This window comes from Cricetulus griseus, chromosome 7 (genome assembly GCF_003668045.3).
Source record: "Cricetulus griseus strain 17A/GY chromosome 7, alternate assembly CriGri-PICRH-1.0, whole genome shotgun sequence".
NCBI classification, from domain to species: Eukaryota; Metazoa; Chordata; class Mammalia; order Rodentia; family Cricetidae; genus Cricetulus; species Cricetulus griseus.
Window position 1 is genome coordinate 24,632,626 of NC_048600.1, and position 72,089 is coordinate 24,704,714.

Below are 72,089 nucleotides of genomic sequence, written 5' to 3' on the forward strand. Positions count from 1 at the left end.
TTTCAAATTTTGTGGAGTAAAGATTTTCAAAGTATATAAGGCGATGAGAAAAAAGATATATTCTTTTGTGTGTGGATGGAATTTTCTATAGTCTGTTAAACCCAATTGGGTCATAACTTCTGTTAGATCCTTTGATTTTTGTTGAGTTTCTGTCTTGTGGTCATGTCTAGTGGTGAGAGCAGGGTGTTGAAGTCTCCAACTGTAACTGTGTGAGGTTTTATGTGTGGATTAAGCTTTAGTAATGTTTCTTTTACAAATGTGGGTGCCTTCGTAATTGGGGCATAGATGTTCAGGATTGAGACTTCTTCTTGATGGACTTTTCCTGTGATGAGTATTAAATGCCCTTCTTCATCTCTTTTGATTGATTTTAGCTTGAAGTCTAATTTGTTAATTATTAGGATTGCTACACCAGCTTGTTTCTTGGGTCCATTTGATTGGAAAATCCTTTCCCAACTCTTTATTCTGTTTTAATGTCTTTCTTTGAAGTTGAAGTGTGTTTCTTGTATACAGGATGGAATCTGTCTTCATATCCACTCTGTTAGACTGAATCTTTTATAGGCAGGTTAATACCACTGATATTGAGGGTTATTAATGTTGATTGATTATTGGTTCTTGTTTGTTTTGGATTTATTGTTGGTGATGTCATTGTGTGTGGATTTTGACCTCCTTTTTCTTATTGTGTTTGGTAAAGTGGGATTATCTATTGCCTATGTTTTTTTAATGTAGTTATCTTCATTGGGTTGGAGTTTTCTTCCAGTTCTTTTTGTAGGTCTGGATTTATGGATATGTATTGTTTAAATCTGGTTTTGTCATATAATACCTTGTTTTTTCCATTTATAGTGATTGAAATCTCTGCTGGGTACAGTAGTCTGGTTTGGCATCCATGTTTCCTTACTGTTTGTAGGACATCTGTCCAGGACCTTCTGGCTTTCAAAGTTTCCATTGAGAATTTGGGTGTAATCTGATAGGTCTGCCTTTTTATGTTGCATTGCCTTTTTCCTTTGCTGCTCTTAATATTTTCTCTTTATTCTGTAAGTTTGGTGTTTTGATTATTATGTGGTGAGAGAACTTTTTTGTGATGTAGTCTATTTGGTGTTCTGTAATCTTCTTGTACTTTCATAAGCATATCCTTCTGTAGGTTGGGGAAGTTTTCTTTTATGATTTTGTTGAATATACTTTCTGTACCTTTGAGCTGTATTTCTTTACCTTCTTCTATACCTATTATTCTTAATTTCGGCCTTTTCACGATGTCCCATATTTCCTGGATATTTTGTGTTAGGGATTTGTTGGATTTGAGATTTTCTTTGGTCGATGACTGCATATTGTCTAGCGAGTCTTCAGCAACTGAGATTCTCCCTTCCATCTCTTGTATTCTATTGGTTATACTTACATCCTTAGTTCCTGATCCAGCCTTTCTATTTCCAGCATCCCCTCATTCTGCTTGTTCTTTATTGTTTCTATTTCAGTTTTCTTGTCTTGAACTGTTTTGATTGTTTCCTTCACTGTTTTTTGTTTTTTGTTTTTTGGGTTTTTTTTTTTTTTTACTTTCTTTAGGTTCTTTAAGAGAATTATTTATTTCTTGAACATTTTGGTTTGTGTTTTCTTCTATTTCTTTAAGAGATCTTCTCATTTCATCTTTAATGCTATCTATCATCAGCTCTTGTTCTTCCTCTTTATTGTGCTTTTCAAATCTTGCTGCTGTGGAGTCCGTAGATTCTAGCCTTTCTGTTGTTGAGTGTGTTCTTATTCTTTCTTCTTCCTGTCTCTTCTTCCAGGGAGTGCAGATGGGGTGTCTCTATCTCCTCTTGTCACCCGGTGGTGTATTGGGCCATGACTTCCCTGTCTGCAGCTCTGGATGGTCTTGCCTCTCCTGGTATTCTCCTCACTCAATAGAGGTCAGGGCAGAAGGGAAACCAAGCTTGAGGTGTTTCCAGACTCAGTGAGGTCCTCCCTGTTCGGGGGGGGGGGTTCTACTCTATGCCAGGAGCAGGCCCAGAAAGATCAAAGGAAAGGGTGATGGTGGGAGTTGAGTGGGTGCAGAGGGGACACTCACCTTAGCAGAGGTCAGGGCAGAGGGGGAACCAAGAGTGAGGTATTTCCATACTCAGGTAGATCCTCCCTGTATGGGTGGGTCCACTCTATGCCAGGAGCAAGCCCAGAGAGATCCAAGGGGTGATGAAATGAGTTGGGTGGGAGCAGAGGGGACACTCAATTCAGCAGAGGTCAGGGTGGAAGGGCTAGCTAGGTGTTTTTATAGAAACCCTAACCATGGGAGCAGGTATTTCTCTTATTCTTTGCCTGCTTTTTAGACTCTTTTGCTCTAGTCTTGATAGGAGTGCCTTTTGGCTTATCTTTATTGTATCTTGTTTTGTCCTGTTTGACTATTGTCTTTTGGAGGCCTGCTCCTTTCTGAAAAGGAAACAGAGGGGGAGAGGATCTTAGGGAGAGGGCAGGTGGGATGTTAGGAAGAGTGGAGGGAAGGAAAACAGTGGTCCAGATGTATTCAATAAGAAAAGACTATTTTCAATTTTTTAAAAAAATTAAAAGGAAAAAGAAAAAGATGAAATGACAAACACTACTGGACACTGTTTGTCCCATAAGCTGATTAGGGAGGGTTAGGAATTGTGAGTGGAAATGACAGGGATAAATTTGTCTTTTAGCTGGTATGTGACAATTCGAAGTCCCTTCTGTACAAAGACTGTCTCTTTTACTTTTAATTTTCATACATCAATTTCTATTAAATGCATGGAAAACTGGAATCTCTTGGGCATGTACCAACTGTTATCTATGACTCAATGTTTTTTGCAACAACTGAACAACCATGGGACTAGATAGAATACATTGAATCTTAATCAAGAGCCCTCTCTTATCCACAGGTGTCCTGGATCCATGTCAGCTAATTATATTTTTAATGGCATTTGGAGCATGACCTTGACCAGATATACAGGGAGAATGAAAATGATTGGATGTTTCATTGCTAACAGAAGAAAAAATGATGGCTTTGATTTTGGCTGTTGCTATATGTATAATCAAACTCCCTAAAATGTGTGTAGATTCCAGATATGCAGGTCAAAATATTTCAAAGAAACAGTTTGTGACATTAGATCTTGTAAATTGTTCTTGTATTAGAGTATGGACATATTGACAGAACATGGCAATATCAAATGTTTCCAAGGTTACTTCACAATGACAGGAGAGGCTCTCTGGTGGGAGTACACTGTAGTGGGTCTTATCTTGAAGCAGTGGTTCTTCACCTGTTGGTCTCGACCTTTTGTGGTAATATATCAGATGTCCTGGGTAACACATATTTACTATTCAAAACAGTAGCAAAATTACAGTTATGAAGTAGCAACAAAATAATCTTATGTTTAGGGTCACCACAACATGAGGAAATATATGAAAGGGTCACAACATTAGGAAGGTTGAGAACCACTGTAAATGGTAGAAGGCAAAGAGCAAGAGAGAAGGCATTCAGGAATAGTCGGTCCCCAGGGTACTTTGCAACCTGCTTTTCCTCTAGGTTTTATTTAAAGTTTCTACAGCTTCCTAAAAGAATGAGAGTTGTAGTGGGCTGATTGTTACATACATGAACACATAGGCTCATGTCAAATCATTCCATACCTGTCTGACCATAGGCTCACGTCTAATTCTTCAAATGTAGATTGTGCTCAACCTAATGTCAAGAATTCTTTTAATTGCATGTTGCTCCTGAATTTCAATCTCTAAACTGTGAGCCCCTGCAATTAGAAACATTGTACATTCCTGATAAACTACACAACAAAACAAGTATTCCCATTAAAAAGGAAGGTGATAGGAGAGGATATCAAGGAGAGAGCTGACCAAGCAAGACTGATATCCAGCTGGGCCAACCCTAAACTGGGCAGTTCCATCTCCAGAATCAGGACACATTATGGCATCATTTGATCTTTTGTAGGCTTTGTAATCTCTGATGTATGATAGTAACATCAAGCAAGCTGCACTTGGTGCCTGTACGTTTTCTGTGCAAATGCACCATATTTCAGGGATCTCTAACACACTGGGTCCTCCACTGAGCTTGGACTTCACCTACACAGCTAAGTTCCTGAAACTCAGGAACCTATCTTCAGACAATCTGACCTTGCCTGGCCTCCCATGCTTTACTCTTGAAACTTGAACTGAGCCTCTATGACTTCCTAATTCTTGCAGTCTGTGTACCTCCAGAAGCACTAGACAGGCATTGATACCATCTTCTAAGCTGAGAAGTACCTGGCCCCATTAGACCATGGCTGTGGCACCTTCCTTATGCAATTTCCAGGACGGCTTGTCTCTGTACTTTTAGGCACTCCTTCAAAAGAAAATATGATAATCTTATTTGCATTTTCACACCCTGGGACCTCCAATGAACATAGAGTCCAGCCCCCAATCCACATTTTCTACTGCTCCAGTTCAAAGTGCACAGCTTTTCTTAATTGATTCCAGCCTCTCAATCTGTGGGTTAAAGACACTCACCTTACCACATTGCACATCTATCACTTCTTTCTGCACCACTTATGTTTTCTGTCTACATTTTTGCCAAAACCTGACTGAGATCTCTCAACGGGTAAAGCAATTGTTGAATAGGCCTTAATGAGTGTCATCTCTGAAACCTATGCAAAGGTGGAAGGAGGAAACAGACTCCTAGAAGTCATCCTTTGGCTTCCATACACGTGTTGTATCTGAAATGCCCTCCATAACACACATGTGCACATGCACCCCCCCACACACACACATACACACAATTGAAGAAAACCAATGTCCTATGTCACCTATTGTCTGGAATCTTAAAACAAGACTTGGATCTATATTCTGTACATTCATGAGTGTGTGTGTTTAAAGGTGTATGTGTGTAGGACAGTGAGTGTGGGTGAACTCAGAATGTTTGTGAGTATGTATGTGAGGGTGACATGCCACTTTGAGTGAGTTTGAATTTGTTGGAGTGCATATGTAGGTATGAGTGCAAAGCAGTGAACATAAGTGTGACTTTGAGTGTACTGGCTACTTACTGTGAGAGTGTGGCTGTGTGATTTTAAGAGTGTTTGAGTATATGATGCAATATGTGGGTATTTGTAGGTGTGTATGTTTAAGTGGTTCAGTAAGATCCACTGATATTTCATCTTGATCCAAATAATAGTATCATCTCTTTTTATACCAAAATTTTAGTGCACATTTCCTTTCTTTTAATCCTACTGACATTTATTTTATTTTGTCAGTGATGCAAGGCAAGAATCTAGTATGACCCTTGCTTAGAAGTCACAAGAGTACATTCATTAAATATTCTATTTTAATTACTGAATTACCAACTGATATTTTATAAATACATGTTTAAATCTGCCATATACATTTACATGCACTCAGCATGTGCTTTAAGTTAACCTAAGTGAGTTGTTGTGCTGAGTTTATTTGCCTCATTAAATTTCTTAGGAAAAGAAGGATCATCCTGAATAAGTACTTGCCAAAGATTCTGCTGAATTAAATGACTGAGCTGAGAATATAATTCACATGGCAGAGTTCTGACTGACATGTTTGCTACTCCATTAATCTCTGGGCTCTACTCCCCTAATCTGGTTGATTAAGTAGTTTCTTCCTTAATGTGCAACTGCTTAAAAATGTGATTAGCCCTTGAAGTCAAATAACATTCTTTTCTTGGTCAAAGAAATTAATTTTCAAGATTTATTATATGTTTTCTATGTTATGGCATGTTTTCCTCAGCTCCTCATTTACCATACTCATTATATAATATCCATTCATTAAATGCCATAGAATTACCTTGTAACTGAATCTTTTTGTCATTTGGCTAACCCAGCTTCTAATATGGTCATGGCTGTTGCTTTCAAATTAATTTCTTTAATGGCAATGAGAAGTGAATGATTGTCTTCCAAACTCATTTTTGAAGCAAAGGCTTATTAACCTCACTTGGGAAGTTGCATCCCAAATCGTGGTGTGCAGACAGGACCTGTACATTAATTTTTGTTAGCATTAACTTGTTTTAACCTTACTGAGTTTTAGACAACCCTGAAACAGATCAGTCACATATAAGGAAATACAGCATTTCAAGAGTTGTATCAGAACAATAGAACTTTTGAAGATCATTTTCCTGAATGATTTATTTATTTTGTATTGTCTCTCTTCACTTTCATTCTTGTGAGGCTGATGATCTTTTCTTGTTAACATATTTGAAATTCAATGTGACAGATTAAGGAAGCCACATCTACATGACCCAAGACATTGGAGTGGGGATTCAAACTCATATTCCTAACTGAACAATATGTTTTGTTCTCACTTGACTGTAATCCCAGGTCATGGGCTTGCAGTTATTACTTCTCACCAAAATATAGCTGAAGTACTAATGTGTATAAAAAAGAAAATGAAGTTTGGAGCCCAGTTCATTAAGCCTCTGGTTGCTTTCTCTTGTACAGTATGCTGGGGCTAAAGCAAATTACTTCTGGTTTGAGATAGGATCATTTTTCAACAGCTGTTAGAGTTTTATTTTTCTACCTCCCTATGCTCCAGTGTAATAAATGAGTTAGATTAGAAAAATGAGACCACTGGAGAAAAACACACAGATCTATTTCTGACATTATCTCTAAAGAACAATTGTTTTACCTCTATACACACTATCAAAGTGAACATGCAAACAAATAATGAGTCTGATCATGAATATCAGTCTAGATAAAATCTAAAATGTGAATAGTGCTGAAAAGCAACCAAAGCAGGGACTCTTAAAAATTGCTAGGGAATTCAGGGGAAGGGAAGTAATGAGAAATCCCACCTGCAGTAGGATCAGAGAGAAATGGCTCCAAGGAAGCATGAGAATCTCTTCCAGTATGTTAATGGCTGTCATATGGATAAGAAAATAAAATGCACCATGTCATTCCACAAATCTTATGTGAGGCAATATAGAGATAGTGTAGGAAGCTACTGTTGATCAAACTGTTTTCTTTATCCTTATTATGTTTGAGTAACTTATTTAAGCTTATGCTGAGTAGTGATATATATATATATATGCATTCATATATACATACCTGCATGCACACACACACACACACACACACACACACACACACACACACACAAATACATCTATTTGGGACATACAAGTGCACATATTATTGTAGAGTATTTTCCCCAGTGTTATGCTTTTTTTCACAATATTTAGTCATAAATAAAGTATATGTAAAATGTTAGACATTCTATGGAATCTATGGAAAATCAGCTATAGACCTTTCATGAACTGATTCAAATATTAAATAATGATATACAAAAAGAAAAGTCTTGGATAACTCAAAGTGATGGGTCACATAGAGAGAAATATGATGAAAATGGTTTTAGTTCTTAGTTTTACTTCTTAGTCTTTTGCTTATTTTTATGACTAGAAAAATGTTTTGGTGGGGCTGGAGAGATGGCTCAGAGCTTCAGAGCACTGACTGCTCTTCCAGAGGTCCTGAGTTCAATTCCCAGGAACCACATGATGGCTCACAACCATCCATTATAAGATCAGGTGTCCTCTTCTGGTGTGCAGATATACATGCAGATACAAATAAACAAAATCTTTAAAAAATGTTTGGTAATTTCCTTTAGTTCATAGACATCTCAAGGAATAAAGCACAGTTCATGGTGTGTGAAGTTCTCAAATTTTACAGATCACAAATCTGTGGCTCCTTTTGTATTTGAAGTTAGTATTGACATGTTCAAGTTTTTAATCTTTATTGTATTCCTATCCAGGCTTCATTTTTTATACAAATAGATTCAAGTAATTATTTCTTATTCCTCTCTAGTCAATAATTTTATTTTCAAAACAAAGTTGGAACAAGATAAAGCAAGACATTTTATTGATAATTGCTTTTGTAATTCCAACTTGGTTATGCTACTAGCAAACTGCTATTCAAGTGGCAATCGGACTATGTCTCTATTGAGATGGAGCCCACAAATAGCTGATTTCCATCATTTATGCCATTTGGTACACAAACAGTTTACTGTTTTATTATGGACCATGAGACCACCAGCAATTTTGAAAGTAAGAACATGAGCACTGTAAATTGGACTAATGGAAACTTACAGAGCCAGTGAGCTTCAATGGACTTCTCATTGGGAATAATCCCAGAGAATATGAGTACAGAACGTGAGAAGTTGACTATGTTGGTTCGAATGAGAATGGCCTCCAAGGTATCAGACCTTTGAATACTTGGTCCCCAGTTGACAGACCTGTTTGGGAGGATTAGGATATGTACCCTCTATAGAAGTATCTCACTGAGGACTGGCTTTGAGGTTTCAAAATATTCATGCTCCTGTTCAAGATTTGAGTTCTCAGCTCTTCCTACTGTCATGCCTTTGCTCCTCAGTGATGGACTCTAGCCTTCTGGATGTAGAACATGCTTTTATGAGTTGCCTTGGTCACAGTGTTTTCTCACATCAATAAAAGTAAGTTGACCAATGAAAGAACCTTTCAATGTTGACATTGAAAGTGTTTGACATTGAGGTATTTTGGGTGCAGACTAGAACCTGTGGATCAGCTGGAAAGATTTCCAACTTCTTGTGTGGAAGGTTAAAAACACAATATCAGCAAAAATTGTTACAGAAATAGAGATATGTTCAAAAAGAGAAATTTACATTCAAGGGTAGAAGTAGTCTAGAAAGCTGGGCATATGAAAAAAAAAAAAAAAAAAAAAAAAAAAAAAAAAAAAAAAAACGGCACCATGAAGCTTATGACTCTTTATAGGCCATTCACATAGCACCTACCTTATCTTTTTTATTTAAATTCTTTAATTACTACTCATATTTACATATCCACTGCCCCATTCCCTAGCCCTCCAATCTTCCCAAATTCCCCACCAACCCCCTACCAACCCATCCCTCAACTCATGCCCTGGGATAGTGAGGCCCTCCGCCAGGGACCTTCAAAGTCTGTCATATCATTTCACCTGCCTTATCTTGTGTTTATATGCTTCTGGCTTTTTCACATTTGTTTATTCCATGAAACCCAGGTAAGAAATGGTTCCTAGTCTTTGCTCAGACAGCTGCCTTCCTTCATGTGTTACCTTCTTACCTCTTTCCACATAGCCTGATGTTCATACTACAGAAAGAGGCAATTACTTCCCATCATCTCCAATGTAGTCTTTAGAAATCTAGAGTATAAGAAAGAAACAACTCTGAATTCATAAAGATTTAACTTCGGCTCTTTGATATAATTTGTCTATCCCACTTGTCTTTAAACTTCTCATCTATAGAAAAGGAAAATTCTAATTTTGTTCTTTTTTGAGGATTATTAAAGTATCACTATATAAATTTTGGCTCAGTAATTAATATTAGTTCTCACTAGCCATGGGTTATGACTGATGTGACCATTTACAATGCCTGTAATTACATGAAGGCCTTAGAGTTTTCAAATCTCTTTAACAAATAAATCTATTTTATTAAGGTATTTTATTAAGGTTCACCACAGCATTGGTGGACCATTTTTTCTGCATAGTTTTCTGAGAAAATCCCTCTGAAATAAGTTTATATCCATCATAATATTCTTTACCACAGTATTATTATTATCATTAATGCTGATTCAGAAATAAAGATACTGAGATTTAGATAGATTAAGTGGACAGAGTGTACTAGCGACTAGCAAGCCAGCCTGTTGAATCTCTTTCTGGAATCAGAGCCTCAGTTTATGAGAAACTAAAGCAACCACTACTACTGAGAAACCAGAGCAAATTAAAACAGAACTTGCTTCTCACATAGATGATGTTGAGTTTCTGGGCCACTGATGTTACTTGAGTACTTCTTTCTACACATGGTGGAGGTTTAAAAGAATAACAATGAGTTCATAGCATATGATGATATTTTAGAATCTGAAGATTTTCTTTATCATGGTGTCCAATAACTTTGCAGCACCATGTCAGTAGTTACTTTCCTATTGCTATGACAAACAGTGTGTTGAAAAGCAATTCATAAGAAAGTTTATTTTGACTGACAGCTCCTCGGGAATAAGGATCCTCGATGGTGGTACAAACACAGCAGAAGGTGGCCAGATCATGGAGATGAGAGAGCACATCTTCAACTGCAAATATAAAGCAGGGTGAGTGAATTGGATTTGGAACAAAGCTATCAAATCTCAAAGTCCTTCCCCCAATGTTATATTTCTTCCAGAAAGACTCTGACCTTACAGATACCATAACTATCCCAATAAGTACCACCCATTGGGGACCAAATAGTCCAATGCTTCATCCATTTCTCAATCAAACTACCACAAGCATCAGCCTATCCTTTATCATGTGTGGAGACCAATGCATGTTGACACAAACTAGCTTTGGTATAACTAAATACAGTGGAAATACTCGTTTACAGTTAGTTAATAAAATTAAAATATGCAATTACAAATATTCTGGTCTTGTTGAAGTATTCTTCTCTACTAAGAGAGATTATTTTCAGCATGCAAAATGACTTTGAATAAAGAATGCACTTATTTTAAATTTTAATTATTAAGTTTGCAATTCACTGAACTGCAATTTATTGAGTTTTCATATACAAGTGAAAATTGTTGGTTCATTAAAAGGCCTATTTCATAAATGATACTATTATAAAATGCATGTTTAATATTGATTATAATTATATATTTATTTTACTTTTGTTTGCTTAGTTTATATGAGTTTTGTAGCTATTCTTACTGCTACCCTTATTATAATTTTAATGAATGTTCTGATACATTAATATTTGATAGATGTAAAAATAGTTCCTACTTTAAATTTTTAGCACTTCTATTGCTTTTCTGCAGTGCCAGTTTGTTCCCAGGGAACCATCTCTAAGGTTGTCATGGATTGGAAGTTTCTGTGGAGTGCTTTACTGATCAACATCTTCAGAGGAATGAAGACAAATCTGGCAGAAAGTGATTCTGAGGTAAAGAAACAAGAATCAAACTATGTGACAATCTGGAGTTATGTGAACCGGGTACTACTTTTCAGAATGGTGGTATGACCATCTTCATGTTTCTCCACTGAACCTCCCCTTTATGTGGGAAACCCTGCTTATCTGAGTGTAGTTACTTCAATGGGCAAGAGGCCTTTACTAATTTTCCTGAGAGATAGCTCTCGCTGAGGCTCTGCCCAAGGAACACCACACAGCACCAGGTGGGCTATAGTTGGTGATAGTGTTAGGTGGGAACAGCACAGACAGGTTTTATTCTTAAGGTACAATAACAGGATAGAGATTCTGTCACACAGACAGAAAAATGCATTTGGTGGAAAGGTTCCCATTATCATTTAAAGGAAGGAGACTTGACCACATTTCACCTATGAAGAAATATTTAGGCATATCTTATTATTGTTTGATTAGATAGTGACTGGGTTGGTTACCTGTATGTAGTAATCCTAATGAAAGCATGTCTATATTCTTGATCATTAACTTCCAACATTTTATGAACACTAATTATTGTGTAATTATTCATTGAATCTTTTCAGGGTCCAGTTCTGATATGATTCATATTCCTTTTAATCTTCCTCATTTAGGTAATAACTTATATAGTTGGATTTGGAAATAGTTAACAATCTCATCCACTAAGTCATATTACCAGTTTTCTGACACATTAAAACTGTAAATATTTTTCTTTCTCTTCATCTCCACTTTCTTTATATTAGACTTGGCATCAACCCCTGAGACAAAGATCAATCCTGAAGTATTGAACATTACAAAGAAATAAGAGAAAAAGTCTAAACTCTTGCTCCAACTTTGTCTCCAATTAACTCTAACCCCTTTACTGTAACTCATTTGAAAAATTATGGAGAAAATGGATTTATTTGTCCATTTATACCATGGTTAATTCTATAGGTCAACTTGATGGCCACATGATGTGCCCAGAGAGATGCTCATTATCTTGGGAATTTAAAGCAGATTTTTTTTAAAAACTTGACATTTAAATCAATAGACATATTTTCATACTTCATGTGAATGGAACTCACCCAATCATCAGAAGCACTGGATCAAACAAGTTATAACTGCCCATGGTGAAATTTATCTGCCCAGTGATAACAGATGAAAATACACCTGTGTCTACAGAAATTTACCATCTTTGCTCTTGACATTAACTCTGAATCTTTTTTACTTGCTAGACATCACAGTTACTTGTGTATGCATGTGCTAGAGATACATACATGCTATCCCTTTAGTTTATTTGGAAATGATACAATTTATTCCCTTTCTATAAGGTTCTTCTTTGTTCTTAAAAATAAAATGTAAGATTCTTTTTTATAATCTTTAACGAAAAAATGTGAAGTTGTAATGTTTAATTCATGATAATACTCTCTCACTTCAACTCTTAACAGCTATCCTCTACATCTAATATATTCACATAGGGTGCTTTCTCTTGAGTCTATGTATTGTCTGTTCCTGTGACATAGAAGATACAAAGCACAGACTGTGGATTTTGGATGGTAGTGGTCTACCTTTATATGTTAGTCATTCACAATATCTATCAGCAAGCAGAGGGAGGAACTAACTAGGAAATGGTGCTACTGTGAAGTAAAATCAACCTTACCCATTATCCAAAAGCAGTTGAGATGCCATAGAGGTTGAAAATATAACTATTAGGAGTTAAAGTACATTCTATCCTAGGTCATGGATCACTGAAGTTCTCGGGTAGACTTGTCAGGCTTCCTCTAGACATCCTACATCTCTCCAAAGCTAAGCAGTGTGCCGGGCATTTGTAGTCAGCATCAGTGAGTTATTTCTTTAATGACCAGTTGGTCTCATGAACATCATTCACTCAAATTGTCTTAGTGTGTCTCTTTGGGAAGCAGTTTGAAAAGTCAAGCATTACAATAACTGGAAAAATACGAAAACAGTAACAACAGTGGTTTTTGAAAGAAAACAATAAAAATTTCCTCTTTGCAGTTTAAGATCACCACAAAGAGGTTTTCATACACTTGTGCATTCACACTAGTCTACATCCAAATAGCCAAAGTTAGCAGAATGAAGGCAGATTTTGTCAGAAATATCTCTCCTATTCCTATTTGATCAATTTACTTGAGCATGACAAAGATATTTTGTATGAATTTTCATTAAAAATATGCAACATATATGCACATATAAGTTATTTCCTTGGTGATGGCTTAGTTGTAGAAGAGTGCTATGAGCAGTCTTACTCAGTGCTACATACAGGAGAGAGCCAGAGCACAAGAGTAGAGGTGTTTGACTTCAGAGTCTCAAGGAGGCTCTGGGACTATGTGGTTCAGCCTCTGGTCTTCATCTAGCAGGAGACATGCTCAGAGTCGCCCCACGTTTTCTCCTCCCTTCCAGGTGTAGTATTTCCTCTCTTATCTCAACTGTATGTAGGAGGACACAATTTGTAGCTATGTTTGGTCTGCAGAGGTTTGGTTTATGTGTTTTCCTCAAATGTGCCATGTTCCAGTGCATTGTGGTTCTTAGTTGTTCTAAGATTTGGTTGTTTATTGCCTGAAGGAGAAATTGACTCAGCTCAGTGACCCTGTTTTATCATCAATATCTTATCTTACTCACCTTCTTGTTTCTCTAAACATCTCATCAACAGTGAATATCCTTTCTAGAGTGATACATAAAAGAGTTAGGGTTTATAAGACAAGTTTTTCAGTGTAAGTTATGTTTTTGTCTTTTATTACTGTGTGAGGGGATTTGGCACTCTGTAAGCATCTTTTCCAGGTGAAGTATTATTCCATGCAATGCAGAAACATTCCCTTCACTTTAGGAAGGGTTCACTTCTTCCCTGGAGCATTTATGCTGCACATTAGATGCATGCATCTGAGCATTACTGCACTGCACTATTGTTAATTAGTCTTGAGAAAAGGAACTGTGCCAAATGAACATGACTGTTTCAACTCTTAGTCCATGGTAGGTACTTGCATGTATATTATAAATTATTTATTGAAGCTTAATGAAAATATATATTAGCATTTAACAATCCTTGGAATTTTATAGAAATAAACCACTTAGAATGTAAGAAAATTGTAAAGGAACTGTGAATAAGGTACATTTATTTCATTCCATGTGAATATTCATTTCTTTATTCAAGTAGGTATCAGATATCCATTGACCATTTATAGTATAATAGATAATATGCTAATTTTATAAAACTAAGACCTGTAGAAAACAAACAAGCATCAGCATGCTTAAGAGAAATTGCATCCCACCATGTCTTGCAGATTTTAACTAATTATATTAGAGCATGACGTGAAGAGAAAGAAGACATAGAGAAAAGACATTTAGACATCCTGGAGTTGCATCTAGCTGATTTAAGTAATAGGAAGAAGGAGGACAGGTGGGCTTGAGGAAAGGTTTTGTGGTGGGAAGGGAGAAGGTGCAGCATTTCAGGAGGTGGATGAGATTTGTAAAGAAGAATGTTGTACAAGTAAAAATGACTGAGTAAACATTAGATCTGATCCTCAAGTTGAGAAAATCATTGGTACCATTGAAAGGAGGAATTTACTAGAAATTTAAGGATTTGTATAGGAAAGGAAGAGAACAATGAAGAGAGACATGGCATAAATACATTGTGATGATGGTCATAATATCTCTAAAAAGATGAAACAAGGTTCTTGAACACTGAAGAGAAAGGCTAGGGAAATGCTGAGAGGTAGAAGAGCAGCTGCAAACAGAGCAGATGAGCTGATGACAGACGAGGAAAGCTGTTTATGGACATTGGAGAAGAGACCATGGACAGATAACTGGTGTGTGTGTGTGTGTGTGTGTGTGTGTGTGTGTGTGTGTGTGTGCACGTGTGTGTGTGTGTGTGTGTGTGTGTGTGTGTGTGTGTGTGTGTGTGTGTACTGTCAGAATAAAGGAATGCAGAATAGTCCCATAGTCATGTGAGGAAAGCAGATGACTGGTTTCCAAGTCTAAAAAAATCAGAATGGAGAACAACTATTTGATTCCATTGGTGAGGATTCCATAATTGAAGTAGTTTGAATGGATGAGAATAAAAATCACGTGAAAAGAAAATTATTTTTTCCAATAGAACTGAAAGTCAATGTTTGAATAAAAATTAGGTATTATTAATGAAAATAACCAATATGGTTCTATGGTTGGTCATTTCTTGAGATGCTGTGCATCATGACACAATAAACAATTAGCTAGATGGGCAGTAAGGCAAGGTAACATGTCAAAATCACAGACAAAAGATACTGGTACTGCTTTACATTTGTTTGTTCTGTGTCTTACATGAGTAAGAGTGTTCAACGATCCCAAGAAGGGGCTGGAGAGATTGCTTGGGGATTAATAGCTTTTGCAGAAAACCTGGGTTCAGTCCCCAAGACCTACAATGTGTCTCACATCAACCCTAACTATAGTTCAATATAGATATTGAACACCTTTGGTTCTTCATGGACTTCTTCTGCATTCATGTGATATACATAAACATTCTGGTGCACACACATACACATAAAAATATTTCATTAATTAATGATAGCATTTTTAAGAGTCCAGTAAGGAGAACCTTCATACTCACTGAAAAAAGGAAAAACAATGAAAGGGAGGCAGGGTGAATTAACATTCCTTTTTTAAATTAAGAGGAAAATATATTGAATTTAAGAGCCAAAAGATTTATCTTTAATGATTTCATCCAAGTATAATTTTGTTAATGCACTTTTCAAACGAGACATCGCTGAATAACCTTTGTACTAAAGAAAACAATTAGATGAAGAAATTAAATTTTTTTAGACAAAATTTGATTTCCTAAATTAATAATTTTACTTTTAAGTATGGTGACTTTTTCTGATAGACCTAATAGTTTACATTTTAGTAGTATTTTACTAATACTCTTGAATTTGTGTGAATATACTTATATTTTTATTTATATATTATATAATATATATTCATATACTTATTTATATATTTATTGTATATCCTTTCTAATTACACCAAGATCCTTTCTTACCCCTACCCACACATCTTCATGTTCTTTCTTGTTTTTTTTTTGAAAATTCATTCAGTTCAATTTGTGTTACTCAAAAACTGTCATGTGTCCTGCTCCCAGACAATACTTGACCAACGGCAGGTCACTCTCTCAACAAAAACTGACTGTCCTTCTTTGAGAAGCTATCAAATTCCACTAGCACCTTTTCCATGCTGGGATTTTGTGTGGCTTGTACTTGCACTGATCTTACACATTCAGTAACCATTTACTTTGTATTTGTATGTGCATCTGCCCTTCTAAGTACCCCCAAAACACTGTTTTCTTTTAATTACACATCACTTCTGGATCTTAAAATCTTTCTAAACCTTCTTTTACTGTGGCATCTGAGCCTTGAGGACACATGGAATGACATAGACATCCCATTTGGGACTGTGACTCTTAGTCTCTGAATGCTGATCAGTTAAGGGTTTCTTTATTAATTGCCATCTGCTGTGATTAAAAACCTGCTTTTGTGGTAGTGGGAAAATGCAATAATCTATGGGTATAATAATTAGGAATCATGTTGCTATCTGTCAATTTTGCAGAATACTAGTAGATTGTTCCCTAGGAACCAAGACTGGTTTCTAGCTACAGGTTCTTATCCCTGGCAATGGTAACTACTATGATTTCCATCTCATGGAACTATAATGCAATAGAAATTAAATCAAAATTTAAAAAGGATTGATTACGCTGGAAACACGTGTGTTCCAAATGCACCATTGGGCTTATTTTGCCACAACAGGCATTAATGAAAATGACAATTTTTCAGGTGGGTAAAAATAATGATTACTTTTCTCCTTGGACAGTGCGTGGAGGCCCTTGAAACACCATGGAAGGTAAGCAGTAGAGATGAAGTTTCTATGTCAAGATCAGCTTGATTTCTTCAATTTTATGACTCAATTATGTAATGCCTTCCACAATAATATCATACCATCAAGTTCTGGATGGTGACCAGTGCAATGTCAATAGCCTATAATGTTTTGGTAAGGTGGACTATGGGAAACTACTAGTCAACAGCTCATTAAAGAGAATAAAGTTTGGTCCTGAGGTTTTCATTTGATAAGATGTGGTATAGTTGGGGTGTTGTTTCTTGGTTATTGAACACTTCTATTTAAACTCATTTAATACTTGTATATGAATGTATTTTAAGAGGTTTCTACAGAAGTTAGTTTCCATACACATAGCTAATTGGGGAGCCAGCCTCCAGTCAGCACCAGGGTATGCAGAAACAAATCCTTGAATGCAGTGAGGGCTAGACTCTTCTATGTGATGAGAAAAAATAAGAAAGTACCTGCTTTCTGATGGTAACTTCCTCTACATTCATTTTAAATAATCCTCTCTCAGACTCTCTGTCTCCACACAGCTACATTCTTTAAATAAAGTTGAATATCTCTCTTTACATATATACATCTCTCTTCTACATGGCCATGAATCTCTACACACAGTTACATCTATTTCCTCTTCTACGACTCTTTTCTATACAGATTCATCTTCCTTGCCTCCACACAATTGCAAATCTCTACACAGCCACAGCTACACATCTCATTTACATAACGCTCTGCTCTCTCGCCATAATTTACACAGTTTCTAGGCACAGCTCCTCTATGTAGCAACAGCTCATTCACACAGCGTTCTTTCTCTCCCTCTCTCTCATACTTCTACATCATTTACTCTTTACTCACTTACTTTCTCATGCATTCTTTCTTTCACACTTCTCTCGTACTTCTTCATCTCTTAAGTCCTCTCTATTCTCTCTCTGCCCATTCAGCTATATCCCTCACTCAGCACACATGTGTGCGCGTGCGCGCACACATACACACACACACACACACAGACACACACACACTGCCCAGCTCTTTTCACAGCAGCTGTCTACATAGTTCTACATACCACTCCTCTCATGGCCAAAACTCTGGACAATTATATATTATATTTTTGGGCCTGCCTCATTCTTATGATAAGACACACAGATTGTCTCACACTAGGGATGTCACATCGATGGATCAGTGAGTAATGCTTGGTTCTCAGACAGAAACTAAACAGTTAGTTGGCTGAACCTTGAGCCTGTAACAAAAACTGAGGCTGAGACTACTGCAAAAACACCTGGGAAAATGACCTCATGTATTTGTCTCTAGAGGCAAACAGATATTTCCTGGGGCAACTAGTTTTTTTTTTTTTTGCATTTGTTCTAAAGTATAAACTTAGTTGTCTTTGTGACTTAAAATAACTATTACATTCTTATGTCAATCTGAATAAAGAAAAATATCCTAGTATTATTTCTGTGCATCAGAAGTATACAGTTAAGCCAAAATCATCTTCTTCATCATCCACAGCTATATGTGTGTCCAATAGATGTGATATTTACATGAGGTAAACACACAAGCAGTGGGGAAACACCTGTAGCACTTCTTAGGGAAGAAATGAAATGGCAGAGGAGAAAAATTACCGACAAGAGCAATTGCTTTCCACTGTTAGTGACCTCACAGACTTTGCCTGGTAGTGCTGCCCAATACACAGTCATTCATTTGACTCTAGTTGTCACCTGCTGTATTCTCTCAGCTTTCTCAGATCTCAGAACTTATGACTTTTCCCAAAGAGTCTTTAGCTTACTCCCTTCTTTACCACATTCCACTAGCATAAAGGAAATTGAAAACACCAACATTTGTTTAAGCATTTAATGTCATAGATACAAGTACACAAGTGTCAATGTTTAAAAATAATTTCCAGGGACTTGAGAGGTGGCTCAGCAATTAAGAGCACTTTCTGTTCTTTCAGAGGAGATGAGTTCAGTCCCCAGTCCCTGTATCTCAAGTTCCTCAGGACCCAACGCCCTCTTCTGTCCCCTTAGGGAACCAAGCTCATTGGCATACTTACACACACACACACACACACACACACACACACACACACACACACACACACACCATGGAATATGTTTTGTGTTGGACAACTACACTGGAACATAGTACTTTCTTTCAAAGAGGGATATTTCAAGAAAAAATAGTTCATGAAATGACTCAACTAAGGAATCATCTCATTTTATCTGTACTTTTCCAGTCTTTAAAATCTTTTAAAAAGATCTTTTTACTTATTGTAGTTGGATTGGAAAAAGTCTCAAATGTTTGGAGGTGATAGTATAAGGTATCTTTGGACAAAAATGTACAATCTCTTTGTACTTTGAAATTGGAAGTTGATAGTGCATTTATTTTCATAAATAACAGTTTTAAATAAACTAGATTTACAGAAATGTCTTTACATTTTTTTTAGTGTTTACTCCCATTTGACAACCAAAAGGAAGATTCCCTTTGTAGTAAAACTTGCAGTTCTAACTCGTACAACCACTTTGGAAGTCAGTATGGGGACTCCTCAGGAAAATGGGAATCAGGCTACCACAAGATCCAGCAATTCAACTCTTAGGCATATACCCAAAAGAAGCACATTCATACAACAAGGGCATCTGCTCAACCATGTTCATAGCAGCACTATTTGTAATAGCCAGAACCTGGAAGCAACCTAGATGCCCCTCAACTGAAGAATGGATAGAGAAAATGTGGTACATTCACACAATGTGGTACTACTCAGCTGAAAAAAAAAAACAATGGAAACTTGAAATTTGCAGGCAAATGGATGGAACTAGAAGAAACCATTCTGAGCGAGGTAACACAGTCACAAAAAGACAAACATGGTATGTACTCACTCATATGTGGATTTCAGACATAGAGTAAAGGATTATCAGCCTACAATCCACATTTCCAGAGAAGCTAGTAAACAAGGAGGACCCTAAGAGAGACATATGTGGTCCCCTGGAGAAGGGGAAATGGACAAGATCTCCTGAGAAAATTGGGAGCATGGGAGGAGGGAAGAGGGAGCTAGGAGAATGAGAAGGGGAGAAGAGGAGGGGTGAGGAAGACATGATGGGGCAGGGAGATTGAGTTGGGGGAAGAACAGAAGAGAGCAAGATAAGAGACACTATAATGGAGGGAGACATTATAAATTCAAAGAGAAATCAGGCACTGGGGAAATGTCTGGAGAGCTGAGGGGATGACACCAGCTAACAATCTGAGCAAGAAGAGGCTACCTTAAATGCCTTTTCCTGATAATGAGATTGGTGACTAAATTATATGCCATCCTACAGCCTTCATCCAGCAGATGGTGGAAGTAGAAGCAGACATCCACAGCTAAACCTTGAACTGAACTGAAATCCATTTGCAGAGAAAGAGGACTGGTGAGCAAAACGGTCCATACCAGGCTGGTGAAACCCACAGAAATAGCTGACCTGAACAAGGGAGAGCTCTTGGTTCCCAGACTGATAGCTGAGAAACCAGCATGGGACTGATCCAGACCCCTTGAATGGGGCCCTTGTAGTGGATCAGTATTTATCCCTAGCATAGGAATGAACTTTGGGAGCTCATCCCACATGGAGGGATACTGCCTGAGCCTAGACACAAGGGGTTGGGCCTAGGCCCTATCCCAAAGGATATGACAGATTCTGAAGACCCCCCCCATGGAAGGGCTCACCCTCTCTGGGGTGCAGAAAGGGTATGAGATAGGTAAGGCGTTAGTTGGGGGGAGGGCAGGGAGAGGGAACTGGGATTGACATGTAAAATAATCTTCTTTCTAATTAAAACGAATAAATTTTAAAAACTTACAATTCATTGGATGAAGTTTCTAAATTGAGATTTCCATAGTTTCTACTTAACAAGGTATGTAAATACTCAAAAAACTCATATGATTGCACAATCTATTCTTTAAATGATTTGTTTAAGAACGGCAAATAACCAAATATGATAATTAATTATTTCAAAACAACTGTTCTGAACAGCTCCAATGTTTTAGTTGAGAATGAAAAGGATCAGTCATAGGAAGGGTAAGTGTAAATAAGACATACATATTATGGCCCAGGTTTCATAGAATAAATGTTGAGGACATTGGAAGGTGCAGAAATAAGACCATCAAAAAACACACTGTGAAAGGCAGTACGGATTTTGATTAATAACAAACATAACTGAAAGAAGGAAAGAAAAAAGGTTGTCACTGACTAATTCATTCAACAGACCCCAGGGGGTCTCATAAAGAAAGAAAGAGGTAAATAGGGTTGTCTGGGAATGCACTGGGGAAACCTTAAAAGTTTAATATCAAATAAGCAATGGATTCTTTTTGTAGAGCTATATCCCTTGCCATAGCTGACTTTCATACTGAAAGTTACCCATTCTTTATCTGAAATTCAAACTTAACTGTGTATCCTCAATTTTTGTTTGCTAAAACTGACACCTTAGATGTTGCTTGACAAAAAAGACTTTGAAACTTTATTGGTCTATTTATTATTTATCTACTGTGGCAGTATGTTATTTCATATGATTCTCAACACAAACTAACATATTTTTTAAAACCTGCATACCAAATGATAAAATGGAAATCTGGTTAAGTTAACCTAAATATAAACTTCAGTCTATGCAGAAGCAAATTTTGAGGCTGATTTATACCTAGTAGAAATAAAAAATCTTAAGCAAAAAATTCCCTTGAAGTTAATAACATTGCATTTCAACATATGTATACAACTGTTGACACATGAAATGGAAAATGTAGTGTTTGGAGAGATAATTTTGAGGGGATCTCTTATCTATACAGTCAACAAACTTCGGTGCTTTAAAGTAGTTAAGGAAGGCAAATCAAGGCAATAAAATTCTTCCAGCCACACGGAACCTTCTAGAAGAGAAAGTGGGAGATACCCTTGAAAGTATTGGTACAGGAGACCACTTCCTGAACATAACACCAGTAGCACAGATATTGAGATCTACAATTAATCAATGGGACCTCCGGAAACTCAGAAGCCTCTGTAAGGCAAAGGACATAGTCAGGGAGACAAATCGACAGCTCACAGAATGGGAAAAGATATTTACCAACCCCACATCTGACAGAAGGCTGATTTCCAAAAGATACAGTGAACTCAAGAAGCTAGCCACCAAAACACCAATCGATGAAACTAAAAAGTGGGGCACAGAACTAAATAGAGAATGTTCAACAGAAGAATCTGAAATGACTGAAAGACATTTAAGAAAGTGCTCAAAATCCTTAGCCATCAGAGAAATGCAACTCAAAACAACTCTGAGATACCATCTTACACTGGCCAAAATGGCTAAAATCAAAAACACCAATGAAAACCAATGCTGGAGAGGATGTGGAGAAAAAGGAACACTCCTCCGTTGCTGGTGGGAGTGCAAACTTTTAAGACCACTCTGGAAATCAGTATGAGGATTCCTCAGGAAAATGGGAATCAGTCTACCTCAAGATTCAGCAATTCCTCTCTTGGGCATATACACAAATTATGCATGTTCATACAACAAAGACATATGTTCAACCATGTTCATAACAGCATTGTTTGTAATAGCCAGAACCTGGAAGCAACCTAGATGCCCCTCAACTGAAGAATGGATAGAGAAAATGTGGTACATTTACACAATGGAGTACTACTCAGCAGAAAAAAGCAACGGAATCTTGAGATTCGCAGGCAAATGGATGGAACTAGAAGAAACCATCCTGAGTGAGGTAACACAGTCACAAAAAGATAAACATGGTATGTACTCACTCATATATGAATTTTAGACATAGAAGACAAGATTACCAAAGGAACATTCTAAATAAATATAGAGAGGAGAATACTTAAACAAGCTTTGCAGTTGAGAACATCAACTAGGAGCATTTTCATGAACTAACACAAAGTAACACCCTACATGATGCTTTACTGCTGATAATGAAATCAGTTCTAGTTATCCACATTGAAATAGTGATATAAATCATTGAATTTCATGAGTTTATTGGTTAAACATGAAGATGTTTTTTCCAGCTATATCAAAATAGTCTTTAATGGATTAAAGTAGGTAAGACTCATACTTTTATGCAAATAGAATAAGTACCCCTGAAAATAATCTAACTTGTTTCATCTGGAATACTATAATAATAACTAGCTTACTAAGAGGCTTAACTACCTATATCATATTTTGTTTAAATTAGAGCAAGATGGTATCTATTCTAGAAGTCAGAAACACACACACACACACACACACACACACACACACACACACACACACACACGAACAAACAAACAAATACCAGGCTAGGTGATTTTGAAAGAAAAATACTGCAAGGATTTCGGTTCCCTTAGCCTTTGTGAACAAACTCTTTGTGAATGTCACCAGGTATGCAACTGCTTAGTTAAACCAGTGTATGTGTCTGAAGCATCCAGTAACCATATCTTTCCTTCTCTTTTCTAGTGGCTAGAAAAGTCAGCTAGGTACACATAATTATGGAGGTATATAATTAACTATGAAATTAAATACAAAATGAGTCTAAAAGTCTCCAATACACAAATCACATTGGCTACAAAGAAATTTGATTGTCATGTAGCCAATTTCAAGTGACTTGAGGGTCAGAACTGATAGGAAGGTGAGCTAGTGAAGCCATGGTGATAGGATTGGAAATGAGAGGTGGAAGAGCACTTAGAAGTGAGGACAGAAAGAAACTGCAATACTTATCTGTTCCATTTTGCTGTGATTACACACCCTCTCACTTCAAGGCTAAGTGGATTTCAAAATGATCCCACTACCACAGAATATTACTGCACTGGCACTACATAGATCATTACAAGCCATGAGAATTGGGTATTCAGACTTACAATCAAATGAGAAAAAAATGCAGAGTATATATGTAAAGGATTCATGAAAAACACAGAAAATAGACATCTATAATAATTAATATCATGATTTCAAACTTCTATTCATCTGCTAAAGAAAATTTTAAGATAATTCACAAGTATATCTAAGGCACAGGCTATGGTTAAAAGTAGTATTTTTTATTTTCTCTTAGATGTGGTTTCTTGAAGAGACCAAAAGTAGTAACAAAAATTCCATGGAAACCTGTTCCCTCCCTGAGTAACCATCAGTTGCCAATAGGTAGTTAGCTGGGGTGGGATTGAAAGAGGCCCTCTGCCATCTATATTGAGACTTTACCTGGCTTGATCTTGTGCTGGTATGATGCATGCTATATAGACATTGTGAGTGCATGTGTGCAATGACCTTGTCATGTCTGGCAAATAATGTCTCACTGTAGACATCTACTACTCTTGACTCTTACATTCTTTACAACAATCTCTGATAATCTTGAACATTCTGTCAGCACTAAGTAGACTCAATGGTTTTTGAATTTGGCATTGAAAAGTGGTGAGAGTGGAGGATTTAGAGAATGAGGAATGAATTCTATCAAAGCACATCATATGCATGTAGAAAACTCACAATAAAAAGTATAAGACCATAATATTAATTAACAAAAAACTACTCCATGGAAAGCAAAATTGAGCAATCAACATTATCAGCGTTTTCTTCTTCTTAATATAAAGAATAGTTTTCTTCTTCATCCTCCCAAATTAATCTCCCCTTGTTGGTACTCACAATATTATGGCAAGAAAATAAATAAACCTGAAAAGTATTTGCTACCACTCAAACCACCCTAGCATATATGCTATTGTACATCTTATACCCATAAGAAGCTTCTGCATTTTTGGCCAGTGACCTTAGAAGTGGAAAATGCCAAAATTACAATGATCAATCAATCAGTGTTTGACCTGATTAATAGCACACTCTTTGGTCTTTTAATGTCTCATGATTGCCCCTTGAGATGGATGAATAGAACCACTTTGTACTATACAAATTTAGAATGTAACTTCCTGAAAAAGACTCTTTATTAAAAATGATGACAAATTGGTTTCAGAAAAAGGAAATCCTAATGGGAATATAGATGAGTGTATCACATTCAGATCAGAACAACTCCACAGATATTCAGGGAACAGCATCAGCTTTCAAGCTCCAAGGATTTGAGGTCTCATGGTCAAAGACAATTCTCCAGTCATTTAAGGTGAAGAATCACTTACATATTAAAAGTTCATATCAAAAAATCTATAGTGAAGTTTAATTTAGGTAGGACTGATGAAATGGCTCAGTCAGTATGGCTCTCAAGCTAGCCAGTTAGTCAAATCAGTGAGTTTCAGGTTCAGTGAGAGACCATGTACAAAAGCAAAGTGTAGAAGAATCAGTTGCCATTGATCTCTGGCATCCATGTGTACCCATAGAAACACATACATTCATACATATATACATACATACATACATACATACATACATACATACATACTCAAAAACACACAGTCAAATGAGAACAAAAAAAGCCTACCAACTATTTCCTATGGCCATCATTGTGTTTGTGGGAATGCTTGTTTCTTAAAGCAACATAAAAATGAATATCCAAAGTGTAATATTGATCTGGGCAACTCCACCATCTAGCAAAAAGCATACTCTCTCTAGCACTATGGATAGAAGAAGAAATACATTCACATTTTTACCAATGCATTAATATAAGCTAATGCAATGCCAGGATTTGAGGATATTGGAAGACAAAGGAAACAGCAGCATGAATCTTCCATTCAGGGGTACTAGGTCATGTACTGAGAAGAAGAGAAATAAATCTGATAAATAATGAAGCCTAGAAAGCACCAGTAATGCAAAAATATTTAAATTAGACTTCACAGGGAATGGCAAAGGCAAGTGAGGTGGTTCAAACTGTGACACTAGCATTCAAGGGTCTGCAATAGGAGGATTTTGAGTTTGACGCTAACCAGGGTCACAGACTGAAACCCATTCTCAAACAACAATAATAGCACCACAATTCATAATATTAAAAGAAAATAAAACCAGTTGTACTGGGTAGAATGTGAGATAAATTTAATTTGTGTTTTAAAATATGAACCAGTGTTATTTGGATGAAATCAAGAATGTTCTATAAATAGTACAGAATAATAAGAGGATTTAATAGCACCCATCATCTGATACATATATGTAAAACACACAGAGTGAACAAGGGAGGTGGAGAGAGAAGGGGGAATCTAGCAATAGATAATGGGATTCCAAAAAACACAGGGCATTATTAAAGAATAAAAACACGTTCATGGTTATAACTATTAGCCTTAGACTTAGAATCCCTGATTATAGACTGTATGAACTATCAGATGTAACCTTGAGAAAAGCAATTAACTTAAACTTGTCTTAGATTTATTTTGCTGGCTTGTGATTCTCATTATATCCCATTTATTACTATAGAAATAGCTCACAGATATCAGTGGCAATTGTTTATATTTTAAAATAAAATAACTATATAATTAGTGATAAAAGTAAAAGAAAAGGTCTTTCGGTCAGCATTTCTGTTGTGTCTTCTCTGTGACCTATGCCACACTGGTCACTTCAGAAAACTAAAGCAGCTCTACTAGTACATGGTTTAAAGCAGGAATACAAACTGCATAATACTGAACCCAACTCTTATCTGCATTCTTCATATCTCCCAGATTCCCTCCTTCACACTCTCCGGGTGTCTGTGGCATCAACAGAGATACCCTGCATCATTTATGAACTGAGAACAGAAGACCCAAGTTCGACTTTAATCGTACATGTTTCTATCTTCATCATAATTTCATCAGTGTGTTTCTTTGTGAGAAAATTGGAATGATAAATCCCTACCTTGCCTAGCTCCATGAATCTTTATGAAGACATATGTGAAATTATTTTGAAAAATGTGCAACAATAAATAGAGTAGATACATGTAGGGAATCTATTCAGTTTTCAGAAAATAAGTAAGTTGTGGCTGGTTGAATAGAATGGATTTTACAATGTATATTACAGGACATTCAACATAGTATATGTTTCTCTGAGTGTTTATGTTATAGCTACAATGTTATCATGTTTGGTCATGATGGTTGACGAATATAAAAGCTGTTACAATGCTTTCCCTAAACTGTAGTAGAAAAACTTGCAAACAAAAAGTCTCACATCATAATTAACCATTCTAAAAGTATGCACGTTATAATGAAGAGTTCTACCATTTCAACAAACATTTAGAATAGCCATTTGGGGTAGAGGCTATATATCATAGCACTGGATTTTATACTTTCACTATTAAATATATTTTAAGAACTTACCCACTACCAAAAATGAAGGACCTAAGAAAGTTAGGGATAGAAAAATAATTCTCTTTGTACCTTCTTTTCAGTCTTTTTTTAAGTTTATATGTACATGTGTCTGTGTATATGCATGTCATGTATGTGTGGATACACACAGATGCCAAAAGAGAGCATCAGTTCCCCTGGAGCTGGAGTTGCACACTCCAGCGGTACAAATGTACAGAGAACCAAACTGGCATATTTAGGCGGAGCAGCATCCTTCTTCACTTCTGACCTATTTCTCCAGGCCCACAAGGCTTTCTTTGTTTGTTTGTTTGGGTTTTTTGTTTGTTTGTTTAGGTATTTTATGACCTCCAACAAACATAATTGAGTTTGGGTCTCTTATTACATGTTTATCAAACAAAAAACAACTAACAATGGCCCACTCTGCAAGTGTCAATCATGAGTGACAGCTGAAACAACCGAACATAAAAGAGTGGGACAATAAGCCACTAGCACAGAACAAGTCCTTCAAAATTATGGGGGTGGGCTAGCAGTGGAGGTGGGGGGAATTAAAGGAGGAGAGGGAAGGGGGAGCTGTGGTTGGTATGTAAAAATGAGTAAAATTGTTTTTAAGATTATTGGCACCTTTCATTAAAAGCATGCCTTACTCATACAGTGAACACATATTTGGATTGGGTTTACCTTCAGTTTCCAGAGGAGGGAGAAAATGTAACTGTTACATCTCAGGATGATGCTAGAGACACAGAAGCATATATCACCTCCTGCTTAACAATAATTTATCATTTTTTTAAAACTTTAAAATGATCTTTTCTCATTTTACATGTCAATCCCAGTACCCAAACCCTCCCCTCCTCCTGCTACTTCCAACTTCTCCGCACTCCACCCCCATCCACACCACAAAGAGGGTAAGTCTTCCTGGGGGGAGTCAACAAAGTCTAGGACACCACTTTGAGGCAGGATGAAGGCCCTCCCCCTTGTATGTAGGCTGAGCAAGGGATCCCACCAAAGAGAATGGCCTCCACAAAGACATTTCAAGCACTAAGAATAAATTTCGGTCCCACTGCCAGTGGCCCCACAGACTGACCAAGCCACACATCTGTCACCCACATTCAGATGGTCTAATTTTGTCCTATGCAGGTTCCCCCACACTCAGTCCAGAGTCATTGGGCTCTAACTTGCTCAGGTCAGCTGTTTCTGTGGGTATCTCCACATACAAAGAAAGGAACTTTAAGCCACTAGCACAGAACAAGTCTGTTACAATAAATCTTTCCGCCAAAAGCAGCCCGAACCCTACCACCATGTGGGCGGTATCCGCCAGCCTGAGTTCTGCCCACCAAGTTAAGGTCCCAATTAATGCACAGAGACTTATATTAGGTACAAATGCTGCTTGGCTAGTGACTAGGATTCTATCTGTTAGCTCAGTCTTAATTATCAAAAATCTATATATTTTATAAGACTTACCTTATCGGACACCTTCCATTGGTGTCTTCCCTTGCCGGTGGATCACTTCTTCCAACGTTTATGTCTGAGTCTCCCTGATATGTCATTTCCTGCCTGGATCATCACTTCTTTACTACATTTCCCAGAATCCTCTTTGTCTCCTAGTCCCGTCTAACTTGCTGCCTCATTGGACAAACATTGCTTTATTCAGCAGTCAATAAGATGAACATAAACAGAAGTATATTCCCCATCACAAGTCCTTTAAAATTATGTGGGTGAGTTTGGGGGTGAGTTCAGGAGATGATGGGGAACTCTGGGTGGTATGTAAAATGAATAAAATTTTTCAAGAAAAGAATTATCTGATATCTCCATGTTTGGACACAGACAGTCTTTCAGTTCTACTGGTAAGTTACTTGAGTGGTCAAAGTCCTCTTACTTGCCTATGGCCATGTAGACATAACATGTAGTATCAAAACCAAACTGATATCCTCTATGGAGATAGGATTGGGCATGCTGGAAATCCCTAGGTCCAAAGTTCATCCTGTAAGGTGAGAAAGGGCAAAAGAGCTTGTGTAAATGTCAACGATATCCTACAGTTCTTAGGGGTATAGAGGTGGAGCAGCAAACAGGATCAGGTTATAGCCCACTTGTTCACCCATTATTTGAGGTTCAGTTGAAAGCAGACACAGGGATTATTGAATACAAATGTAGATTTGAACACCAGATTCTGAAAGTAATTTGATTTATTTATGTAATCAAATCTTAGGGATCCTATCTTCATCCCTGACGTTAGAGTTTTGCCAAGCAAATACTTTCCTATCTCCACCTCAGACAGGTAATAAAGCTATTAGGGCTTTGAGTAGAGGAAGCAAATTTACTTCTTGGTGTTGTTTTTTAATATGTTCACATTTTTTTCCAAACAGAATCTAATGTAACCAAGGATGACACTAAACTCCTGAACCTTCTGCCTCTACTTCCCTAGAGCTTGGAATATGGGTTTGTGACAACATGTCTACCATTTTTTCTGGGATCATTCCAGGACTTTGTACATGCTAGGCAATCACTTTACTGAGTTCTGTCTACAGCTCCACTATGTGACAACATAATCTAAACAAACAAATAGGAAAAGCACTGGGCTGTCAGCCCAGGAAGTTTGGAGGACAGACCACTGGCTATTATTTTAGAGGACTGCATTCTGTTTTACACTGATAATTTACTGTATGTGCAAAACATAAGGTATTTGCCTCTGACATTTTAGTCTTTCTTCTTTACACATGCATGTAGATTCAGTTTATTTATTTCTGCTACTTATGAATTTCACAAAAAACAATACAAGTCCATTATTTACAAGACTTGAAGCCTCAGCAGCTAGTGAGGAAAATCACATGATAAGCATTAAGCAGGCCTTTCCTCTAATGTTATAAATTTACTTAAAGAATCTCTTTTTTATTATTGAGACTGCAGCTAGTTAATACTTTATTACAACATTCATATTAGAATTAGATTACCTAGATATCTCCAAAGTACATGCTCTATTCCATCTAAATAAGCATGAAGAAAGATTACTATGAAGCTGAATGTTGTCAGTTCAAAGTGTTCAAAGTAAGATAAGAGCTCCCATTAATAAATTATCTTGATAGACATTGTATTTTCAAGATGGCAAATGTTATGTGAAACACGGGATGATAAATTTAATAGTAGGGTCATTCTGAAATTCTCTTCAGAGTATCTCACCATTATTCAAAAAAAATCTCTTAAGCTGAAGCCCTTTCTTTTATGTTTTTGTGTTTATCTTTCCGATCTTTTTATAGCTCACTTCGAGTGTTTTATCTGTACCTTACAGATCTGTGCCTTACACTGCCTTACAAATGGGAGAATTCAAATTGATTGTATAATTTTTTTACCTCATGAGATGTGAGATGTGGCTATCCCATATATATTTGGGACAAATGTAATAACAAGTTTAGGTAAGAAAATAAAACGATTCAATAGGTAACATTTTTGAGTGTATAAAACAATGAACCATCTGAGTTTTCCTAAGAGATATAGTAGAAAGGACAATGATAGCATAAAAAACAGTAATTTGCCTCACAAAATAAAGGTAAGTGTTCAAAATTAAAACAATAAAAATAAATAGATAAATATATAAACTTTAGATCCAAGGCATGAATGGTAAAGAAATTTTCCCAGGTGTAAACATCTAAATAAAATTTTGAGAAAAATAAGAAACTCATTAAAAATTCAAAATATATGAGACATAGTCTTTTGTTCTAAACAACAAATAATTTGATTCTGGTTTTCAATCTCTGTTATGAGGTAATAATAAGAACAAATTTGATAGATAGAATCTTTATCTATTTGTTTATTTTGAGCCAGTGAATGGACATAATGGCTAGTCCTGTTAATAAGAGTTATTTGATAGTACCGAGGTCTGTTTGCATCATTGTTATGCTTTTTGGATAGATGGATGATTCAAACAACAGGACAAAAGAAATAGTTGGAGAATTTAATGATTCTCCAGGGTTATCAGTATTGAAATTATCATATAACCTTAATGACAGTGAGTGATAACCATAGAGACATCATGGCAAATAGACAGGAAGTTGGACATGGTACATGAAAATTTTTTTAATAAAATATATGAGTGGAATATATTTAGTAGATTTTGAGGTGGTATAAATAAGGCAAACAGAGTGACTTTTTGATTAGTGAATTCCCTGAAACCTCCCAAATTTCGTACCCAGTATACTAGCTTTCAGCTATATTTATCAATATGCCCTACTGTCTATAGACTTACTGAAGTCTAGCAAAGTTGATCAATAAATTGCTCTTGGAATGATCACTGAAAATATTTACAGAACTACTCAAAGCAGAATACACAATGGCCTTGTAGAAGTGAACAAATGATGCTAAACTGGAAGGTCATGAAGTACCAGAAGTATCATGGAAGACACATCTAGTAAATGAGTGAGTACAATGCCATGCAAGGATATTTTTTTAAGATTTAAGATGTTGAAGTCTTACAATGACACTATTTTTTTAAATCCTCAATGCAACAAAGGGAAAATTGATTTCTCATACAATAACTTTTGAAATATCCCTTCATGTTCAAGATACAATATAGCAGCAAAATTTAAATATCACATTTTTGTACAGATTTAAGAATACATGTGTTATGAAAATTCACATTATATTCTATTTTTATAAAAACCAATTTTATTCTAACTAAACCAGTTGGGCATTGTCCAACACTTAACTCTTTCATTTGTAACATCATCATTGTAAAAGCAAGGAAAATGATATGAGAATAATTAAAATAACCGTTAGTTTATACTTACAAAGTAATTCAAAAGTATTTATTACTCTTATCTTGTTCCCTAAAACACCATAAGGAATATATACATGAGGGAGCAGGAAGGTTGAGTTGGGGGAAGAATAGAGGAGATCAAGATAAGAGATACCATAATAGAGGGAGCCATTATAAGTTTAAAGAGAAATCAGGCACTAGGGAAATGTCTGGAGATCTACAAGGATGACACCAACTAACTAAGCAACAGAGGAGAGGCTACCTTAAATGGCCTCCCCTGATAATGATATTGATGACTAAATTATATGCCATCATAGAGCCTTCATCCAGCAGATGGTGGAAGTAGAAGCAGATACCCATAGCTAAACACTGAATTGAACTGGAATCCAGTTGCAGAGAAGGAGGAGGTATGAGCAAAGGGTCAAGACCAGGCTGGTGAAATCCAAAGAAACAGCTGACCTGAATCTTGGCCCCCAGACTGATAGCTGGGAAACCAGCATGGGACTGATCCAGACCCCATGAAAGTGGGTGTCAGTGAGGAGGCCTTGGAAATCTGTGGGGCCTCTTGTAGATCAGTACTTATCCCTAGCATAGTAATGGACTTTGGGACCCCATTCCACAAGATGGATACTCCCTCAGCCTAGACACATGGGGGGAAGGTCTAGGCCCTATCCCAAAGGATATGACAGACCCTGAAGGCCCACCATGGAAGGCCTCACCCTCCCTGGGAAGCAGAAAGGGTATGAGATAGATAGGGTATTAGTTTGGGGGACAGGGGAGTAGGGGAGGGAGAGGGAAATGGGATTGACATGTAAAATAATTTTATTTCTAATTTAAATAAAAAACAGAGAAAAAACTATATATAGCAAAGTTTCTGTTTGAGATTTAATTTATTTTTTTCTTTAAATTTCTATTATTTTAGAAACAATCTTATTTTTACATATCAATCCCCCATTCCCTCACCCTCACATCCTTCCATGCCACCCACCAATCCCCCAACCCACTTCCATATAGTCCCCAGGGATATTGAGGCCATCCATGGGGAATCATCAAAGTCTGTCACATCACTTGAGGAAGGGCCTAGTACCTCTTTCTTGTATGTGGGCTGTATTATTATCCCTCCATAGGGAATGGTCTCCCAAAGTCCATTTGTGTACAAGGGATAAACACAGGCTACGCTGTCCCGTAGACTGCCCAGGCCTCCTAGCTGGCACCTGCATTCAGAGAGCTTGGTTCTGTCCAATGCTGGTTCCCCAGCTTTACAACTGGGTTCTCTGCTCTCATTAGGTCAGGGCAACTGTTTCTGTGGGTTTCTCCAGCACTGTCTTGGCTCCTTTGCCCATCCCTCCTCCCTCTCTACAACTGAATTCCAGGAGTAAGGCTCAGTGCTTAGCTGTGGATGCCTGTTTCTGCTTAGATCAGCTACTGGATGAAGGCTCTAGGATGACAATTAAGTTAGTCGTCAGTCCATTATAGGGGAAGGGCATCAAAGGAAGCCTCTCCACCACTGCCTAGATTCTTAGTTGTAGTCATCCTTGTGGATCTCTGAACATTTCCCTAGCGCCAGATTTCTCATTCAACCTATACTGGCTCCCTCTATTAAGGTATCTCTTTTCTTCTATTTGGTATTTCTTCTCTATTCCTCCCATCTCAGTCTTCCTGATCCTGCTTGTTCTCCTTCTCTTATTCTTCTCTGCTTCTCTTTTCACTACCTCCCTCCCATCTCCCCTTGCTCCCAATTTGCTCCGGGTTTCTTTTCCCTTTCCCCTTCTTTGGGGGACCATGTCTCTTTGTTTCCTAGTTTCTCTGGTAGTGTGGGTTGTAGGCTAGTAGTCTTTGTTCTATACATAACATCCATATATAAGTGAATACATACCTTGCATTTCTTTCTGTGATAAGGTTACCTCACTTAGGAGGTTTTCTTCCAGTTCTATCCATTTGCCTGTGAATTTCAAGATTTCATTATTTTCCCCTGTGAGTAATACTCCATTGTGTAAATGTACCACATTTTCTCCATCCATTCTTTACTTGAGGGGCATCTAGGTTGCTTCCAGGTTTTGACTATTAAAATCAATGCTGCTATGAACATAGTTGAACATATGCCCTTGTTATATGAATGTGCATTCTTTGGGTACATGCCCAAGAGTTGAATTGCTAGATATTGAGATCAAACTTTCACTATCTGCAGATGATATGATAGTTTACATAAGTGACCCGAAAAACTCTGCCAGGGAACTCCTACAGCAGATAAGCACCTTCATCAAAGTAGCAGGATACAAGATTAACTAAAAAAAATCAGTACCCCTACTGTATACAGACAATAAATGGGCAGAGAAAGAAATCAGAGAAGCATCACCCTTTAAAATAGCCACAAACAACATAAAATATCTTGGGGTAACACTAACCAAACAAGTGAAAGACCTATATAGCAAGAACTTTAAGATTTTAATGAAAGAAATTAAAGAAGATACCAGAAAAATGGAAAGATCCCCCATGCCTTTGGACAAGTAAGATCAATTTAGTAAAAATGGTAATCTTACCAAAAGCAATTTACAGATTCAGTTCAATCCCCATCAAAATCCAAACACAATTCTTCACAGACCTTGAAAAAACAATGCTCAACTTTATATGGAAAAACAAAAAGCTCATTATAGCCAAGATAACACTGTACAATAAAGGAACTCCTAGAAGTGTCACCATCCCTGACTTTAAGCTATATTATAGAGCCATAGTCCTGAAAACAGCTTGGTATTAGCACAAAAATAGACAGGTAGAGTAATGGAATCAAATTGAAAATCCTGATATTAACCCATACATCTATAAACACCTGATTTTTGACAAAGAAGCTAAAGTTATACATTGGAAAAAAAGAAATCATCTCGAACAAATGGTGCTGGCATAACTGAATGCTGACATATAGAAGAGTGCAGATAAATCCATATCTATTGCCAAGCACAAAACTTATGTCCAAATGGATCAAAGACCTCAACAGAAATCCAGCCACACTGAAACTCTTAGAAAAGAAAGTGGGAGGTACCCTTGAACAAATTGGTACAGGATACTGCTTCCTGAATGTAACACCAGTATCACAGACACTGAGATCGACAATTAATAAATGGGACCTCCTGAAACTGAGAAGCTACTGTAAGGCAAAGGACACAGTCAACAAGACAAAAACAGCAGCCCACAGAATGGGAAAAGAACTTCACCAACTCCACATCTGACAGAGGGCTGATTTCCAAAATATATAATGAACAAAAGAAGCTAGCCCCCAAAACACTAAACAATTCAATTAAAACATGGGGTACAGAACTAAATAGAGAATTCTCAATAGAGGAATCTAAAATGGCTGAAAGACACTTTTAAAAAAGTATTCAACATCCTTAGATATCAGGGAAATGTAACTCAAAACAACTCTAAGATACCATCTTACACTGGCCAGAATGGCTAAAATCAAAAATACCAATTAGTCTATGCTGGAGAGGATGTGGAGAAAGAAGAACACTCCTCCATTGCTGGTGGGAATGGAAACTTGTGCAGCCATTTTGGAAATCAGTATGGCAGCTTCTCAGGAAAATGAGAATTAGTTTAGATTTAATTTATTTTTATTTTATGTGTATTAGTGTTTGCCTGCATGCATGTCTGTACACTATGTGCATGCAATACCTTCACAGTCTAAAGAGAGCAGCAGATCCCCTGGGGCTAGAGTCATAGATTATTTACAGTCATGTGCATGCTGGGATTTGAACTCAGGTAGTCAGGAAGATTAATCAGTGTTCTTAACTTCTAACTACCACTCCATCCAGCTAGAGATTATGTTTCACTAAAGCAATTTTCAAAGACTAGTTATCTGTTGGTCTAAATCATGTACTTGATAATTGTTAGACCTTGGCCATGAAGAGAACTAAGTTTTATGTTTTGATCATTCCACTCATCATTCAGCAGTAGAGATAACTTGTCTACTTTAAACTCTGCCTAAAGATTATTAACCATCTTCATCAGTTGAGAGTCTTAATATTTTTTATAGTTGTATCCAAATTTATTGAAATGATATGATTTGTTATTAAACACATTCTGGTGACCTAAAATCACCAAAGCTTAGTATTTCAATAAGAAATTTTCAAAAAGGTTGAGAACTGCCATTATTGTGTAATATTAGACAACATGTGAACCAAAAGAAGAGGCTGCATTGACTTAAAGGTCATCTAAAAAAGCATCCCTTGTTTAAAATAAAAATTAAAAAAATCTCAAGAGAGATAGTTTGAGTCTATTGCCTATTCTTTCTTTTTTAGTATTAGGTCATTTTTTTTTAAAAAAAAAAGAACCTTTAAAACTTGTTTGATTCACACAATGTTAAAACATTACATTAAGAAGAATGTTTGGTAAACTTGGATTTTAAATAAATGGTGAAATTGAAGTATCTGGAACTATTTTGGAAGACTTACAGTGCATATATATTTTCTCTCAGTCTTAGTTACACCAGCAGTATGTGGAAACAGGTAGATACTAACAAATACCCCCAAAATGAGTGCTAGCAAATGACTTTCAAATATCTGGAATAGATATCTTTCAGTGTTCCTCCAGAAAACTAGAATAAAACCTTTAGAATATTTTCCAGCCAATGAAATGAATACCATTTAGTGAGAATATTCTTTTTTAAAATACTTGTTTTATTTTAGAAGCACTCTTATTTACAAACAATTCCTCCATTCCCTTGCCCTCCCATCCTCCCATGATATCCACGGATCCCCCAAACCACTCCCCAGGGATAGTGAGTCCCTAAATGGGGGAACATGAAAGTCCCTCACATCATTTGGGGGATGGCCCAGGCACTCCTTCCCCTATCTGGGCTGCAATAGTATTTCTCCATAGGGAATGGGCTCCCAAAGTCCATTTGTGCTCTAGGAATAAACACTGGCTCCACTATTAGAGGTCCCATAGACTGTCTTGGCCTCCTAGCTGGCACCCACATACAGAGAGCTTGTTTTGGTTGGGGCCAAAGCTGGTTCCCCAGCTTTACAACCAGGGTCCCTGTGCTCTCATTAGGTCAGGGAAACTGTTTCTGCGAGTTTCTCCAGTACCATTTTGGCTCCTTTGCTCATCCATCCTCACTCTCCACAACTGGATTCCAGGAGAATGGCTCAGTGTTTAGCTGTGAGTGCCTGTTTCTGCTTTGATCTGCTACTGGATGAAGCCTCTAGGAATGGCAACCAAGCTAGTCATTCATCTCATTATAGGTGAAGGGCATCAAAGGCAGCTTCTCTGAATGGCCTAGATTCATAGTTAGGGTCATCCCTGTGGATCCCCTAACATTTCCCCTGTGCTACGCCTCTCTCCAAACCTATACTGGCTCCCCATCAAGGCATTTAGTTTCTTGCCCTCTTCTATTCCTCCCCTGTCTCAGTCTTCCTGTTCTCCTCCCCCTCCTCTTCTCTCCCTCTCCCCATTCGACCTCCCTCATCTCTCCCCAGGTGCTCCCAATTTGCTCAGGGGTTCTTGTCCCACTTCCCTTCCTCAGGGCACCATGCATTCTTCTCTTGGGGTTCTCTTTGTTTCCTAGCTTCTCTGGTGGTGTAGATTGTAAGCTGGTAGTCCTTTGCTCTATGTCTAATATCCAGATATGAGTGAGTATATGCCATGCTGTGTTTGGGTTACCTCACCCAGAATATTTTCTTCCAGTTCCATCCATTTACCTGTGCATTTCAAGATTTCATGTTTTTTTTTCTCTCTGAGTAATACTCCATTTTGTAAATGTAGCATATTTCTCCATCCATCCTTCGGTTGAGGGGCATCTAGGTTGTTTCCACGTTCTGGCTATTACAAACAATGCTGCTATGAACATAGTTGAACATATGACCGTGTTGTATAAATGTGCATTTTTTGGGTAGATGCCCAAGAGATGAATTGCTGGATCTTGAGGTAGACTGATTCCCATTTTCCTGAGAAACCACAATACTAATTCCCAAAGTGGTCATACAAGTTTGTGCTCCCACCAGCAATGGAGGAGTGTCCCTCTTTCTCCACATCCTCTCCAGCATAGGCTGTCATTTGGTGTTTTTGATTTTAGTTATTCTGGCTGGTGTAAGATGCTATCTCAGAGTTGTTTTAAGTTTTATTTCCCTAATGCCTAAGGATGTTGAACACTTTCTTAAGTGTCTTTCAGCCATTTTAGATTCCTCTATTGAGAACTCTCTAAATAGTTCTGCCACCCATTTTTTTAATTGGATTGTTTGGTATTTTGCTGGCTAGCTTCTTGAATTCATTGTAAATTTCAGAAATCAGCCCCCTGTCAGATGTGGGATTGGTAAATAACTTTTCCCATTCTGTGGCTGCCTTTTTGTCTTGCTGACAGTGTCCTTTGCCTTATGGAAGCTTCTCAGTTTCAAGAGGTCCCATTTTATTAATTGCCAATCTCAGTGTCTGTGCTACTGGTGTTACATTCAGGAAGTGGTATCCTGTACCAATTTGTTCAAGGGTACCTCCCACTTTCTCTTCTGAGAGGTTCAGAGTGGCTGGATTTATGTTAAGGACTTTGATCCATTTGGACTTAAGTTTTGTGCCTGGTGATAGATATGGATCTATCTGCACTTTTCTATATGTCTGCATCCAGTTATGCCAGCACCATTTGTTAAAGTTGCTTTCTTTTTTCCATTGTAAACATACAAACACATAATTTTTGACAAAGAAGTTAATGGTATACAATGGAGCATATTCTTAAACAGAATCAATTATTACATGTTGTATACATGTTTCACAGCTTCACATGACACCTTTTGAAAATAACATTTATATTACTATGAATGGACATAAAATTGATTCAGTTTCTTCCTCTCTAAAAAGTCTACCCTGCATGAGGTAGCAAGGGAAAGAAAGAGAAAGAAAAGAAGAGAAAGAGAGAGGGGGTGGAGGGAGGAGACAAGGTGGTGGTGCATGAGTAATTTAACAATATAACAGTGTAGCTGCATTGATGACATGAATATGACTCCAAAATAACAAGTTCCTTCTCAGGACACATCACTGATAGAGGGGTGTTAACCAGCTTCCTTCTAAGGGAGAACTCAGATAAAAGGTGTTATATGGATTGATGTATCTTTGGTTGTAGTTTTTAAGGTGTCAGTAAATGGCCACAACTGTGTACTTGTGGCAAGGCAGAACCTCATGGCAGGAACATATTTTTAGTGGAGCAGGACAGTTCCTGTCATGGTAGTTAGGAAGCAAAGAAGGAGAAGTGTGACCAGGGTCCCAATGTCTCTTTCAAGGGCATATCCATATATGATCTCACTTTCTTATTTGAGGTTCTACCATTTGAACACCACCACCTTCCATTAGTAAGTCCCTCAGTCTGGAAACAATGCCTTGATCAAATCTGCAACCTTTTGGAGACACTTCAGGAATCTGTAACAGTGGATGGAGAATGAAAGGCTTGTCAGCCAAAGATTGGTTGCACTGTAAATAAAATAATAAAATAAAAAAATAAGCACTGACTTGGATTTTGAAGCATGAAAGATAAGCCATGAGGACTCTATAACAGAGAAAAAAAAATTTAAATGCTTTTAGAGCCAGACAATGGTGACACATGCCTTTAATCACAGCACTTGGGAGGCAAAGGCTGGCAGATCTCTGTGAGTTTGAGGCCAGCCTGGTCTACAATAAATCAGAAAACAAAACAAAACAAACAAACCAACATGCATTTAGTAGGAAGTAACAGAAAGAGTTTCAAAAAGTACTGTAATTAGGAGGCTTCTACAAAGAATAGTCGTCATTTATTTATGACCATAAATTAAAATGAATTCACTATAGAGAAATGGAAACTTTAAAAACTATAAATAAAACTTATCTGAGTTTGGCACTTATATTAAGAAGCTCATGGCTGCCCATAACTCCACCTCCAGGGAATCCAATACTCTCTTCTTCCCTCTATGGTCACCTGCATTCCCACACCACATACCCATACAAAGATACACACTAATACTCATATTTTAAAAAGAAAGTAAATGCTTTTAAAACTTTGCAAAAAAGGACAAAACCTGTAAATAATCTAGAAGCTTTCAGATTTAAAATCTGTGGTCTTAACTTCAATAATCAGTCTATAAATATGTGATTCATTTACTCTGTCCTTCCAAAGCTCAACTTTGAGTCATTTGGAAATCATTAGTAGTCTTCATTGAAGAGATCATGGGGATTTCAAATCCCTGAAATCCCCACAGACAACATCATAAATTGTAATCCCTTCTTGTGCCAAAATTATTAGAAAAGCTATATTATCTGGAATTTCATTTCTAAGTCCTAAATAACCCTAATTATTTAGTGGTAGAAAGTATTCCTATTGAAGTCTGGGAACATTTTTTAAAGTTTGAATTTCATCTCCCTGATTTTCATGCTCCATTAATTTGGCCTATATTAATTGGTAATCTTAAAGAACAACAGATTGCACACTGCTGAGAAATAGTCTGAACTATAGAAGTGTATAACAAATGGCAGCATTCTAATCACCCTGCTAATCCAGGTAAACAGTGCAGCCAGGTGTGAAAGAAAAGTTACAGAGGGATATCATAACTCTTGGCTGCCTTGAGTTCATTGCATTAAAAAAATAAGCATTAGGCTATGGCCTGTTTAATATTGTGTGTCTAATTCTCATAGTAAAAGCATTCAGATGTTCATCAACAATTAGGCAGATAATAGAGATGAAGGTTAACACAAATAGAGAATAGAGATTAGCGGCCACTGTTTTCATCTTATCCTTGAAACTTACTTGTGTGTGAAGCAAATTGGTTAATCACTTCCATCATAAGAAATATATCAGAAAAGCAAAAGAAGATGATCAACCTGTTACATTTTTCCTAAGAAGGTGACTGTCCTATTAATTCATCTGTACAAAGGGGAATAATATTAGGAAGGGTATTGAAATAAAATAATCTGTCTTAAGACATAGGTAGCAATAGTGTAGTTATTAGCTGTGAGGGATTCAAAGACATATATAGGTGTAATGATACCTCTTTCCGCCAGCCGCCCAAGCCCCACCGCCATGCCAGGGTCCCCAAACAACAAACAGAGTCTAATGTTATTTACAATGCTGCTGGCCAATGACTAGGGTTTCTCATTTGCTAGCTCTGTCTTAAGTATCAACCATATCTGCTAATTTATATATTTTATAAAGACTTATCTTACCAAGGATGCCAGCATTAGTGTCCTATCTGCCTGGGATCACATGGCGACTCGACCCTCTACTACATTTCCCAGAATCCTCCTCTCTCCTAGTCTCACCTATCTTGCTTCCATATTGGCCAAAAGTGCTTTATCTATCAACCAATAAGACAAACATATACACAGAAGATTGTAGGGAGACACTATAACCACACCTCCTAAGGAAGGCCTACAGTTGTGCCAGACTATGCCCATCAGGATGTGGTCAAGGTGATGTCAGGGTGAAGCTGGAGAGGTTTTAAAGGGACAGACAAGGCACATGGGTGCTCTCTTGCCTTGCTGCTTTTGGCATGCTCTGGCTTGCTGTTGGCTGGCGTTTATCTATTAGATAAGTTATCTAATAGTTATCTTAACCTTACAGATTTTGTATCAGTTATTTTCCTCAATAGAAGGACCTCCTCCATCATATAGGTAGCTTGGAATGGAATGTGCACTGATCTGGGAAATGGTATAGCATCTCTGGAGTGAGGAATGAAATCATGAATATAGTTGAATATAGTCACTTTTAGAGAGTTCTTTAGGGGATGGAAAAGGACTCCATTGGTAAAGTGTTTGTCAGGCAATCATGAGTTCCTGAGTTTGATGCCCAGAACACATGCAAAACACTAGACACCATGCTATGCCCCTGTAGGCTCAGTGCTGAAAAGGCAAAGAAAGGATGATTGCTGAGATAGAATAGTCATAGAAATACACACAAACACACCAAACACATAAAACCAGAAGTTGTTATATAACTATAATCCCAGCAACTGGGAATTAGTATAGAAAAGAGTTTGAGGCAAGCATAGACTACATAACAAGTTTGAGGTTAGTCTGAGCAACATGAGACCCTGTTGTAACATAATCAAACAATAAACGTTCACTTTAAAATGCTAATTCAATGATTATAGAGAATTGAAATAATGAGTGTGGTGTTTATTTAGCCACATTATGAAATGAGTAGATCTCAGTGGGCTCAAGAAGACTACCTAAGAAAAACACATACAGTCAGATGAGAATAAGGAAAATTTAAAAAATGTAGCAAAAATTGTGGATTAAAAATACCAACATGATAAAACTTATGAAAATAATGGTATTTTCATGTTTTCTCTGGATTTTTCTATTTACAACTATCCTTTATCTTTTCTCACAATAGCACTCCCTGCATCCTGGTTTTGTTTGTTTTGTTTTTGTTTATTTTGTTGGCTGATTGGTTGGGGTTTTCTGTGTATTTAGTTTTGGGTTTTTTGTTATTTTTTGCTTTTCAATTTTAATCTAATCACATGTAGATGATGCTTAATACAGAAAAATCCCTTCACATCCTCTCCAAGCCTGCATAACCTTATATCTGGTTCAAAATGGTGAACTCTTCCTGTACCAAATGCAGCATATTCAATAGAGATAAAACCTCCTTATCCTATTCTCTCATGGACATCTTGCCACAAGTGTATCTCCATGACCCTATCTGTTAACTTATTTTTAAAGCCCTTTTTGTGGTCCTTTGGCTTCTGATTTTTTAGGGCAGAAATAATCATGCACACAAGAGAAAACTGACACAGGTTGTAAACTCCAGTGAAAGAGGGATGAATGAGGGGGTTATAGGAACTGAATCAGCCTTTGACAGCCTGATATAAAGCAATTTCCTGACCCTATTAGGATTGGCTGTTGGTTAGAGGTAGGGTCTCTTGGACAATAAACATGCATGTGTAAAAGCTACCCCAGATAGATGTAAATAAAAAATAGAAGAAAAAGTAAGTTTAGACATCACAGATTTTTGGATCATTTGTTTGCGCACTGGCAGAAGTTGTCTTCATTGAAGCATACCAATTTTGTTCATTTGAACTTCACTGGGGCCAGAGCAAGGCTTTAATAAAATCAGAGATTGTAGAGGAAGAAGGGATGGGTGGAAAAATGAACTACACTGGAGGGAGAATTTGTAAGCTCCAAGTGCAAGCTGATAGACAGGAGGGACAAGGTTGCAGAGATCTAGATTGGCTCAAGGAAGTTGCAGATCTTGACAGCTCCTAGGGAGAAATGGCCAGAAAACCAGGATGATTCTAATAGAGGGAGAGAGAAAAATATCTTAATAACTAGAGAGTTGCCCACATGGTGGAGCCCTGGAGGGTGTGACAGGCTCCAGGAGCCAGAAACTATATTTACCTAGTGGGTGAAGAGAGATGATGGTTAGAGCAGGTGGAGGTAGGGGAGAAGCCAGCTGAAGAATTTGGAATCAAATATGATGGGTATGAGAAGCCAGCAGAAACAAATGATCTGTACACATCTTGACAGTCAAATCAGCAATTTGAGTCAGTTTAAAACGTTAAGGCCTGGGTACTATGGTGTGAAGGGGAACTCCTGCTGAGTGGTGAGTCAGAGATGCTGAACCAAGCAGTAGATTTCATTGTTTTGGTTTTTTTCTGTTAAGTACAGGAATATTAAGGGGAAAGTGGAGAGTAGATGCAGGCAGAGTTAAATACGCTTAATGGACCTAAGAGCTGGGGCAACTTTCCCCTAGCAGAACAGAGCTGCAACACTCCTTGGGAGCAGAGCAGAGCTGTAACAATTTCTCTGTGACTCTGTGGTGTTCCTTGGCTCCTGACTGCCAGGATACCTCCCCATCCCAGCTACAATGCTTTACAGTGAACATTTTTACTTCTTGGATCCCAGAACTCCAAATTTTTCCATTCAGTATCTACTTCATAGTTTTAAAAAGTCTTCTGTCAACCTTCAGTTTTCTAAACTGAAGGCTTCTTTTGCTTTGCACTATTATGTCAAAAGTCTTATGAGAAGTGCTTCAAACTTGTCCTTAATGAAATGCCTACTGTAGCTCATTTGCCCTGTGGGATAGTGAGAGATTTGAGATAAAATCTAATTCTACACAGCTCATTCTTCCCTCGATGTAGTGACTCATAGAAGGCTTGACAGATAACTAGTGCTGAATAGTAGAACTTGGGAAAAAAGGAGAAACAACCACTCAATGTAAGGTCAACAATTGACAAAAAGGGAATATAAAGTGGGAAAGGCATGGGTAAAAGTCTTCCCAATATACCTATTCTCTAAGGCAACCAGCAGCATCTGTCATTTTGATACACGTTGCATACTGTGTTAATGAATTCACCAATCGTCCCTTACACATATTGAAGTCCAGCCATGAAACATAGTTATCCTTATAGCAAAACATCAAGGGTAACATTCATTTCATGTTTTGATAATCCCATTGTTTCTAGCTGGACACAAAGTGAGTGTTTCATAAAACAAGTACATTTTTTAAATTAAGTTTTGCATTGCTTCAAAAGATGTATTTTGGGGACAAAAATGGGGAAAGAGGTTAAGATCTTAATCTTCAGATCTAGGTTTTGTTTCTTTCAGTGTCATTAATCAATTGCCACTGAATTATCATGATTAGATGACTTTAATTTTAGTTTTTTTCTATGCCCAAATTAAATAAGATAGGACTTAATGAGATTTCTCACGCCCTTTCAAAATTAAAGTGCCATGAATTGAATTATTTTCTAATTTGTCAGCTGTTAATGTCTAGGATTGTGTACTTCCTAGTAGTTAATTTATATTTCTAATATTCACAATTTTTGCTTTAGACAATCTAGGTAAAACTGTCAAATAAAGGGATATTAAACAATATGATTGTATTTTAAGGCAAATGTCATATTAGAAGTCCACAAGATAATATAATTATAAATTGCTTAATTGGATACTATAAGTAAGTTAATTTAAAACATAATAATAATATTTTTCATAAAATTACATTAGAATCTATAACACTAGATAAACAATTAAAATATTGTTACCTATTAAAAGAAGAAATGAAAATGACTAAATAGGATTTAATTGACAAACTTGGGATTATCCCTAATTTGGGGTACAAAAGCAACTGCTACAGAAACATGAAAATCAGAGTTTTATGACCAGAACCCACATAAATGTGGAAGGAGAGGAGTTAGTCCACAAAGTTGGCCTCTGACTTCTTCATGTATATTTCAGCATAGGTTTCTTCTTCCCCACATATCCTACACACATAAACACATAGACAAAGCAATAATTATAACAGAAACATGTTTCCCCAGCTCTAAAGAATATTAGATTATTTATTAATCTATTCATTCATGTTTTAATCACTCAGCAAAAAAAAATATATGTTAAGTGTCCTGTTGAGCCCTGAAGATATAAAAGTACATGATTAATCTCAAGGAACATTGATGCCATAGCAGGAGAGAAGCAGAAAATTCAGTAGGGTTGCTATTAAAATACTTTATTCTGCTAATCAGTTTATCCAAAATACTATTCCAGATACCAGGTAATAATTACTTTTCAGTAAATATCTGTTTTAGGGATATGCATGCAGACTACATGGGATGATTTGGGAAAGGTGGTGGAAATCAAAGAGGGGTGAGTGGGAGAAGAGGCTTCTTGGAGAGTGGGAAGAGAGCTCACACATCTAAAGAGGAATGCAATAGTCACTATTAGCAATAGTAGCAATAGTCACTGGGTTTGGGCTGATTTGTTAGGCAGCTTTATTCTGACAACAGCAGGATGATACAGATGTGAAGGAGACTCCACAGTGGAGAATCAGAAGGTGGAGATGATGAAATCTTGGGCAGTATATGGCAGTAGAAGAAAAGAGAGATAGATGGTCAGGTGTGAGCGAGAACTAGTACAGTACTTGTCAAAACTAAACTCAAGAGAAGCCAAACTAGGAGGCACAATTACCTCCACAAAGATAAATATGTCATCCAGGTTACCATTCTGTATGATTCTTATTTTGGAATTTGAAAAAGGTGAAAAATATCTTCCTCCCCTAATTACTGACTGCTTCTCAGAATCAGAACTTTTTGGAGAACAGCCAGTATTGATGTGGAAGTTCATTCATTTTCACCATCTGATCACTACAATCGATCCAGAAGTGTCCCCTGGTTCTATGTTCCTGGATGTGATCATTAATAAAATATGATTCCATTGTACTATTATTTAACCAAGAATACAAAAATGTACATCCTCCATGCAGTTAAATATTTTTACATGTCAAAATGAAATTAGGTTATTAAAAATAAATGCAAATACAATCCAAGATAAACAGTTTTATTTCAAAGGGTATTTTATAATCATGCATAATGAAATTAATGTTTATAAAGAGTAGCCTTAAAATCAAATTCATAAACTAAAGCCTTGAAATTAAATTTATAAACTAACTACATTAAAAATGCAATACTCCTTCTGCTGTAGATGAGATTTTATTGCTCCAGGATTCTGATTATTTGGAGTAATTTACAATGGATTCTATCATTTCTAAAGCATATGTAATTGTGTAAGTCTTCCTGGATAATAAGATACTTTTTCAATTTGGCACATATCACACAAATAACATTCTATGAAACTCTCATGATAATAGTGTTAAAGGAAAATTTTAAAACACAAAACCAAGCCTGCAGTTGAGAATATGTACATCAATGAAATACAAGCACTTAAACATACTTCCTTTAGTTAGATTTTTTTACTTGGAATAAAATGATTTTTTTATTGTGTTTGGCATATTGACAGATTTATCCAGTACAATTTATTTAGTAGAATTTCTATTTCATTAATATATATATATATTATATACATATAATATAGTAGATATATATTAGTGCAAGAATGATAAACTTTCCTATATTGTTCTATAACTATGTAATACATATCTGTGGAATGACTCACAGATAAATGTCTGTGAAAGTGAATCGGGGTAAAACACAATACAAAGATTGCCACTTATACTTTCATCCCTATAGCTCAATGTGTTCCAAACTAGAATGTTTGCCATGATGATTTGTAATGTGGACCAAATTTATTATCTTAAACTTCAAGGAATTTTCAGTCTATGTGAATGTTTAGCTTATATATTTATGATGAACTTTGGTGCTCTCTTGAAGAAAGAATGTTCTAGACTATTCCCCAGTGTCAAAGACTGCTAGTTTAGCTGCTGAACAAATATAAGTATCAGTGAATAATAAAGGGCTTATTGACAAGGAGTCATGATCATAAAAAATACATGTTTGGTTTTAATCATGCAGAACTAATTTTAAATCCTAGATAAACTGTTAGGAGCAATGTAAGAATAGGCACAAAAAATATCTGCCCTCACTCTAAAAGGGTATTATCTTTCTTTCAATTCACATTCATATTTTATAGCTTGGACTATAAGTTAACAAAGGCAAGAGTCTTTTTATAAATTCACACTAATACATAGACAAGATTTAACTTATGTCTTTGAATTTATAATCAACATGCTTACCTAGCACACCATAGTAGATCCTCCTTTATGTCTAGGTTTCCTGTGTATGACAGCTTATAAATATGGTACATTATTACTGAATGATTGTGAAAAAACACACAAATCATGGCAGTTCTGTTTCCATACAGAGTCATCATGATAATATGATAAACCTCTTCATTTAAATTCAGGCTCATATTATACTAATATGCAAAATATCCTTCCTTTTTCTGATCTGTTTGAATATAGGCCAAATATCAGAAATTTTTAGCATTTTTTCACAGTAAAATCTCTCTTTGTTCTAGAAACAGAGTAGAAAGATTTCTCCCTTCATCAATGCTTTCAACCAGTTTGTTGCATACAGCAGTTGAGCAGGACATCTGTATCCAAGCCTACACTTGGAATAAAACTCAGATATTTTCCCATCTGATAGCAAAGTACACAGTCCATGGGTTGTACAGACCAGTCACCTTCTCACCAAAGCCTGTGTCTGTGCACTGGTTGTTTCCATTAGGCACACAAACAGAAAGACTCACAACCAGGTTTTTCTGACACTTTAATAATGGAGGTTAATGTCTTGTCAATGTTGAATTTTATAGGATTTTACTTATGTGGGGATTTTTTTCTGTTAAGCTAGAATACTATGCATTTTTAAAAGTAGTAGAGAGGGGAAAAGGTACTAGAGAGGAACATTTTATGTGAGGTTCATAAGTAGTCAAAACAAGTTTCGATATTTTCAAACTGATTTTAAAAGTTTTTCCAATGTAGTGATTTCTTCCATCTTTTCACTCAAGTGTGCTGTCACCATTAATATGAATTTGTTCACTTGCCAAGGAAATGTTTACTTACCCTCGAAAATCTATGAAAAATTAATGTATATCATTACATAATTCCTAACACACACACACACACACACACACACACACACACACACACACACACACACACACAAGCAGATACAAGCACACAAAAGAACTCACACATTTCTTTATGCCTATGAGAGTTTTTCACACTTATTATCTCAATTTTTTCAAACTGACACTATAGAATTAATCATTAGGATAGGATTTGTAGCTGTATTTTATTATCAGAAAAGGCAAGTAAGGACAATGTGAATTGGGATTTCATCTAGTACATGAATCTAATCATCAGACACATTTTTTTATTAAATGCATTCTTCTCTCAGTGAGGAACAATAGAAACTTCACTTATGTGCCTTGGCAATCTATGGGGCATGTGGTAGTAGTATTTATCCCTAGCCTAGGAATTGAATTTGGAGCCCATTTCACATAGAGAGATACTCCCTCAGCCTAGACACAGGGGGGAGGGCCTAGGCCCTGCTCCAAATAATATGACAGACTTTGAAGGCCTCACCCTCCCTGGGGAGCAGAAAGGGGATGGGATAGAGGCTTAGTGGGGGGTAGGGGGGAGGGGAGGGAGATGGAACTGGGATTGACATGTAAATCAATTTTGTTTCTAATTTAAATTAAAAAACAGAAAAAAATGAAGAATAGTACCCTAGATAGCTCTCTCATGGTTTTGATGCATGGTAATTATATATCAATATTAAATCAATAATTAGTTTATTCAATATTTATATATTGAATATGCACAATATAATAAAATTTCAGAATATTTTATTATTTTATTTTATTTTACTATTTAATTATGGGGATAATTATGTATCTTAATTATTAGAGTTTAGTTATATGTGTTATATATTAAAATACATCCATCCTTACCATACCACTGCTGGCTATTTACCCAGAAGATTTTAAATCAAACTTCTGAGATACTTGCACATCTGCATAGGCAAGTCTCTGTAATTACTGATAGTTTCACCTGACATGTTTTAGTTTTAATTTCTTTTTGGAGTATTTCATACAAGTTTACAATGAATATACTCATAAGCATTCCCATATTCCCCTTTCTGTTTCTACAGATCATCCCCAACCCAGCCCCTTTAAAATGTCATGTCTTTTTTTTGTAATAATCGTTAAGTCCTTTAGTGCTGCACATACATGCATGGGTGTTTTGCCATCCATTGGAGCATGAGCAGCTTATCAGTCATCACCTCACCAAAGAATAATGATTTTTCCCTCTTCCAGTAATGAGCTGCCTAAAATTTGTAATTTGTGGTGAAGATATTATGAATTCCTCTCCAATCTATGCCAGAATTCTGGCTGGTTTGACCTTGTGTGAGTAACAATAGCTTCTGTGGAATCATGAGTGCTATAACATCAGTTACATATTTAGATGTTTTGTTCTGTAGACTATATCCTACCAGATAAGAGATAGCCTATTTCAATCAGTTGTGTTGCCCTATTTGGAGGAGTTAAAGACATGCAGAATAGAAGCCGATAAATGATGGTGATTGTTATCCAGTTCCCTATATCAACTAAGCTCCCCCTTGTGGCAACATTATAATTAATGTACAAATTCCACTCCTGCACAACATTAAAGGTACTCTTCAAAATTGTAATCCAACGCAGAGCTTTTTATATCTTTCCTTATTAGCCTGACCCAGTTACTATAATTAATGGCTGAATATAGGTTCATGTAAATAAGATCATGCATGAGACAGTTAGCTAGGATAAATCAATAATATAATAATTACATTCTAGCATATGCTGTATTTCTACTTTATATGCCTTTCTTCATAAAATTCCATACGTTTAACTGATCCATTCATTTATTCAACAAGAAATAAAGTGAAAACTTGAATGCAACCATACCCAAGATTGCTTTAAGTTTGGCTTCCTAAAACATAGCTGTTTATTTTCCTTTACAGGACCACTATTCTGCTAACAGGGCATAGATAGTATTAAACTGCCTTGTAAATGCACATCATTGCATCTCTGGATTAGTGCAACTCACAAACCTCATCAGAGATATTATTTTCTGTGCAATAGATGGAGATTAATAAAGAGATTCACAAATATTCAAAATGCAGAGAAGAACTGGTGTGCAGTGCCCAGCTCTGATTGGGACACCTGTACAACATCTTTCCATCATGGACTAGTGATCATCTTGGAAGAAGAGATGGAAATATTGTAAGAATCAGTATTTTCAGGATGTGACAGGCATTGTACACATGTACTCACAGTGGCTGTGACTTCATGTACAAAATCTGTACAATTTCATGACAGCCAATGTTCTAGCATGAATTGGAGAAGGATAATATATTCTCACCCATAGCTGATGAGATGATGACAAATAACTTCTGGGAGAAGTAGAGACAGTTTTCTTTAGTGGTAACCCCTGGTAGGCTGTTGTGTTCCAGTGGTGTCCCTACATCTCTGCACAAACTAACAGGTTGTTATGTTTTTGTGGGTGGCCATGCAGCTATGTAAATATTGTTAGTACTATTGGACTCAGCAGGTTTAAAAGTATATATACTTGAGAAAGGAATGTGATGGTAGATATAGGAAAAACTAGAGAAGAGAGAGTTGTGGTTACCATTGATCAAAATATATTATATTTACCTATGAAATTCTCAAACAATAACTTTTTAATGCATCTAAACAACTTGGACTTTACAACTGAATAGGACTACTGGTTTCTTCTCTCTTTTGTAAAAACATACTGAACAATTTAAAAGAACTAATGATTGTTGTAGTGTCATTTTAGCTCCATACTCATTGTACATTCTTGAGATTCCTAAGGGCATTTTCATAAAAGTATATGATGTTTTGACTGTATTTCCTCACTCTATCTTGTCTTCTTCTTTTTTCCATCCCCACTGCTGTTAATTTCCTCAGCAAATTATGCATCTTCTCTTGTAGTTTCATGATATACCCACAACCATAATACAAATGGAAGGAAACATATGATATTTGCCTTTCTGACTTACTTTACTAGGTAGGACAGTCTTCAGTGGCAACCATCTGAATCAAATGTGATCATATACTAGGCTTTCTGTTGCTGTATTCCTTGGCTAATCCCACAACTTAACTATCACAAATAATATCATAACACATACAGATGCACAATTATATCAGGAGTTTGACTTAAGAGTCATCTGGGTAAATGCCCATCAGTGGTATAATTGGGTCATACCGTAAATATATGTTTAGTTTGGGGCTAGTTTACAGTCCTGATAATCATATGTAAGAGTTCTTTTTGTTCCATATTGATTCAGCATTTATTGTTGTTTTTTTTTCCCTGTGGCTGTTATTTTGACTAGGGTGAGATAGATTCTTATTATATTTATAATTTACATTTCTTTGATGACTAGTAATGTTCAACACTTTTTATCTGTTTGCTGGCCACTTGTCATTCATATTCTGAGAATCATCTGTTTGTTGCAATGTCCTATTTATTGATTAGTTTTTTTGCCCTCGTTCATAATATTTGCAAAATAAGCATGCAAGCCTCTATAAAAGGTCTATATACGTTTGTTATATTCAGTCAGATACATACTCAATATAAGATTTTAATATAATTTTATGAGTAACCCTTCCAAATATTTATAGAATTCTCTGAGTGTTTTATGAAGGTCTGGCATATTTTGGTTTCATAGAGGGCACATATATATGATAGGCAAAAGCTAACTAAAAACCACAATCCAGGAACTTAACAAAACCATACCCCATCAAAGCAGATAATCTTTCACTCCAACTTAATTACATTTAAAAAATCAAAGACCTTCTGCTAGGTGTGATCTTATAGATGACAATTGCAATCTTGAGTCTGGAAGTGACACACTGACTTCTAGATCCTGATTTTATTATGTGGTTTCTCTGTGATTCATTACCCTCTGGGTAGCAGTTACATAAAACAGTCCATTGGTTGCTGTAGTGATGAGTCATACCATAACAGACTAAGCACTCAGCAAATATTAGTTATTGGACTTCAGTATCTATTGCACTCAATTTCAATATCTTTTAAAACCTTGAAGCAAAGGGGGATTTTCACAGTAATCCCCTACCTTGCCTGAAGGTTGCATTAAGCTGAATACATTTCCTCAGATCTAGGTGTTGCCCAAAAGTACTTACATATTTTTAACACACCTATGCACCTCCCTCCTCAGTTATATCTTTTGCAACATCATGACTAAAAGTACTACTCAATTATATAAAAATGAAGAATTTTCAAGTCATAAATTTACTCATTTTAATTAGAATTTTAGGAAAAATAATTGTGTGAATAAATAATTAAACCAAATTAGTGAAATGAAATAAAAAAAGAAATCATAAACCTACTCTTTATACCATTAAATAGCATATAAGATCAATCATTTGATAACAGGTGCAAGTGAAAAGGACTGACAAATGTCCCCATGAATGCTAATGCTCCTTATAAAAGAGATCACTGAAAATATTTTTAATGTTTTGCATGATAGTCAGATAGAAATTATTCCTCTTATCTATCACTTATCAACCTTTCCTTATACTAATTTTTGATAAGAATTTCAAAGAAAAAATAATATAGTTTCTAATTTATTTACTTTACATACCAATGACAGTTTCCACTCTTTCCTCTCCTCCCATTGTCTTCTCAACCTCCCGTCTACCACTCCATCCACTTCTCCTTGTCTCCCTTCAGTAAGGGTAAGGCCTCCTATGGGAGTCAACAAAGCATGGCATATCAAGATGAGGTTCATCCCTCATGCATCAAGCTTGGACAAGGTATCCCACCATAGCTTGGTTCCAAAGAGCCAGCTCATGTGTCAGGGACAGGTCCTGGTCCCACACTAGGAGCTCCACAAAAGACCAAGCTACACAACTGTCATCCAGATGCAGAGGCATAAATTCTTAACATTAAACTGTAGAGAAAAGATTTCTTTGAGTAAAACTTGTGTCACCCCAAATAGTCACCAAGCACATTATCACCCCAAAATTCAGTGTACTGAACTATGCAAAAGGCAAGCATGTGTCCAGCTCATAAAAAGGGGGTCCCCAGTCTGAGCTTTTACAACCTAAGGGCAATACTCTTTACAAATGCTGTCGACTGGGGTTAGAGGTTTTACCCCTTCCATCCAAAACATGGAAGAAGGGAACATCACTACCTTTAACTTTCCAATATCCCTACATTAATTACCATGAAAAGGAAATTGATGAAGATTTCTTCATTCTGAGGAAATATCAAATAAATTAAACTGTGAAAGAAAGTGCTAATAATATTTGAGGCATGTCTGTGTGGGTAGGTGGGGATTTTAATTCCAAATATGTACATTTATAAATAAATTATAGGTAGATGAAAGATGGATTGAAGACAGACAGACAATAAGTAGGTAGGGATATACAGATACATATATAGATAATAATTCATATGTGTGAGGAAGAGCTTGACTTTGTTTTTGACCCTTTATGTTTCTAAAATTTCTGTGTGGTAATTAATTATTTTTGAATCGTGTTCAGATTAATGACAGCACCACATTCTGAGAAATCTATCATTGGAGCATCTTTGAGTTGTGTAAATGCCACAGAGTATACTTACACAAACACAGATAGTAAGGGTCAATCACTGAGTCTCATCCTCCGATGAACTCACGAGACAGAGTAAATAGCAGATGTTCAGAGCTGCTACCAGCGCAGTAGAGCCAGATGTTTGACAGATGTTTCTCAGAAGTAGAATGAACACACTGAATTAACAATAAAAATTACAATGTAGCAAATTCATATCCCAGATATAGCTAATTATTATCAACATTACATAAGCACATATATGTGTATTGTCAGCAACTCATAGGTGATGATTAATTGCATGTTCCACAGAGTGAACTGTGAGCTTCTCACCACCTATATATCACCAGGGAGTTTCACTACAGTGTGATTATGGCTCTGATGTCACTAGGTGTTCTACATTGTTCAACCCCATTATAAACTATGGGAACACCATGTTCTGTGTGTCCAATCTACTTTCACAGAAGTGCCATAGTGTGCTTTGTGACTGTATGGACAAGAACATGGTGAAAATATCCAATTATTAAATCCAAAAGGTTAAAATGTATATGTCATAGTGCATGATATTATATGCATATGTGACTTATTATTTACAAAGCAACTTAGCATTAAAAATTATAGCTCCACACAAACTGTGTTGGAATATTAAGTAAATCAAAATTACACATCATTATAAAACCTGATGGGGGAGGCCCTTTTGTGTATACGTTTGTCTTATTGGTTGATAAATACAGAACTGTTGGCCAATAGGGAAGCAAGTTATGTGGGAATAGGAGTCGAGGATGATTCTGGGAAATGTAGTAAAGAGAAGTCTTGTGATCCAGGCAGGAAGTGACATAGCAGGCAGACTCAGAAAATAAGAAGGAACAAGCAGGAAATCACTCTCTTCCTCCTCCTCTCTTCTCTGTGGAGTCACCATGTGATCCTGGCAAGAGAAGACACTGGCATCCAATAAGATAAGTTCTTATAAAATATATAGATTAATAGTTATGGTTGATAATTAAGACTGAGCTAGCAGATAAGAAATCTGAGGCATTGTCCAGCAGCATTGTACCTAATATTAACCTATATGTGTTATTTTGGGCGCTCACCTGGTGGCAGGGCTGGGGCAGCTGGCAGAAAGATTTATCCTTACAAAAACCAGCTTACTTTGTCACGTGCTTAGTACCATCAAGTTTTAAAATTATTGTTAAAATGATCTCTGGCGTGTGCATGTATGCATTCATACATGCACACATACATGTATGTATAGATGCATCTTAAGTCCAAAAGGAGGCATTTGATGCCTGGGAGCAGAAGTTACAGGTGGTGTGAACAGATAAACAAGGATTCTGGGAACTGAACTCTGGTCTTCTATAAGAGCACTAAGTTCTCTTAACAACTGAGCCATTTCTCCTGCTCCTGAATTAATTTTAATTGATTTTTATTGGTTGTATTTGTGAGTAACAGTGGTTCATGTGTGTGTAATGCCTGAACATGTGTGTGTGAGTTCGAGCATCCACATGTACAGAATTTAGAGGTAGACATGGTGCCCTCTTCTGTATGTCTCTACCTCATTATTTTCAAGACAGAGTCTGTCCCTGAACCTGGGGCTAGGCTGGTGGCCAGCAAATTCCAGCAAGCCTCATGTCTACACCCTGCATCACTTCATGGATGTTACAGACAATAAGCATACATTCTCAATTTTTATAGGAGTGTTTGCATCAGAAAACAGACAACAATGTTTGAGTAGCCATTCTTACCATTGATCCATCTCTCAAGTCCCCAGATAAATTCTTAAACTTTAACAAACATTACCACCTCCTAATTTTGTAGATTCAATTATTATATGGCATTTGTTTTCCTTTCTTTTAAAAATAAGGACTCACTTATGCTTACAGAAATTGTGTATGGCTTCAGCTTGTAGACTAGAAAGAGAAGCCATCAAACGGCAGCAGAAGCAATCACCCAACTTCCTTCACTCAGACAGTAGTTACCTGAGCCTTCCTGCAGATTTTCATAGAAAGATGTTTCATGTGCTGCCCAGTGGCATTAATTGCTATGGAAACCAGATGTCTTTCTCATAGTTTCCTTTCTGCAACACTGAGGTTTCACTGCAGTAACAGAGAGCTGTCAGGGGCTACTGAGTGGCTTGTAAGTGCTCTGCTCCTCTTGACATTGACAAACAGAAGTGCAAAGCTTGCTGATTCCTGTGCATCAGCTTCTCAGTCAATGTCACACCATCCAGAAATCAAAGGAGGAAAGAGAATAGTTTTACAATATGGGCACTGAGATTATTTTATACAATTTATAATTTCTATATTATGGAAATGTGATCACATGTAGTAAATACAATTTATATTAACTGAAAATCATCAAAATATTACAAAGCAAGTAAATAAACCCAAAATCCACTAAGCAAACCCCATATTGTGACATGTCCACGCATACAATTAACTGAAAACAATAGAGAAATCACTTTATGCCATAGTATACAATTATCTTTTATTTTTACATAAATTATGGGCATTTTCAATGCTTCTAAGGTTGTTTTTATATGATTACATGCTTTCATTACAATTTGCTGAATTATTTTTCTAACTTTGAATTTCTTTGGGGGGTCAGCAAGTTGTGGTGGGCAGAGTCTATACCAGCTCTTACTTAGTACCTCTTGGCACAAACACTTGTGAGTGCTTTCTGTGGACTTGAACTAACAGAAATCTGTCTAAATCTTAATGCCAAATCCTGTGATTAAAGGTGTATACCACTAGTTCCTAGCTCTATGATTGTTAATCCAAATCCTGGGATTAAAGGTGTATACCACCATGTCCTAGCTCTATGATTGTTGCCTGATATCTATAGCTTGAGGCTGACTTTGCTTTCTGTATCCTAGGAAAGTTTTAATAAATCATAAATAATATATCACCATAGCTTTCTGCGGTACACACAATATCTCTCCTGTTTTCTCTGTGACTATCTTGGAGAATTGAGATGACACGTTGTGAGATATTTTGTGGGAGAAAACAAAACATAAGGAACTACAAATGGATACAGAATTAACATTTTATTTATAGCTGGATTCTTGTAGCTTAAGATTGCTTTAACTGTTCTCACTTTCCCAAACCCCAACACATCCTCTCCACCAAGACTCTGAGAAAAATATTTCTTTTTCACAGGTGAATTTGTAGTACTTTCTACACAGTTCTTGTGGAGATTTTCCAAGATTTCTTTGGTAAGACTACTATTCCTAAGATAATACTTTAAATATTGGAGGGTCCTAAGAAATACAATATGCATTACCCTTGATAACTATGTTGTTCTGTCTCGAAGTACATTTGGTAAAAGAATATATCATTCCTGGTTCCCAAGTCTGAACTTCTGATTAAACTACGATCACTGATGGGGTATGTACTGTGTATGTTTATCTTATTGATTGTTAAATAAAATAGTTTGCCCAATGAGACAGCAAATTAGACAGGACTAGGAGCCAAAGAGGATTCTGGGAAATGTAGTAGAGAAGTGATGATCCAGGCAGGAAGTGACATAGCAAGGAGACTCATATTTAAAGAAGGAGAAACAGGAAGCTCCCCCCTTTTCCCCTCGGCTCCTGCTCCAGCGGCACGATGTGATACACCGGCAAGGAGGGACGCCAATAAGGCTCCGATAAGATAAGTCTTATGAAATTTTTGGTTTATGATAGTTAAGACTGAGCTAACAGATGAGAATCCTAGTCATTGGCCAAGCAGCATTACCTAATTCAAGTTTCTGTGTATTCATTTGGGCCCTAACTTGGGCGGGCGGCTGGCGTAAAGCGCACACGTGGAGATGGGGCTTGGCAGCTTTTGGCGGAAAGATTTATTGTAACAGATCACTATAGTTATTCCAAGACATAGATACTTATTTTCCTCTGTCTTTTCAATAGGACCATGGTTTGGGACTGTGTCTCAGTCATCCTGTTCTCTTGATTTGTATTTTCACATGTTCATCACTGTCCCAGGAAAACCTTCTCTAAATATTATTAAGACATGTTCCTAGTAATTTCTTGATTGGTTACTTTGCCTAAACCACATTATCACAAAACATGAGCATTAATTTTGCTCTTTTGTCATATAACTATCCTCTCACAAAATTATTAAATTAAGTATATGATGAATGAATTATCAAATATAAAATGGTTATACAAGCTAGTAGTGTAAAAAGTTAATAACAGAATATTGATGTTGAATAAATACTTTATGAATGCCCCAAAATAAGTCTTTAGAGGTAATTGGCATATCAAGGACTCTATCAGTAGAAACAAAAGATAATAAACTTAAGGGGGAAAATCAAAATCTATCTTAAATAAGATAATAAAAACAGGGTTAACTTATTTGGATTTCCTATTTAGCTCAAAATATTCTGTTCTATGTGTTTACAGAAAATATCTCTTATTATCTTGACAAGGTTACCAAGTAGTCCTTAAAGACAATTATGTCTTCTAATAATAACATTAATTATATACATATATGTTATATACCTGCATTACACAAATTACCTTATAAATACAACTCTATTTTGATTGTTCTTTATTGGTTCACTTCATTTTCAAGTAAAAAATGAACTATATTCTACAGTAATTGGAGCACAAATAAATTATACAGTTTGATTAAATTTTAATAGTAGAAAATATCATTTCTTGTTCTAATTTTCTTCCCCACACACAGAGTCCTTTCTTTTGTTATAGAAGGCAACATTTCAACATAGGTGGAAAGTATAGTTGAAATTGTACATTAAAAATAAAATAACCGAAATCAGTATTAGACCAAGATATACTCTTCCCACAGTATTTGAAACAGAATTGTATTTGGAAAGGCTGAGAGCCACCATGTTTTGATTAATTTTCCAGCATCAATCCACTTCCCACAAAATTGGCACTTAAATATTTCCATAATAAAGCTCAGGAATACAGTAATGCCATGTCACCATCATGGAATTTTCACACTTCATTCAGAAAGGTGCAATATTCCCTGTGATTTACCAGACACCAGTTTATGCATTCATGATAACAATGAACAATAAGAGACACTATAATACAATCAAAATGAATGACAGGTTCAGTCTCCAGTATGTGTCAGATGAGAAGGCATTGCAGAGGGCACATACATTCATAAACTTCAAATATATTAATAAGTTATAAAGATGCTTTGTTTATTGATTGTCACAAATTAGAATTATGGAGTAAACTAAACTATCAGTGTATTCCTCTGTGAAACTCAAGAAAAATTTTCAAAATATATTTTAGTACTCAGCATTACAATGTAAAGCTATAAAAATGGATCAAAACAAATGCCTGTAATTGCTATGCTCTTTTAATTTTTTCCAGCAAATATTTTATATACCAACCACATTTCCCCCTCCATCCCCTCATCCACTTCTCCCTCCATATCCCCCCAACCCACCCTATTCACTCCTTTGCAAGGGTACATCTGCCTCTGATAGGGAGTCAACAATGCCTGGCACATACAGTTGAGGCAGGACCAAGCCCACCTCCTCTCCCCTACCATCAAGACCTCTGAGAATATGGAATTGACTTCAAATAGTCTGCCCTTCTTAGAAAAACATCAGGGATCCTTCTGTCCCATGCTCTTGCATTCATCAGATTGGTGTTTTTTCTTTTTCTAGTTTAGTTTTACTGAAAAGGAAATGTAACATTATTACATAAAGATATCTACTCTGTCAATAAAACAATTAGAAAACTACTGTTGTCCAAAGGCAGATTTCATTATTCTCTAAACATCAACAAGTTCAGAATAAGGTGTAGCTATTCATTTGATTATGTATTCACTAACCACAAGTTCCTACTTATGCATGGAATTATCTTGTACAAATTGATAATGTAATGATTTAAACTAAATCAATTTTTATGGGGTACTGTGTTTGGGAATAAAGAGAAAGTGAGCACAAAGGAACATCAGATAAATGCATAAAATCAATGCTAACAAGGCAAATATGTTTTCTTTCTAACTCTACAGTGGTTAACTGTTAAGATAAATCTTTCTGCCAAAAGCTGCCTGAGCCCCTCTGCCGTGTGTGAACTTTACGCCAGCCGCCTGCCTGAGTTAGGGCCCAAATGAATACACAGAAACTTGTATTAGATTCAAAGCTGCTTGGCCAATGACTAGGACTTCTCATCTGCTAACTCAGTCTTAACTATTATAAATCTATATGTTTTATAAGACTTATCTTATCGGACGCCTTATTGGTGTCCCTCCTTGCCGGTGGATCACATCTTGCCGCAATCCTCTTTGACTCCTAGTCCTTGCTTGCCATTGGCCAAACAGTATTTTATTCAACAATCAATAAGATAAACATACAAAGAAGTACATTCCCCATCAGTTAACTATATAAAAACTATTGCTTATATGAGTGTTTTTCATGAATACCATCACTGCAAAATTTAGAAGTTTGAGTAGAGGAAAAGTGTGAAGTCCTCAAATCAGAAGCTGTTAAAAAAAATAGACAATACCCTTGGAACTTAATCATTATCAGTGAAGGAATTGAATTATATTGTCACAAAAGACACAATGGACCCAGCCACAGGACATTAATCCATTTTACTTTAAAAGAGGACTTAAGGATTGCAGTGGCACCATGTGATGACTTTTGCGGACATAAATGGAAACTTCCATAAAGAGAATAACAATGGTGGGAAAGGGTCTCGGAGACATGGCTCAGTGACAAAGAGCACTTACTGTTCTTTCAGGGGACCCAGGTTCATTTCCCAGCACCCACATGGTAGCTCACAACCATCTCTAACTCCAGTTCCAGATGATCTAATACCTTCTTCTGACTTGTGCAGGCTTCTACACATATGTGATATACATAAATATACTCAGGCACACACACACACACACACACACACACACACACACACACACACACACACACAAACAAACACAATAAATGATTTTTTCAAAGAAATGTTGAAGAGGGATCATACATTTTAAGGTCAAAAGATTTGATGTTTATTTTTTTTACGTTGATGTTTAGATTTTAAAAGTGCAAGAGGAGGGTGGCTTGCAGGTATTGGTATTTTTACATCCACATAGATGTTGGTCTAATTAAAGAATAATTAGTTCTGCTTGGTCAGAATTTTGCAGAGGGGGCTGACAAACTGTTGAGTGTGAACTGAATATTATACAGCAGAAAGAAATGTTGAGGCTCCTGAGACATATCTTCAAATCATCAGTAGATGAATAAAAACTAAAATATGGGAATAGAAAAGATCCTCGAGGGAAAAATATTAAAAGAAACCAAAGAATAAAAGAGTAAGCTCAGAGTTTTTAAAGCTCGCCAACATTAATATGGGAGAAGACTGACTTCTTCGCATGAGAAATTTATGGTCACAAGGAAAATTATTTAAAGGATTTTAGATTAAAGGAATGCCTATCTAAATATATACATTAATATTTAAATAACAATTGTGTGGAGTTGCAACCTGTAATTCCACAAATCAAGTTACTTAAACAGCTGTTAAAGTGTGAGAGACACAGTCCTCTTGAATTGAATAAATGTATCATTGTGAATTTATGTAAATATTAAGAGAGAAACAATCTGAAGGAATAAGATATTAGCACTGTCCCTCAAAGACACAAGATAACATTTTTATTTTCCGCTATCTGTGGTAAATATGTATAAATATATACAAACACATATTTATAGATGCACATTTATACACTCTCATACATAATATCACAATAATAAAATATTTACTGTTAGAAAATTTGCATGTAAATTCTATACCCTTTATACATATAGCATAATGTAGTTCTCAGCTGCCTACATCAAATTTCAATTTTATTCATTCATTGAGAGGAAGAGGGACACAAAGTAATAAAGAAAAACAAGCAGAAGTTTTTAGAACAAAGAATATAAACAGAATAACAGCTTGAGAGAGTTTGCAATATGTATATATTGCACCATGGGAAAAACTGAAAACAACTTGGAAATTGCCAATGTGGTGCTGTTAAAAATTGCAGAATAATAATTCCAATGCCAGGAAACATTAGCTTAATCATGACATGGATATTAATTAAAATGTATTAAATCAGGTTTCACAAAACTAGTGGCTTAATTTTTATATGAAAGAGGGTGGATCGATTTAAAATGAATTTCAAGAATAAGTAGTTTTAAAAGAAGCAAGTTTTTTTAACAAAAGAAATGGGGAACCCTTTTAAGTCAGTTAATCATGACCCTGAAAAATACAAGATACCCTTGCAAAAATAAACTGGGCTTTGGAAGCAGAATCAGATTTAGCTTCTCTGAGAGGTGATACCTCAGGAAATTAGCTATTGTGAAGGAATTTTCATGCAATGAAAATGATTGCCCTGTCTAGAGAAGAAACTTCTGCTGAGGAAGCATTTCACTGCACCACTTCCTTTGATGCATAAAGACTGCAAATGACCTTGACGCCTACCTTATTGTTTATATCTGCGTAAAACTCTGAAGTGTGCCAAAATTAGGAAAATGGAGGAAGGAGAAAATGAAACACACACACACACACACACACACACACACACACACACACACACACACACACACACACACGGCTGGTGAATGTTACATTGATATGGGGGGTTATACTTCACATCTTCTTCAAAAAGTCCTCACAATTCATGTTTCCTTATTAACACAGTAGTATGTCAGTAGATATGTAGGCTGAAGCCTTCTGTTGATGTATTTCTGTGTTCCTCTCCTTGTCTGTGCTATTTGGTCCACTCTTCATTGGAAATACTTCTACTCCAGCCACAGGGTTCAAATTGATGGTTCAGGGATCATCTGTATATTTTTGGAGCTCTCTCTTACATGGCTTCCTTTCTCTCAATATCCTGTAACATAAACCTCACTCCTTCAGTTTCCTCTATTATAGGCTCCCCAATTAATAAAGCCTCCAATAAGGAATCGTTGGTGTTTTCCTTTTAGCATTTCATCCTGAAATCTGAGCAGGGTCATAAGCTGATAAAATTTTAGGACATATGATTTGATTCTGTCCTCATTGGGAAAACAGTTCTTAGTTCACTATTAGTTAGTGTTTTGGACTTTGGATGAATTCTCATAGTATTCAGTGTTCTGTGTATAGAGAACTTTGTCTCTTTCTCTACAGTCAGCCTTATAGGTTCTGCCATTTATACATCGTTTAGATATTACTGTGGTTTATCTGTTTCAAAGAGCTCTCCCAGAGAATGACTACAGAGAAGCAATGAACCACCAAGGTGAGATGTAGGAAAATGACCTGAATCAATATTTTCCCAAGGAAGATGTACAGAAGAAAATGCACAGGTGTCAATTTAAGTATATTAACTAAAAATACATATCAGATGTCATAGTGAGGAAGCAGTGTGAGAAAGAATGAGAAGCCTTTCCTTGCTTACTAGAATTAGCAGAATCCTCAGCTCTGATACTCTGGTTGATGACGAGAAGGTTATTGTTGTAACCCCTTTAGCAAACCATTTGGTAATGTCTCACATGACCAATATATGTTGTGTGCTTATACATGATGGAGAAATATCATTTTGAATTTGTTCCTTAAGAGAACTGAAAATCATGCACACAAAACATCACCAAATATACATATATTGATTCACTATTCATAAACACCCAAACATAAAAGAAAGCAAGACACCTTTCAGAAAATGACTGGAGAAATAACCTAGACTACAACCAGATAATAAAGTATTGTTCATTACTAAAATGCAGAAAGTCATCAAGATATGAAATAATAAAAAATAAAATTGACAGTATTTTACTAAGTCTGAAAGAAATCAATAAAAAGGTAGAGAATGAACTGACCTGGGCAGTCTATATATGTGTGTTACGGTTGTGTTGCTTGGTCTACTCATGGAACTCACAGCGATGGGAGTACAGACTGTCCCAAATGCTGGCTGGCTCTTGGGAACCTATTCCTCATATTGGATTGCCTTGCCCAGTCTTAATACATGGGGAGGTGCTTAGCCTTACTGAAACTTGATATGTTTTGTTGATAACCGTTTTCTTCTCTTTTTTGAACAGAAACCAATGAAGAGTGGACTGGGAAGGGGTTGAGGGAAGGTTGGGTACGGTAACCCAAGAAGAGGAGAAAAGGGAATTTGTGGTCCAGATGTAAAATAAATAAATAAATATATTAAAAAGAGTAGAAGTTTCCAACTCTAACACTATAACATTCTAGGAAAAGCTAACATGGAAAGAGCCCAAAGATTATTCCATTTCATGGACTCAGAAAAAGGAAGGAAGAATAGGAAGAATTCAGATGATATGTTAGGAGAATGGAATTATTAAGGATGATAGCAGAATGATGGATACATATTACTATATGCCTGCCCAAATCCATAGGATATACATGCAGAAAGAGAATCCAATTATAAATTATTTGAGTTTTGTGATAATATGTCAATGCCAGTATGAATATGAAGATGCATACTTCTGTTTCATGCTGTGTGTAGGGAGACCTTGTATATGCATCTAGGATCAGGGTATCTATGGTTCCACTACTCCATGCTTGGGTGCACTATGATCTTAATACTACCTAAAATAACATGTATTGGTATTTGTAAAGGTTTCAGTAGGTCAGAGTTCTCACAACACAAGAGATTCATGTGTTTTGAGAGCTAGGAGAATGAGAAGGGGTGAAGAGGAGGGATGCAGAGGACACGAGGGAGCAGAAAGGTTGAGTCAGGGGAAGAATAGAAGATAACAAGAATGGAGATACCATAATAGAGGGAGACATTTTACGTTTACAGAGAAATCAGGAACTAGGGAAATGTCTGGAGATCTACAAAGATGACACCAGCTAACAATCTAAGCAACAGAGGAGAGGCTACCTTAAATGCCCTCCCCTGATAATGACTGACTCATATGCCACCCAATAGCCCTCATCCAGCAGTTGGTGGAAGTAGAAGCAGACACCCACAAGTAATCACTGAACTGAACTGGAATCCAGTTACAGAGGAGTGAAGAGCAAAGGGGTCCAGACAAGGCTGGTGAAACCTACATAAACAGCTCACCTGAACATCGGGGAACTCTTGCTCCCAAGACTGATAGTTGGGATATCAGCATGAGATAGTTGGGATCCAGACCCTGGGAACATAAGTTTCAGTGAGGAAACCTTGGAAATCTATGGGACCTCCTGTAGTAGTTCAGTACTTATCCCTAGCATCTGTGTGGACTTTGGGAGCCCATTCCTCATAGATTAATACCCCCTGAGACAAGACACTTGTTGGTGGACCTAGGCCCTATCCCAAAGGATACAATAGACTCTGATGACACCCTATGGAAGACCTCACCATCCAGGGGGAGCAGAAAGGATATGTGATAGGTAGGGTTTTAGTTGGGGGGGGTAGGGGAGAACCATAGAGAGAAGGGAACTGGGATTGTCATGTAGAACAATCTTGTTTCTAATTCAAATAAAAAATCTGGAAAAAAATAAAGTACAGTTTTAACAAAGAAAGTCAACTTATAATTGGATGGACAGTTAAAGTCTATCCAGAGGAGGAATACTAATGTGAAGATAGAATTCACTGTGCTTATGCTATGCCAAAGGCTTGACTGTGACAATTCATTTTCTCAGACTTGATATTATATTATACAGCAGCTTCATTGTCTAGGAGAAGGAGCAGAATGATGGGAAATCAGGATTTCTAGTATTTGCCTCATCTCATCTTTATCTAGCCTGACACTAGACCTTTCATATTTAATGCCACAGTCAATGGTACAAACTTCAAGTGCCAAAATGACAGTCACAATTTTAGTAATTGTGGCATAAAAACATTAGTGACTGGTATGTAATTGAAATCCAATATTGTATTTTTAATGATATATGAATATTTCCATAATTTTGCATTTTATTCTTCAGAGCTATTAAATAAAAATCCCACTGAAGACAGAAAATCATTTAAAATGACTACATAGCACTGCTCTAGAAAATATTGTAAAAATTATGTGCCTAAACAATGTGCTTTTCTGCTCCAGTGGGAAGCTTCAAGAATGGTGGTTACATCCATGAACTCATTACCACTATGTCCTTGTAAAGACATGGTTCTGCTTGGGAAAAAAATCATTAGATGCCTCTTAAGGTGACTTGACATCTTTACCTGTTTTAGAATTCATAAAGAATGTCCTTATCACCTGTTGACCAACTTTGTGATTCAATCCCACTACATCTTTGAGAGGTTGCTATTCCCACCAAACCTGACATGAGGTTCACTGGTCTCTGAAGATGTTTTGAACAAAGGAATCCAACTGGTGCCATTAAAGCTTCCAGAGTAGTCTCTATTCTCTCCATCCCTAGCTGGTGCTGGATAGGGATGCTGTATAGAACAACCCTAATGCTTAGCAAACAATAGATGTATGAAGATGGCTTGATCAACATGCCTATCTCAAAAAGAGGGTTTTTTGTTGTTGTTGTTCATCAAACTAGACCAGAGTTGCATCATATGTGCGCTAAAACAAACATTTTGTCTTTTCCAAAGATAATAATTCATTAAGCACATATAATTAGTGGGTTCATCTCCTTAATAATATTATAGTTTGCCTAGGTATCTACATCACAATAAGAGTATCTTATACTCTTCACTATCAAGAGTATAAGCGGGAGAAAAGAAAACCTAGCGTCATGGCAAATGCCTGAAACGAGAAATAGCCTTTTATACCTAAACTTGGGAATTAGAAGCAGGAAGATCAAATCCCAAGGGAAGCTTTGACTGCTCAGTGAGTTTGAGGCCAACCTGTGCTACCATGGAACACTTTTCAAAAGACCAAAAGAAAAACACATGAAGAGAGAGGAGTCAGAGAAAGAGGAGGCGAAAAGCATTGCAAGTGTTCCTGCTGTTCCAGGTATTTGACGATTTTCTGGCTATCACCTGTGTGTCAGTCGCTGCATGGCACACTTAGGATAAGATATGGGATACATTCAGTGTTTCCTCCAGAACCTTGCTATGTATTGAAGAATGGTGGTATAGCATGCATCTATTTGCAAGATGCTTCAGGAAGACTAAATCTTGAAAATCTTCCCAGGTCTGCAAACAAAACTACTATCAAATTGGAGATACTTAAGATCATATCTGAAGAATAAGGATCTGTAGTACATTAGAGAGGGGGAGTGAGAGAGACAGAGACAAGGAGAGAAAAGAGAAGAGAGAGAGAGAGAGAGAGAGAGAGAGAGAGAGAGAGAGAGAACACATTCCAGACAAAGAACATGAATACTAACAAAGAGGGAAAGCTCTAAAAGGTAACATTTGGAGACAAGATGAACTACAGCAGAACAGATACAATTCACATAGAGAGGAGAAGAGAAGTGTGATCAATGACAGGGCAAGCCAAGGTCATCATTCTCTGCAATGCAAATGAACTTGAACTTCGGCTTATGAGCCTTGAGAAATCACAGAAGTGTTTTAGCAAAGGCCTGGCATTACAATGCATGCTTTAGGAAAGGGCTGAATGGCTTGAGGACAGTAAACTAATACAATGGACTTATCTGAAGAAATAAGAAATCAAATTTCAAATAATACAGATGAAAAGTCATCCTAGAATGGAAGTCAATGATCAACACGAGGAGAAAGTAGGGAGTTGAATGATTTCTGAAGGCTGAAAACCTTTGCCTTTGATAATTAATTGAAGAGACAGAACACAGGAGTTTCTTCTTGCTCTTCTGACTTGTATGGCTGATTGGAAGGTGGTTTCAGATAAAAGATACAGGAAAATCCTGCTTGGAAAGGAATTGTTGAGAGGGTTTTGCACAGTTTGTCTTTGACATGTGAGGGTGAAGTGTGCCAGCAGGGCTTAATGAGCAGTTAGATACAGGAGTCTCAAGCAAAGTATTTGATGTGAGAAGGTATTTGTAGAAACAGAAGATGACTCAGGAGCAGTGTGTTTAGAAGGCATGCAGAGCCATTTAAAATATAATACTTGAAGAGTCCAGCTGCAAATGGTCAAGGAACTTCTTCCACATCACATAACTAATGCAGGCTGATTTAAGCTGTCAATAAGCATCTGTCTGCTTCCAGGGAGTTTGCACTCCCCTGCGCTAACTTCCTTGATATACTCCATTAATTATTCTTCAAGAGTTGAATACCACCTGTGAAAAGCCATTGCATGCCTGCAGTTTGTATTAATTGTGCTTTATTTCTACATCTATTTAACAGTGTGATTTCACTATAGCATATTTTGGACCTTATTTTCCTCCCTGGTAAGTATGGGATGAAATCTATCAACTTTCTGTTTGAATTGACAATTATATCACTTCTGAAAGTCCCATACTTATTACTGAGACATCTAGACAGTGAAGCTTTAAAAAGAAAGTTGCAATAGACTTCATTGTCAAACCGATAGCAGCTTTCCATATTACCTACTAGAAGGTATGTTGCTAATGTGCTTATGGAGGTGGTGGTGGTGGTGGTGAGTGTATTTGTGTGTGTGTGTGTGTGTGTGTGTGTGTGTGTGTGTGTGTATGTGCATGCGTGCTTGAGTGTGTGTAAGCCTCCATACTGGAAACATGAGCTTTTAAAATACACCATTATTGGTGTGATTGGAAACCAAAGTTTACTATAAAGTCACTGAATTTCCTGCAGAAATGTGATGTATATTCATCATCATTATGTTAATGAAATACACATATTAGTATAATAGTATATGAGGATATGGCTGCAAGGAAGACAATGGAAGAGGACTTTCAAAGAACCAAAACTACAAATTTACATTGAAAACACTATGTTTCAGCTATATTGTAGGTAAATATACAATGACCTCTGACTACTTTTAATAGTTTCCTTAACTACATTTTTTCTCTTCACCAAGGAAGGCAATTTTAGCATACAGTCCCGATGACTGTAGGGTTATGATTGTTTAGCAAAATGAGTAATGCTCACATAGGAGATGCCAGACATCTCTCTATACGTTAGAAATATGTCATTTACAAATTCAGTTCTTACAAACCCTGTGACACACCACTTCATCAATTCCACTGAAAAACATAGAACTTGAAACATGAAAAAAAGAAAGAAAAACAATGATAAAGTACCTTGCTTCAATCATGAAAATATGAGGTGAGTCTCAGAAAACAAGAAAATTAAAAAGTAAACAAAAACAAAAACAGTGAAGAGACAACTGTCCCAGAAGACAAAACACAAAATAACAAGAAGAAAAAGAAAATGCTAATTGTTCTGAGTGGCCAGTATAAGAAGTATGCATGCCTAAGAGGTAAGCAGCAACTTCTGATTTGAGACATTCCATCCTGGAAGGAGTCTCCGTGAGGCCTTGAGACTCAGAAATTAATCAGAATTTAGAAGAAAGTAATACAATTTTGAATCTGGGAAATGTAGCATGATAAAAAAAAAAGATCCAGAGACTGATATTGGGGCTCAAACTTCAAGCTGAAGGTCAGAGAAGCAAAGCAGCCAAACCAGTAGATCTTACATCTACAAAGGTTAAAATGGCAATCCTGTCTCCATGAATTCTGAGGCAAAAGCTCTCAGTTCCTGTTTCCTCCTGCCTTTAATTCCTTTCTCTGTCCAGCCATATAATTCTGTCCTTACCTCCCTGTGCTGGGATTAAAGACCTGTGAACCTAGGTACTAAGATCAACTTTGTGTGAGCTGTTTCTTTTAGGACTTGTAAAATTTCACATAGTCAGTGTGACCTTGAACTAACAGAGATGCCTCTACCTCTTAACCCTGAGTCTTGGGATTAAAGGTCTGTGCCACCACCTCCTAGCTCTATGGCTTCTGGGATTAAAGGTGTGTATCACCACTGCCTGACCTCTATAGCTTGTGGCTGACCTTGCTTTCTAAATCCTCAGACAAGCTTTAATGAATCTTAAATAATATATTATCACAAGGAAATTCCTAATTTTAGAAGATTCAAAAGGTCCAGCTCCAAGGTCATGTAGCCTGTGACAATTGCCAATTGTTTCAAACTACCTAATTGCTTTCTGAATGTAATTGAAGGAGCTCCAGGATTACAGGTTTTGCTGGTCATTATATTTACTAACCCAGGGATTTTACTGATGTAGTTGCCTTACAGGATCCTGTAAGTAAACTCTCACTTAATTCTAGTAGGCAACTACAATAAATAAATTCACTGATTTGTCAATGGCCTGTGCTACTTTTGTTTCACTGCTAAGCTGATAGTACCCTAATATATATATATATATATTATATATATATATATATATATATATATATATGTTAATACCTCACAAAGGAAAATTCACACAACAGTTAGAATATGACATTGTATACCATGAATATTTATATATATTCGTATTGATTCAAATTTAGAAAAATATTTAAGAAATAAATGTGCTAACTCTCCATATACAGTAATTTGATATTGTTTACACATATTAAATTGTCACAATCCCCAATAAATATGCATACTTTGAATATAAATATGTAATCTAGAGACAGACTCTTTGTATGAACATAAACCAGCAAGCAAATCATGGAATGAGATTGTCAAGGCTACCATGAATGTAATCAATTACATTGAATCTGACAGAAGAACTGACCTACTGAAGACTGAATCATGATATGGGCATGGAAACTTTATCTGACTTCTTGTCATTGTCCAGCTGGGTCTCTATATCATCTCTCCATATTCCTTTCTAGACATCTCTATCATGTACTTACCACCCATCCCTATCTGTATTCTTACTTTTCTGATCAAAATTTCTGGCATCAATACAAGATTTTTAAATTTAATTTTTTCTTTAGAATTTTATTCATGAGACTGTGTATCTATCATTCCTACCCCTACCTCTAATCCTCTAGTGCCTCCTCAATGTCCTCTCAAATTAATGACTTATTTGTTAATTGTTATTGTTTTACACACACACACACACACACACACACACACACACACACACACACGAAGGTAGCATGCTAAGTCAATTTAGTATTCCTGATATGTAAATTGTTTACCCCTTGGTATTTGATACACTAACAGGGATTCATTTCTGAAGGAGACTGAATATCCCTCTCTTAGCAGCTATTGTTTTAGCTCTTCATCTAGATGTGAGATGTCTCCCATGCATATTGGCATGTCAACTGCTATTGCCATTGCCACCTCCCTAAGTAGTATAATCATCTCTAATAGCATTCTAAATGCTTGTTCTTATAACCACAGGTTAAGTGTAGCTCTTACCCCTATCTAAGATACATTTTATGCAGTAGACAAAGATCACTACAGAAAAACACAACTGGTCAAAATAGAGACAACAATCAACCTATGGTGTCCATTAGAATTATCATATTTACAGCAGGATTCCTACTTGAAAGTCCCAGGAAAACATCACAGAGTGAGGTAGAAATACTGTAATATCAGAAGGACCAGGAAATCTGCTCTGAGAGATAGTGTCTTCTATATATGACAGGAAAGCTGCACACATGCCAAATTTTGATCACTGTCTCTTTTCCTTGATTCTTTTTACACTCTTCAACACTAACATTTATACTCTCAACATAATAATTATTGTATTTGTCTTTCTCCAATTCATACTGAGAATTCCTTAATTCATCGTATAGTGTCAGAACAAACTAAAATGGTTTACTTTTAGTTTTTAGTTTATTCATCTTTGTTGAAGAGACAATGGAAAGTCTAACATAAAAAATTGCCTTTGAATACAGTGATCTCAGCTGTCAAATAATGAGGATAAAACCAAATTTATTCTGATATATTCACTGCTCATGGCTTGTACAATGGAAATATTTCTTAAGGCATAAGATTTTATAACTGTATAATGTTTTAATTTAAATTGTTTAACTGTTAGTTTTTCTCTCTCTTTGGGATTACTCAAGGGAAAAGAGCAATCTCTTAAACATAGAGGGCTAACAGTAATTAGTAAATACCTCTGCAATTTGAGTTTTAGAATGTTTATGAGAAAGTGTGGTGTAACAGTGAATTCTGGGATGCCTTTAAGGGTACAGAAGAAAAATTCCTTTTCCTGACACAGCATTTCCTTGTTGACAGGGATAGCCTCACTCAGCTCTCAAATATTACATGGTCCCAGAATCAGCACTAATAGTTTATTCTATGTTGTAGGTCCACTTGGGTAGTTGACTTTGAGGCCTTAAATCATCTGAAACCTACTATTGTTAAGTTATTATTATGTATAAAACTCAGAACTTTCATAAGCTTTAGCAATGATGAGAAGAAAGTCTATACTTACTATTACACTTAATATTACAATTCTACAATAACCATTACAATGAATTTTATATCTGTTGTTTATGTGGGCAGTGTTGTGTCTGGGTGTGCAGATGGTGAGATTTTCCCCTAAGTCAGTTAGCTTTATTGCTATTTCACATGGTCCTCAATATAAAAATCATAAAACACAAGGTGAATTTTCAGTTTTGATGTAACTGTCTAGATCATGGATAAAGAGACTATTGTGGAAGGTCAAAGGATCAACTTCACTAAGAAAGGGCTAGTCTCTATAGGCAGCTCACACTTCTAGATGGAAGAAAGCTTGAGGCAGTTCCACTTTCTATCAGGATGTAGGAGACAGAGACAGAGAGCTCAGAGGAAACTATATTGGCTTGAAGGAGGTGATCATGACAA

The 72,089-nt window shown here is 36.5% G+C and overlaps 1 long non-coding RNA gene across 2 annotated transcripts; it reads right to left on the bottom strand.

Annotated features, from left to right (window-relative positions):
* Positions 1-8,887: 8,887 nt before the first annotated feature.
* LOC107977847 lies at positions 8,888-28,516 on the bottom strand. 2 transcript variants are annotated; one of them, XR_004770847.1, is made up of 3 exons: positions 28,383-28,516; positions 9,741-10,063; positions 8,888-9,140 (listed from the first exon to the last, which is right to left on the bottom strand). It is a non-coding gene; the product is annotated as an uncharacterized LOC107977847 (long non-coding RNA). The 2 variants fall into 2 exon arrangements; XR_004770846.1 differs by lacking the exons at positions 8,888-9,140; positions 28,383-28,516 and adding an exon at positions 10,743-11,247 and having other exon boundaries at positions 9,529-10,063.
* Positions 28,517-72,089: the final 43,573 nt, after the last annotated feature.